The following is a 72089-nucleotide window of genomic DNA, read 5'->3' on the forward strand; positions in this document are numbered from 1 at the left end:
GCTCAATGTAAACTGAGCTTTCCTTGAGCAATAAGTGTACCAAATTTGACCAAAAATTAGTCCACTGGGAGCCAAGTTGTTTCATGTAATCAGACAGATACAATGACAAGAGCGTTACATGTGTATGTAACTAAAAAACAGCACTTTGCTTAGAGGCTAACCAAAACATGGCAAACAGTACTTAAGAGCATTTTTCAAGTCAAAGTTAATACTTCAAACATGGTACAGTATATATGCATGTGCCACACAAAATTGTATTCTAAAGTTAAGCATTCATCATTAGATTAATATCTGGTCTAAAATGGTGCCTTATAATGAAAGCTAATGGGGCATCACTGGGAAACAAAAGCTTAAAAACCTATTGATGAATTGACAAAACTTTTGATATATAAAAATATTGCATTTGACTTTCTGATGCATTCTTAGGACAACAAAAGGGATCTCCACACAATCTTTTTATCACATATTCCTGGTACATTTTTGATTCCCTTGTGGAAGTCTTAACATAAATACAGAAGTAAATGAAAACAAAACCAAGAACATGGCATGAAAAGTCAACTGCAATTTGGTCTTTCGAGAAGAAACCACTGCTCCGCAGTGTGAATGGTTGTTGCACAGGAAGTCTAAATTGTTGCACAGGAAGTCTACATGTCGAGCTAATGCACACAACTGGTCTTCTTTTAATATGGCTGGATCATACAATATTGGTATTTTTTTGGTTCAAAAATAGCATGTATAAACCATTTTAATAATAATAATAATATTAATACATTTTATTTATACAAGGTGCCTTTCAGAGAACTCAAAGACACCGAACAAACAATAAATAAATAAATAAAAAACACAATGTGTATATAATCGCAAGATGCAGATCAATAGTCGACAACTGGCTTAGCTTGAAAAATTGATGTATTGGAAATATTTTAAGCTTTTTCTCTGTGCCCCATACCCTCCATTTTTAATTTATAGAAGGAACTTAAGTTCAGAACACAACTTTACCATGACAAATGCACATATACCATGTTGGGGGAAGAAATATCTTTAACACCAAACATATCCTTTAATTAACAACTTAAGCTGAAGCAGAGACTTTTGTGTCCAAGAGTAAAAGCTCTGCAGCCATAATATCAGCAAAGTAGATCTTCACTATGTGCAGTCAGTATCTGCAGCAAAGGAGCCACAGTTGTCATAACTAATAAACCAAACTGCTCAAATCTATACTAATAAAAGGCAAAGCCCTCACTCACTGACTCACTCACTCATTGACTCACTCACTGACTCATCACTAATTCTCCAACTTCCCGTGTGGGTGGAAGGCTGAAATTTGGCAGGTTCATTCCTTACAGCTTCCTTACAAAAGTTGGGCAGGTTTTATATCGAAATTCTACGCGTAATGGTCATAACTGGAAGCAGTTTTTCTCCATTTACTGTAATGGAGATGAGCTTCAACGCCGTGGGGCGGAGTTTCGTGTGACATCATCACGCCTCCCACGTAATCACGCAGTACATAGAAAACCAGGAAGACCTCAAAAAGCGCTGAAGAAAACATGCATTATATAATTGAGAAGGCAGCGAAACAATAAGAAGCGAGCGAGTGACATATACAACCATATTCATCAGTTCTGCTACTTCGGAAACAAAGCACGATGTAAACCTACACTTTAAATTAAGTTCATAGACAGGCTGCCGCTGGCGTTTGTAATTTAGTGCCTGCCCATATAAGGCCGTCCGTCAGCGGCAATCCAATAGCAAACTGCCACGGGTAAATATTCACGGGTGAAGGACTGTGCTTATGGAGAGGACGATGAGATGGTCAGGGTGGTGTTTGACACAAACTCAGCGAAACTGCGAGAGAAAGTTTTAAGTGCCAGGACTAAGGTAACATTAAATACAGCCATGGACATAGCACGAGATGGCACCAGCACAGCTGGGAACCTTCGATGCATGAACACCGAGTGGCTCACGTGAACTGGCGCAGTGCACAGATAAAAGGCAACAGTTCCAAAGAGCTGAACAAAACCGAATTACACAATTGAAAAGGCAGCAAAAAATATGAAGCGTCTCATACATACAAGCATATTCATAAATCCAACTACTGCGGAAACAAAGCACACGTTGGAAAAAGTCAATGTCCCGCTAAAGGAAGACAGTGTAAAAAAAACCCGTGCATGCAGTGTGTCAGGTCTCAGATAAAGAAGAAGACGAGCTGTTTATTGATGCAGTAAGAAACGAATCGATGAATGAAACCTGTCATCTTTACAATGATTGACAAACACGGAATGTAAGTTGAACACAACACATCCTACAAATACGAACCTGACTGAAAGAAATAATGATAATCAAATCCTTGATGACAGCAACACTCAGTAACACTCACAAAACAAATACTGTATATTGACAGTCATGTTACGTTATTTTTAAAATGTTCCCTTTTCTTTTCTACCTTTTTTAACACACTACTTCTCCGCTGCGATACGCGGGTATATATATATATATATATATATATGTATATATATATCCCGCTCTACATACTCGAATAATGGATACTTTATTCGCCATCAATGATTGTTTTGGTAAAGCCATACTCAGTGTATTCATTAGATGAACGGTAAAAAAGTAAGAGCGAGGGAGGATGACTCATTGAGGCATGCAGGCTGTAGTGCGCCAACTCTATCTGAATTGCGCGATCACATTTGAAAAATATATATTTTCAAGTTCTATTTAGTCCATATGTGTCAAACTCAAGGGCCGCGGGCCACATCAGGCCCGGCGTGTAATTATATCCGGGCCGCGAGATCATTTTATATACTGTATTATTGTTATTAAAGCCCGGATATATGAAGCGCTGGTAACACAATAAACTACAGATCCCATAATGCAGCGCTTCAGCTGCCTTGCCGAACGCTTACCGCTTACTAGAGTTATTGCGCACTAAGTTTGCACGGCGCTTTGGTGACTTTGAAGAACAAAAAAAGTCCGTCTACATGCGGCTCGAACCTTGTGCATGTTTGGTAGCACATATCTGTGTGAGAAGCTCTTGTCAGTGATAAAGACTAACAAAACAGCACACAGGAGTCGCCTCACTGATGAGCACCTGCAATCCATCCTGAGAATCTCCACAACACAGAACCTCACACCAAACAGAAACGAACCTGTGGCCAAAAAAGATGCCAGGCGTCCAGCTCTAAAATGACATATGAGCAAAGACAACTGAATGATTTGATTTGTTATTGCACGTAAGAGCGGGAGTCAACCGTTTTAACAAACAGCGTATTGCACTGATACGAAATAGCTGTGTGTGCATATATGTAGATATGTATGTATATGTATATATATGTTTATATATGTGTGTGTGTATGTATGTATATATATATATGTATTTGTGTGTATATATGTGTGTGTATGTATGTATATGTGTGTGTATATATGTAGATATATATGTATGTATATATGTGTATATGTATAGATATGTATATATGTTTATGTGTGTGTGTGTAATATATATATATATATATATATATATATATATATATATATATATATATATATATATATATATATATATATATATATCTCAACAACACTAATCACTCACAACAGTGACAAAACAATTACATTGACAATCAGGTTACGTTATTTTCAAAATGTTTCCTTTTCTTTTCATTGCTTCTTTAACACACTACTTCTCCGCTGCGAAGCGCGGGTATTTTGCTAGTTACCACATAAAATAATATTATATTTAATCAATAGAGTTCAAGTTGGAAATGTCACAAACTGGTTCTTCCTGTGCATCTGAAGGCCAAATTGTAACTATAAAAGAAAATCCAGCAAGACAAAAAAAAAACAAAAAAAAAAAAACAATACCCATGGGGAGACATGGCATTTTGTTTTTCTTAGACATTCTTCATTCACGTACAGAAAGTACAAGCAAATTGTTTAAGGTTGAAAGCAACTAGAATGTCGGACTCCACGGTATTTGAAGGTCAACCAGAATGGCACACAAACTCTTCCTACTAACTTCTCATAAAATTAATATTTTAAAAGTCATTCTAGGTGATAAAAGTTTGAATATGACAAACCTGCGAACAGCAGAATGAGCAGCAGCAGACCAACCAAAGGGGACAACTTGTTGGAGAAACTAAAAGAGCTGAAAAACTAGCTAGAGCTAGAGACAAACTGCCCTTAAAAACACAAAGGCAGCTATTTCTCAATAATAAAGAGGGCAGATATATATTTTCTGGCGATATTAAAAACCCATTTTCTACAAAAGCAAGGAAAAAAACAGAATAGGAGCAACAGCACTGCAAAAAAGCACCATCCTGGGGAGTTTAAATCTCTGAGGTTACCAAGCAAATAGAAAACAGACGAGCTGCAGTGGATCAAATGACCTGTAACAGAAGATTTTTAAAGATTACTTGTACAAAAACGAAAAAAAAACACAAATGGTGACTTCCGCTTTAGATTTAGGAATATAAATATTTAATTTAAATGTATAGGCATCTTATTTCCCCTAAGAGAAAACTAATGGACATTAATCCTTTTCCAGGACAACAATCTGAAGAAGATTTAAAATAAAGTGAAATAATATTTAACACACATAATTCCCTAAACAAGCATACACAGAAGTGAATTTTCATCCAGATAACACCAATAAAGATTAGGGCTGCCATCCACCTGGGATTCATTAGCAAGTAGAAGTCTTTCCTCTCTGGGCAGAGATGGACCTGGTGAGCTCTGCCTACCTGCGCCTGTGCTCAGAAACTCACCAAGACCCACAGCTTTAAAGAGTCAAAATCACGTATCCATCCATCCTTTCTCCAAACCTCTCAACTACATCTCAAGGGCCCAAAGATAATTAATTCTATTTACCAAAATAAATGCAAAGTGCAAACATATTTGTGTGAAAATATTCATCCATTTACTATTCTTGCTTGTCCATAGTGGGGCTGTGGTCTAGCTGGGGCCTAACCCAGTGGTCACAAGGCAGGAACAAACCTCCTAGACAGGACACCAATCCATCATAGGGTGAATGTACCCATGGGCCAACTGAGTGATGCCAATTTACCTAACCTGATGTGTAAGTATTGAATTAAAAAAATGAATGGTATATTTCACTATTCTTTCTGTATGAAGTTTCAAACTTTTAAAGACTGAAAGTGTTTGTTGAAAAGTTAAATCCAAATACCTCCAAATCATGGAGACTTTATTAAAGCATTTATACTGTAAAACATATGAAAGCACAATCAACAGGAACAGGTTTAGCAAGTGAACACACAGACTGGGGTCACTGCAACTTCTTTAAAAAAGTGTTTGTAAGGCAAAATGCTGTTAAACGCGTAAAAGAATATCCCACCTAAAAATCAGAATTTCTTTTTTAGAAGCCCTCGCAGTAAGATCCATAGAGAAATGTTGACATTTTAAGAACTATTGAGAAGTAAATTTATTGGGATGATGAAATAAATGTCTGTCAGCATGTTCCAGTCATAAACACTACAAGATGGACCTGTTCTATTTAAATATTAATGACTTAAAAAGCCTATGATACAATCTAAGTGGGTCTGTCTGTCTATCTATCAAACTAAAAAGAAATGAAGATAACCCACATAATCCTGTTATGGTTCTGTGCAATTTAAAAATTCATCTTCAAATTTTGTGCTTTCTAAATACTGCATCACATTTTGAGCTTATTTTCGATTTTTAATATTATTCCTAGTTCTTAATAAATTAAAATGTGCAGTTTTAGTTGCCATTTTGTTTTTTACAATTGTTACAACGATGTATGACACTGTCACTAACCTTTGTTCTGTTATTTTATTTGTCACATGAAAAATTAAAACCAACCTCACTGTAAGAAAAGACCCTGTGGCACAAAATAAAACTGTCATCAGGCCATTAGTTGCCCCACTGCTCATAAGTGGGCAGCCCGGCACTAGACAAAAATCAAACAAAGCTTACATAAATATTCACAAAGTACAATACTAAACTAATGATATGCTCATTTTTTTGTTCCTCAGCCCTTCCAATGACTTGGGTTGTCTTGAGTCAACTGTAAGTCAAGAGTGGGGCCATAAATTGTGCCCAGTCATCATCCTGAAAATTTTAATTAAGACCTAGATGGATGAATGTGAAGTGTGGGCTAAAATAAACTGGCACGGCATTGAAGTGTTTCTTGTAAATGAACTCACACCTCACAGGAAAGTAGATATGTGGGTAGCATAAGTAAGGTCTTGAATCTGCATCACCCTTCTTTTGTAAAGATCATATGTATTTTAAAGCTAAGGTCCAGAAATTACTAAAACACTGGAACACTTGCTAAAATATTTCAAAATTCATCTCAGAAAATTCTCAAACAAAACTCAACAAACTAAAGAAAAAAAGATGAAAGATCAGCTTAGTATTGCCAAATAGTGAAATATACAAGATGACTTAACAGTAACAGGTCGTGTGACTGACACTTTTTGAGCTTAACCAGCGGACCTTGTGAAAACAGAAGATGTTTGACTTCATGACACCAGTAACACATAACCATGCAAAAAGGAAACCATGAAGCAGATGAGACCAGACTATGTCCACACTACAATGTTTTGGAGCAAAAATGATCTCCATCCACACCCATATTTTCACATTGCACACATTGAAAATGAATGAAAATGCATATTGTCTAGACATTCACCTACAAAGGACATGCACGCATGGGCAGAAAAATCGGGACTGTAATACCACAGTCTATGGGACTCACCATAAAACTGTGGCAACCAGTAAATAACTTGGCTTTAACTCACGTATGTAGAATTCAAACTGTACAAAACGTAATTTAGATGCATACAAGTAAGGAATCCATCAAGTGCCATGGATAGCCACTCCTCTTTGTCTATGTTAGAAGATGCTTTTCTTCTCAATGAGATGTTGTCAAGAGAAGGATCCAATAAGGGAAGGGCCACATATTAAGTACCAATCAGAGTCCATTTAGAGTCTGGATGTTAAACAATCTTTGTTGCAACACTGATCTGCTATTTTATGAAATATACGCCTGTGGATTTAGGGGGTTAAAAATGGCAGGGTAGTGTGGACGAAAGGCAGAGCAGAATGGGTGAAGCCATTATCATGGAGAGATGACCAGCACCATTTCCCCTAGACATATTAGACCTTGATAATGGAGCAGCTACAAAACCGTGAATTCAAATGGACTCATACTCAAGAGTAGACTGGGCACTTCAAGTATAAGCATGGTTAATGATCTTCATCTGGGCAACAAGTCACCTCTCTATAGATGTTAGTTCCTGAAACATTTCAAACCAAAGCACTTAAATGCATGTTGTGATTCTAAAAAGAGAGATGCAAAAGAGTTCAAAACAAGGATATCAAACAAGCAAAAAACAAGAATGACTTCTTGTAAACCTGTCCATCGACTCAACAGCACTTTTTGCTCTCCATTTAACGGCACAAATAACTTGCAGGCCCTCCAATAATCTCAGGAGGCCATGAGGATTTCATTCGGATTTGAGTTTCATTCTAAGACTAGTAAATTTAAACTACCAGGACAAAGGTCCCCTCTGTGTGTGTGTGTGTGTGTGTGTTCCCATGTAGAAATCCCGTTGGTCTAGGCTTGTTGCGAAGGGCCAGCATGCATTTTTGTTGTAGGTACCTGGTGTCTAGGAGTGTGCAAGTCTATGGGAGAAATAAGGAAAATTGTTGCAAAGAGTTTAATTGTTTATGGCCCGCTGTTTGCAGCCTCGCTCTAGTAGACAGCTGGGCGCCCTGGTACAGTTAAGATCAGAGGCCTTGATAACCTGGGCTTTGATTTATGGACAGTGTGGGCTTTTGCGATCACCTAATGAGGGAAACTAGAGTGTCAACATGTTTATTAAATACCTAGAACCATCTGTGGCTTTCAGACGGACAACATTAATCATAATATTTCTATTTCCATTAAAGGCTAATTTAACATCCTTTGGTTTTTTTGTGCTGCCGTTTTTCACTGAATCAAATTTCCTGACTCCTTCTGTATTTGTTTTGCCAGTTTTTAAATAACACTCACGATTCTATACTATTCAATTTGCTAGGCTGAAGATTTACCCCGCGAGAAGACCTTGCTGCATTAATTCATGATATTCATGTAATCAAAAAGAAAAAGCGCCGACACTTAAAGCTGTAAGGTCATGCGATATAAGGCTGAACAATTAACAATCGTATCCAGAAATTAAAGACAGACAAACAACTACCGCCATTTTGTAATGATGAAAGAGGCAGTAATAGCTCTAAGCCAACAGACTGTATATCAGAGAAAAGAAAGTCAACTACACTCAATGAGTAAATTCTTAGCAGTACCACACCAATACTTGATAAGGTCTCCTGCTCACCAAACAGCCCCAGTTCTCCATGGTTTTGAAACTCTGGTCCATGTTAACATGATCGCCTCATGCAATATCTGCAGATCTGCTGCCTGCACATTCAACTCGTGTTCTACTACATCGCAAAGGTGTCTTAATGGATTCAGATCTTGTGACTAGGATGAAACCAGTTTGTGCAGTGACATAGACTGCTGACACAGAGCAGGTTGGCTGCATGGACTTGTGTTGTGGCTCCAAATTCTCACTCTACCACCTCTGTGCCTCATCAGAAATCAAGATTCATCAGAGCAGGCTATATTTTTCCAGTTTTGGTGAGCCTGTGCCCCACTGTAGCCTAATTTTTCTGTTTTTGGGGGAGATGAGTGGAATCCTTGCTGTAAGGTTCAACGTACTGTGCATTCTGAGATGCCTTTGTGCTCATCACAATTGTACAGAGTGCTCATTGGAGTAGTCATTCTGTCAGCTGAAATCATTCTGGCCATTCTCCTCTAACCTCAACACATTTCAAACTGCAGAACTGCTGCTCACTAGATATTTTTTTTTTTGTTTTTCAGAGATAAATAGAATACTTTATTAATCCCAAGTGGGAATTCACAAATTCACATTCTGAATAAAATGTAGAAACTGTTAAGTGTGGAAATCCCAGGAGACTACCAGTTATAGAAATAGTCAAACCAGCCTGTCTGGCACCAACAATCATGCCATTTTTTCCCCCCATTCTGGCATTTAACATGAACATTAATTAATGCTCCTCACCTATATCTGCATGATTTTAGGCATTGTGCTACTACCACATAATTGTCTGATTAGATAATTGCAAAGATAAGCAGGTGGACAGATGCTGCTAATCAGTTACCCCGTGAGTATGTGAAACAGCTAAATCCCAAAACTGTTATTATGAATATTCCCTGTCCACCGCATACTCTCAAAATCAGCATCTTCCACCAACTCAGTACTGGTCCACTGGGGTGCTAAGTGAAACTACATGCCATACACTCCTCAAGTCTACACAACTAATATGTCTTCTCCACTGTATGTAATATTATAGTGAAACATTAAAACAATCTATGATGCAAGTCATGACGACTGGCCTCTCGGCAAAGGAGGAGCACGAGACAGCCAAGTTTTCCATGATTGTGTTTCGAGAAGTTTTATGAAGTAAGTGAGCACATGAACTCAGCAAAATGCAATTTCTGCTTCACAGCTGCAGAAAGAATATCAAGGGAAGGCAAAAATCATTTTTCGTTCAGCAGCTTTTACAGTAGATGCCACCAGGGATCAAGTGTATCCTGCCAGGACTTTTGACCCCCAGAACAAATGAAAGAGAGAGCTGAAAAACAAATGGGGCTTGTGCAGGGAAGTGCTTTAGCAGGACTGTCTAATGACAAAGTAAATTTAGCGCCTTGGCAGGGCTAAGCTACAGAAGATGTGTTTGGTTATAACTGATAAAGACCCTTCAGTTGGTAATGAGGTCCCATTTGCTCGCTGTTACCAGCAGAAAGTTCACTTAAGCACTAAATACGTATGGATCATACTGCAAGGATGGGTAGAACAGGTAAGGTGTAGTTCACATGTAGCTTGATTAAATATCAAGCATAATGAAGGCTCAACACTAAGCAAACACTCCAAAATTTTAAAAGGACTTATTTACAGAGTATTTGTAAAAAAAGTGGCAATTCAAGAAATAAATGATAAATCTGTGACCTCATTGATGTGGTAATGCACACAGTCACATCACTAAACAAAGGAAATGTTTAAAAAGCCCACATTCAACCACTCTTCATATAGTGCCATTCAAGGTGAAAACACCTCACAAAGTGCTTTACATAACAAAATGTGCGTCCATTCAGAGAGCTGAAGGCCACCTTTCAGGGCTCAAAGGGCTTTCTTAACGACAGCAATGAAGAATGAGATGCTGTAAAAGCAAGAGATGAGGGTCAAGGAGGCAGCCATGAAGCAGGTGGAGGAAGGATGGAGAGCCGATTGAGAAAACAGCTGCATGCAAATCGCAGGAGGCTTTTCATTCACAAATAACAAGCTGCTGTTAACTTCACTTGTACTTCAACTGACACATCTTGCTTGGAGCAAAAGAGACTGGGCATTCTTTTTGCCCTTTTATTTAGAGAAAATTATGATTATAGGACTTCCCAAAACATACAAATATCTTAAAGATACAAACAGACTTCTGTAAATATACAAAAGCAGATGTGACTAGTACTGGGGTTCCAGCCTGGAGACCCCATTCATCTGCCAGTTGTTAAATAGCACACAATGACATGCAGCAGGATATGGCTAGGACGCCCAATACTCTGCTCCCTCTGGAGGCTTACAGTCAAATGATATGATCCTTGTGATGTTGGTCTTTTCACTCATCCGGGCCAGAAAGTCTGGGGTTGGAGGTGGGGTTAGAGGAGGATGTGACAACAGCCTTCTTCCAGGTGCTGCTACTCCAATCGAGAAAGTCAGAAATGAACTGTTCCACCAGTTTTGGATTTTTACATTTTGTACTTATTATTATTTTTAATTATTAATAGTAATAGTTGTCCCGTTGTTAACACCATTTTATGTTTTTATGGCACCACCTTATTTTCTCTGCTGTCATATATCAGTTTCTAAATAGCGCATCTCTGGAAATGACATTACTGTCATCAATGTGACAACATAAAAAGAGGTGCACCAAACACGTCATTATATGAGTTTACAGATATCCCTACAACACAACTTTGTACGTGTGTGTTTATTTCAAGGGATTTAGCATTCCCAGTTCCTGACTCTTTGCTTTTGCTTCCTTACGACGATTCTTTGATTAGTGTTTTTTGGTATCAAGGATTAAAAAGACAGATCTCTGATTTCGGCTGTGGTTTTGATTTAACATTTCCTCCCCTGTTCATCCCCATTTCTCAATCGGTCAAATCTTGAGCCAGTCATTTAGAAGCCCAGAGTATTGCATACTTTTACAACCATTGCACAAACATTCTACTTTTCCAGGTGGTCTAATTGTTTAATTCGTTATTTACTAATTAGTGGGTCTGACACTAAAGTAGTTGCAGTCTTTGATTATTCAGTGTTGTTTGCCTGGGTGTCTGCTCTACTCGTTTTTAATTGTTATTAATAAGATACAACGGGGGAATCAACAAAAGAAAGTTAAGTATGTAAATCTACAGCAAAAGCAGAAATATTTCAAAATGTCTTATAAATGTAAAAATCATGTTGCTGTGCTTTCCTGAATGTAGAATAAGAGAAAAAAGAAATACCAGCTAATTAAATGAGATCAGTGTTATAAGGTGTTGTCACTGATTATGAAGTTTGGGAAGCACTTTTCTAGAGGTGAATTAGTCAACCACCTAAATAATGGATGGATGGATGGATGGACAGACAATGGAACAAATAAATAATGAAAGGCACTATATTAGCTAGAAGTCAGATAGTACTCTAGATGAGGTATCTATCTATGTGAAGTCTCCAGGCTACAGAAAGGACATAACTGCACTGGAAAAGTTCCAAAGAACGGTGACTAGGCAGATTCCAAGGCTACAATGGATGAGTGCTGAGGAAAGATTAAAAGGGCTGAGCATTTTCAGTTTATCCAAAAGAAGATAAAGAGAAGACATGATTGGAGTGTTCAAAATTGTGAAGAGAATAAGTCCAACGGATCAAGACAGTGACTTTAAAATGAGTTCAACAAGAGCACAGAACATATTTGGAAATCTGTTAAGGACAAATTTCGAATAAACATTTGGCAGTATTTCTTCACAGAGAGAAGCTCTTACCCTTCAAAACTCAACTAAATGTTACTTTAGAAGAATTTAGTGGATAGGACTGGCGAGCTTGGTCGGGATGAATGGCTTATTCTCGTCCTGATTGTTCTAATGTTATAATAAGTAAGGCACTGTATGACTGAAGGACAGACAGATGGAGAAAGCAAACTGTCTGTTATGCAAGCATTCATTACTCACCTAAGGCTATGTTTTTCCACTTCTCTTTCCTGGATGGTTTTGGATCAACTCTAACACATAGTTATTTAAACTTGCAATGCAAATGAAAAAGATATTAGCAGATGAAATAAACCATCTCTGCTGCACAGCGTAATACGTGTGGAGACCATTTAGTCCAGGGGTGCCCACACTTTTTCAGCTTGCGAGCTACTTTAAAATGACCAGGTCGAAATGTTTATATATATATATATTTATATATTATATACACTTAGTATATTTTATACATAAAATATATGCTATCGTACCTTGCATAACTGAGTAACCTTTATGGCACAATAACAATTCAATACATTTATGGTCACTACAGTATTAGGATTTAATAATCTTCATGTGAGAAAAGGCTGCCTCGCATAAATAAGTAGAGCCGAATAATGCAGTCAAGGAGCTTTTGAATTCAGCCGAGTAAAAAATGACGGCTGTCCGATTAACTGCGATTTTACTTCCCTCTCCTCTCTCTTTCTCAGATTGCTTTTTTTAGAAGGAAGTCAGTTTCATAGTTTTTATGAACAGTTCGAAAGTGCCTTTCCACATTTTCCTTCTTTGGAATAGCAATGATAGATTGACAGATCAGACAAACGCTCTTCGATTGTGACATTGTAAGAAAAAAAATCCTCTTCTAGTTCCACATAAAGCCCATACCCTCCCCAAACAATTTTTTTTAAATCCCTTCTTTAGTTGATATAAATTGGAAGGCTAACTAGATCACAGCAGGAGTTTTGCAGTAGCTCGCATGTTTCATCGTGTGTGCGGGATGATCAGCGTGTTAGAAGAAAGGAGATCTCGGACTGGCCGCCCTGTATGTCAATCCAGTGGCAAATGCCATAGGGAGCATATATGATAGACTAACGTTTAAAAAAAATTTTTTTTGAATGCAACACGATCTACCTGCACTACCTTTGCGATCTACCGGCCGATCGCGATCGGCGATTGGGCACCGCTGATTTGGAGCATTTGGTAAGCTATGCTTTTAATAAGTGTCTCACTCAGACACTTAAAAGTTGTTGGGGTTTTTGCTTTACACGTGACGACTTAGCAGCTTTTCCCCCCCACTACCACTACATTTTTCTGCTAAATGCTCTTTCCCTTCAGTTTTCACCATCTTTATTGACCCAAAACAGAATTTTAAAGATCAGAATTAGCTCCCTGTTGCTGTCTAATCTGTTTATGACAAACAGATATAATTCTCTTAGCCAGTCAAGAGTAGCACAGGCCCATTAGTCCTGGGAGACACTTGGGGACTCTCTTAAAACTGCTGTCTTCTTTCTTGTGGACTTAGCAAAAGTATCCACTGTACCCTATTTGTAGTCTTTTTAGCACCCACTACACTCTGAGCATATCCTCCCTTCCTTAATATTAAACAGGTTTTGCAATATTACCTATTATGTCCATTTTGTTTCTGCACACTGCGTGGATGGATGAAGAGAATGTGGTGTCAACATAAACCCCTAAATCTATTGCTTTCTCTTGTATTAATCATTAATGTCTCTTTTGCCTGCATATAGCACTTTGCACTTTCCTCCATTAAGCTCCCTTTTTGAAGCGTTTGCTCAGTTTTGAATAAGCAGAACTATCATACTCCTAGAAGTTGTATCTTGACCTGTTCACATTAAGTATTTAACAGTGCTGCCCCAAAAAGCATCTCACTGTGCTTTTGCATTTTAAATACACTAAACCATAACTTATTTCTCTCATGGCTGCAATGAACAAGAATGCTAGGAACCATGTGACTTCTGAAATAAAAGATAAGCATAGCGGGCAAACAGCACACAGGGACATGGACTCTCTTTGTGTCACTGCTTTTTAATGCATTTGGCCTCATGCTCTGAATAGTGGCTTCATAAGTTTCACTGCCCACGGCAAGTAGACCTTAACCACTGATCTAAGACACTGAGCTCTTCTTTGCTGAAACAATACTGGCTTTTGTGTTGCAATAATCTCATGCTGTTGATCGGTCAGCAGGAGGTTAGAAATGTGATGAGCTGGGGTGCTATTAAATTACATCCCCAGAATTCTGGTGTATACATATAGAAACCAAAAGAGAAGATGTGAATTTGAAAACAGCAGAGGACTTATTTATAAACAGAGCAGTCCTGTGTAAAATGAGCAGATAAGACGAAGAGTGACAGAGGACACAACAAGGGAACATTCAAGATGAAGAGGCACACCTTGGTGGCATACACAATTCCAGAGAAAGCGGAATGAGTTGGCTGTCTCAAAGCTTGTTGTGGTAAATTCTTCAGAGATCAAAACAAAGTTTTAAAAAACATATTGTTTCTGTTCATCTTCAAAAGCCTTCTTAATGTGATGAAATCACCAGCCTATTAATCTGTGACAGTCTCAATGAAAGTATCTCACCAACATCCCGGACCATTGTTTTAATTACAAAATGTGGTGAACAAGGACCCTGATCCCTCTGGGTAGAAGGCAAATCTTAAATACAGGACAGTCTTGCCCCATAAATAGAAACTGTGCTGTTTAAATTACTCTAAAGCCAACTCTTCTCTTACAACTCATAAAGCCAAAAGTCACTACAAACACCCAACATCACCAGGCACATAGCTGACCTGTATTTCATCTTGTATTTTAAGAATGCATTTCACTTAATGATATTAAAAAAAAAAAATGTGATTAGCTCATTGATTGGAAGTGTGCCCCTATGATACAATTTGTGGGTTCAGGTGGCCCACAAATTAAAGCAAAATAAGAGACAAAATGAAGTGTGTATTATGGCTTTACGGTTATGGAAAATGTACAATTAGGTTTTTGTCTCATTTTGTGGCTTTGTTTTTATTTTGGACTAGTTAGTATATTTCATCATTACATTTATTTTTTTTTAGATTTACTGTGCTGCCATTCTGGTAATGGGAATTTCCTGAGAACGATGCCCACTGTCTCCCAGAAGTGGCAACATGTGACGGTTATTAGCTGTTGCTATCTAACATAATGCACTGTTAACAACCTCCATGGCTATTTAAAAACAAATCCTCTGTTTACATTCTAGTCACTTAGGGTTCTGAACTATATGTGCTTGGAGACTTTGAGTTTTGGATTGCGTATTAGGCTTAGCTCTTCTGGTTGGCTACTCTTGTCTCTAAGTTTCAATTCTGACTGTTTTTTTGACAATGATTCTCATTTTCCTCTGGTGCTATATTAAAGAAAAATCATGTTCTGTGACTTCCTCTTCTCCAGCTGAACAATGTGTTCCTCTTTCCATGCTAGGTTCTCTTTCTTCCTTAATGCTCAGACTGCCCAAAAGTCTTTAAGAGTAGCAACTGCTGGCTGCACCATAACCATCACCACATGCTAACCGATAAGCTAAAAACATGGACCTATTGACATGCTACTAACTTTATTTTTCTGTTAGGCTTCTGCTGCTTTTTAAAATGGCTACTCTATGATAATCAGTTTAAGCAGTGCAAAATTTTACACATTCTCGTAACTCTGATCAGTCTGCCTTTTCCCCTTAGCATGGTGCTGCTACCACCATGCTCCACTGCAGGTACAGCATTAACTAGGCAGGTGATGAGCAGTGCCTGGTCTTCGCTAGACATAGTGCTTGGAGTTCTGCCCACACAGTTTAATTTTTGTCTCATCAGACCAGAGAATCTTTTTTCTCATGCTTTCAGATTTCTTTAAATTGTCATATGCCTTCTACTTAACAGTGTCTTCTGTCTAGTACGGCCAGCTCTAGGAATAGTTCCTGGTTTGTCCAAACGTCTTCCATTTCCATTCACAATTATTGAGGCCACTGAGCTCATGGGAACACACAAAGCTTTACAAATGGTTTGACTCCCTTGCCCTGATTTGTGCCACGCCACAATTTGATTATGGACATCTACAAAGAGTTCCTTGGACTTTCAGGCTTGCAGTATGAATTGTGAGACCTTTTATACAAAGGTGCACTAATGTCTTTCTAAACAATGTGATATCGAATTCAGTTGGCCACAAGTGGACTCCAAGCCCAAGAAACATCTCAAGGAGAATTAAAGCAAACAGGAGGCACCTTATCACCGATGGAAGTGCCATAGCAGAGAGTTTCAATACTTCTAGGAATGTTTTTAACTTTTAATAAATGTACAAACATTTCTGTAAACATGTCATCACTTTGTCATTATGGTATATTCTCAGATGGACTGGTGCCCTGTCTAGCACCCTATGCATGCTGCGATAGACTCCAGAACCCCACAACTCTGCTAAGAATTAAGCGGGTTTATAAAACTGCATAGTAGTATTACGTGTTATTGAGTGTAGACTGATGGGCAAAAATTTGCACATTTACACCTACAGTATTTAAAATGAAATCCACAGTGCAATAACTTGTGCAAAGAGTGAAGGGCTCTGAAGACTGTCTGAATCTGCTGTATGGATAGTTCATGTAAGCTTACTTTTTGATAGATCCCTTCCAGAGCATTGTATTCTATAAAAAATTGTACATTTAAAATAAAATTCAAAAAATTTCAACATATCCTTATTATATGTATTTCTCACTTCATATATTTTCACTTCTTGTACAAACTCAATAGTAATTCATGTACATACTGTATTAATATTTCTGTTCCAAAATCACGTGTTGATAATATAAAGTACTGTAGTGTGGTGTACAGTAATTATGTAATTATAAGTTATACTTTGAATCAGTGAAAAAAAAAATCTTACGGAGAATTTCTTCCTAAAGAATTTCATGCTGAAGTAATATTGTAAAAGTTACCATTTCGGCCAATTAGCCGTTTTTAAATTATTCACATTATGTATGTTTAATTATGCTCAGGTTAATTACTATTGAAATATTGTTGCTTAAATGGTTATTTTAATCAATTTATTTCAAAAAACAGTAACTGGCAGAAAAACTAACCAGCCAAAGAGATTCTGGTTGCTCAGAAGAGATTTGCAGACATTGTTTAACTTTTCAGAACTTTCAAATGACAGCTTAAGTGTCATCTTGGGAATTTCCTGTTAAAGATTTGATAAATCCTTAGCCAATCGTAAATGTTTAGACACCTGTCTTCTGAGCGCTTACATGCAGGGTTTGGCACACGCTAGGCCGATTCCATGATGGCCATGTTTATATAGGTTAAAGAAGCTAGCTTAATGGAGAGCTTTCTCTTCACAGCTTACTTCTGTTTCATTTTTGTATGCTGCCTTTCCCATTTTTTTAAGAAGCGGGCACCAAGACAATTAGGATAATTGGGGGCAGCTGCACTGTAACCCATTTGAAGGCACAAGGAGCAAAGATCAAGTTCATAACCTTAAATCAGTCTTTCACAAACACGCGAGTGGCTCGGGGGCTGGAATCCTCAAATTTACTTATTTTTCTTTTTTTTTACTGTTTAAAGGGGCGTCATTTGATTAATGAAGAATGAACTTTTCCTGTCCCTTTATAACTCATTTTCTTTTATTATTCACTTATCTGCCGAGTAGACATGGGTGGATCAATCTCTCTCTCACTATATATATATATATATATATATATATATATATATATATATATATATATATATATATATATATATATATATATATATATATAGTGATAAAACGTCTGTGCCCCAGCCCAGGAATAATGTTGTCTGGCATTCTCAAGATGGCAGAAATTTCCAATGAATAAAGGCAAGTGGCCGGCATAATGATAAACCATGTGACATACACATCCCTGCCCGACGTCGTCCAGCATCCATAACAGGGTTGAAATGTGTGTGTCTGTGATTGAAGGCAACAAAAAGTACAAATAAAGGTGTAAGGGCAAGAAAGTCTGTTGGATAAAGAGCAATATAAGACAAATCCAGTTTATAGAGGTTTGTAAATGCATGATGTGACTGAAACAGACGGACTTGCCATTGTATCAATAAATGGGTGTTTCGCTATGCAAGTCAATCAATAAACCTGGGCCTGCTAATGAATTACACCAATAATCAATGATCAGAGAGTTCCTACTGTTTATTATAGCAATGCTTTATAACAACACTCGGAGGAACACAGATCTGAAGTTTCACTGCTACACAATAAAAGGTTGGCAGTGTAAACTTCCTGGTTATCCTGGAGTTCGTGTGTAACTGAAAAGAAACCTCTGCATGCTGCTTTTCACTTTTAAGAGTTACAGACCATCTTTTCTGGCTTCAACTTTGATTCATGGTTTGGCATTTAGGTCTGATGAAAAAGATAGGACATATTCTCTGCACTAAACTGTTTCTGGGATTGTTTCTTCACCGATCACCTCAACTATTCTAGTTTGTCTTTTTTTTTTTTTTTCCAACAAGTGTAACAGAAACAAACTAGAATTCAAGATGCCCATTTCAGGAGTTCTATTTGTTCATCTTTCCTAGTATTTATCCCACATTGGCGTAGGGGTCGCTTTTCTGCATGTCAATCTCTACTTCTTTCGATTGAAGGCGTCATCGGGGGCAACGTTGGCGAGTCACATGAATTTGATCCAGCCACCATGTTGGGCCATCTTGACCACAATTTGCTCACTGCTGTGCTTGACGTGGCCATACCAGCACATGCGGGCCTCCTGCATTTTCTCCGGTATTGGCACCATACCCATTATTCTTCTCACATCTTCATTTGTGATGTAGTCGACCCCACTAAGGCCAAGCACCCAGCGAAGGTGAAGGATCTTGTTTGCTGCTTCTAGCAAGTCCAGCTGCTCATACAGCTCAGCATAGTGCTGGGCCATGGCTGTTGCGATGGCTTGCTTTGCTGCAGACTTGAGGGCCTTGTATCGCTGATGTTCAGTGCTGAGGCACATGGCCTGCCAGATCTTGTAGGCCAGCTTCTTCTCCTTACTTGTGGCTTGCACAGCTTCGCTCCACCACCAGAACCTGTTTATTGATGAATCGCCTCCTGGGCTTGGTCTTTCCAGTAGTTTCGGCTGTGGCTGTGTGGATATGGTCAGTGATGTTGTCCCAGAGGGCCTCTACTGGTTGGCTGGGTCAATTGAGAGTGTGTTGAGTGCAGCTGCCAGCTCCCTCTTCTGCTCAGCAACTTTCCATCACTTGATGTGTTTGAGTTCAGTTCTTTTTGGTCTCCCTTGCCATCTGAGATTAAGCTGGAACTCGTGAAGTTGAGATGTACATGATCAGGAGGACTTGCCGTATCTTGAAGTAAGTGTTGGTGATGATAAGGTCATGCACCTCTGCACAGTCGAGAATGCAACAGCCATCATCATTGCGATTGCCAGAGCCATGCCCAACATGACACTGCGGGTAAGTGTCGCAACATGATCCTACATGGCCATTGAGGTCGCTGCCAATGAATAATTGATCATAGATGCGTATCAACAATCTCCCAAAATTCTTCTTTCTTGTTGTGTGGGAAACCCGATTGGGGCACGTAGCATGAGACTACTCACAAGACGGTGCTGTTGGAGTCTATCTTGATGGAGAGCAGCCAGTCGGTGATGCAGCTGACTTTGACAATGTTATCTTGAAGCCTCTCACTGATGGCCACCGCAACACCATTTTTATTTGACTTTTGACCATGGTAGTAGATCTTGTAGCTCTCATCGATGTCCTTGGCTTTAGATCCAGCCCACTTGGCTCCCTGGATGCATACAAAGTTGATGCTATGGGTCTTGAGGACGTCAGCTAGTTCATGGGTTCGGCCAGTCAGGGTGGTGATGTTGAGCATGGCTGATCTGATTTGTTTCTGGACTAGTTTCTTTTCAGGATCTGAGAGAATGCTTTGGAACTACGGACCGGGATATCCTGCTGGGTTCACATAGTGAGAACATTAAGGAGGTTGTTGACTGCACTACTGATTACATCAACTTCTGTATGGACATTGTAGTTCCAGTAAGAACAGTACGCTGCTATGCTAACAACAAGCCATGGATTACAAGTGACATCAAGGGACTTTTGAACCAGAAGAAAAGGGCTTTTAAAGGCGGTGATCAGCATGAGCTCAAGCGCGTGCAGAAGGAACTCCGAGTCCAGTTCAGGGCAGCGAAGGAGCAGTACAGGAGAACGTTAGAGCAGAGGTTGCAGAATAACAGCATGAAGGAAGTGTGGAATGGGATGAAGATCATCACTAGCTGCAGCTCGAAGCGGGGTGCCACCATCGAGAGAGACGTGGAGAAAGCAAACCAGATGAACAACTTCTTTAACAGGTTTGACCATCCTACCCCACTCTCATCTCGGAGTACTGCACCCTCCAGCCATCCTTCTGCTGATACCAGCATAGGAGAGACATCCCCACCCACAATTACAGCATCGCAGGTGAGCAGAGAGCCGAGGAGACTTTGTGCCAGAAAAGCAGTGGGTCCAGATGGAGTATTGCCACGACTGTTGAAGGCCTGTGCACTGGAACTGGGGAGTCCTCTACAGTGCATCTTCAACCTGAGGCTGGAACAGGGGAGAGACCCGAGGCTTTGGAAAACATCTTGCATCACCCCAGTCCCAAAAGTATCACGTCCTAGTGAGTTGAATGACTTCTGGCCTGTCGCTCTGACATCACATGTGATGAAGACCATGGAGCGACTGCTGCATCACCACCTGAGGCCACAGGTCCACCATGCCCTCGACCCTCTGCAGTTCGCATACCAGGAGAAGGTGGGAGCGGAGGATGCCAACATCTATATGCTACACCGATCCCTCTCCCACTTGGACAGAGGCAGTGGTGCTGTAAGAATTATGTTTCTGGACTTCTCTAGCGTCTTCAACACCATCCAACCTCTGCTCCTTAGGGACAAGCTGACAGAGATGGGAGTAGATTCATACCTGGTGGCATCGGTGGATCGTGGACTATCTTACAGACAGACCTCAGTATGTGCGTCTCGGGAACTGCAGGTCTGACATTGTGGTCAGCAGCACAGGAGTGCCGCAGGAGAAAGTCCAGTCCAGCCAACATACATCGGACTTCCAATACAACTCGGAGTCCTGCCACGTGCAAAAGTTCACTGACGACACCGCTATGGTGGGCTGCATCAGGAGTGGGCAGGAGGAGGAGTATAGGAACCTAATCAAGGACTTTGTTAAATGGTGTGACTCAAACCACTTACACTTGAACATCAGCAAGACCAAGGAGCTGGTGGTGGATTATAGGAGGCATAGGCCCCTCATGGACCCCTTGATCATCAGAGGTGACTGTGCAGAGGGTGCAGACCTATAAATACCTGGGAGTGCAGCTGGATGATAAATTGGACTGGACTGCCAATACTGATGCTCTGTGCAAGAGAGGACAGAGCCGACTATACTTCATTAGAAGACTGGCGTCCAACATCTGCAGTAAGATGCTGCAGATGTTCTATCAGATGGTTGTGGCGAGCACCCTCTTCTACACGGTGGTGTGCTGGGGAGGCAGCATAAAGAAGAGGGACGCATCACGCCTGGACAAACTGGTGAGGAAGGCAGGCTATATTGTAAGAACAGAGCTGGATACTTTGACATCCGTGGCAGAGCGACGGGCGCTGAGCAGGCTCCTGTCAATCATGGAGAATCCACTGCATCCACTGAATAGGATCATCTCCAGACAGAGGAGCAGCTTCAGCGACAGACTGCTGTCACCATCCTGCTCCACTGACAGACTGAGGAGACCCCACACTATGTGACTCTTCAATTCCACCCGGGGGGTAAATGTTAACATTATACAAAGTTATTGTCTGTTATACCTGCATTGCGATCACTCTTTAATTTAACATTGTTCTTTATCAGTATGCTGCTGCTGGAGTATGGGAATTTCCACTTGGGATTAATAAAGTATCTATCTATCTATCTTTAGCCTGCCCCGTTCCTGGGCTGGGAGCCCTTGCTCACTTCTGACATCATTCAGGCAGAAACGCATTGCTTATTAGGAACGCTATAGCATTTTGAGTTGAGTTTTGATTTGATATTGCAGGGTGATACGACCGTGAAATATTCCAACCGATGTGTCTCTCCTTCTGACGTTGAAGACCCTCACCATTAGCCAAATCCCTAAAGGTTCTTGTTGCCCAGCCGGCAGCACATGGAGAAGGTGATGGGATTTTATCAGGAGTTCTATTTGAAACTGTAACTAAATCATATCAGCCATACCATACCAATAAACCCTATTTACTGTCATTAACATGAGATCACTTAGCATACTTTGTCTTAAAAATTACTCAAAATGCTAGTAGTGAAAATAGCAAATGTAGAGTCTTTAGAACTTTTTTTCACAAAAATGCTCTGTGGCACAAAATATGCTCAGAGAAACGAAAAGGCAATCCTGAAGCAAACAAGTCTCAATATGAAAAATCAAAGCAGAAGTTGAAAATCAGAGCAAGAGGTAAAACCAATCCATAAATACACAAAAAGCACAGAATAAAACTCACTAATGCCCATGCATTCAATGAATACCAAGGGAGTGCGAGTCTTCCTCAGAGCTGAGGGCAGCCCCTAGATGGTGAGGGAAAAGATAGCCCCCGCTCTTGGAGAACCACTCACTAAATACCACGACTGTAACAGAACAAGCATGGACACACAGAAATGAAATAAAAAAAAATGCAAATAATTAACACCATGAGTGACAACAATAGAAACAAAATGGATATAAAGAAGGAAGGTGGACACATGGCTGAAATAAAAAACCTCTATGACAATGAGCTATAACAGGTAGATGATTAGATCTGGATGTCTGCAATGTCTGCTATTTTTGTACGTTCGTTTAAAACATGATAAGCAAAATGATCTTACTGCTTAGTTCTCAAGATATTTTTGCTGGAATGCCTGGTTTTGGATTTTGTAATTTATTTTGAACGGTTTCTGCTGCCATTTTGTTCAGGACAGGTGTCGTCATTATGAGTAACTGCTGATGGAGTGGAGCCAGGGGATCCTGACCCTGACGTTAACAACATGACGGATTAAAACTTCACTGTCAGACACTGTTCTCTGTTCAAGTTTGCACACCAAAACCTCCTTGTGCTTCATTATATTTTGAAAGGTAATAAGCCAGGGCTGCAGGTTTTCATTCTAACCTTTTTCTTAATTATTGACCAGTTTTTGCTGTTATTTAACTTGGTAAATGTTTGAAATGTGCATAGACAGATTTCCATGCAAAAGTTAGAATTTATAAAAGAAAACCTGATAGGAGAACATGCATATATTTCCAATAACTCTGACCCATGCGTATGCTACATTTTGGAAAACCTGGGAATGATGATAACCATTATTAAGTAGGGAAGAGCAGCCAAACCTACTAAATGACAACTTACACATACAATAAACCATATCCCCGAGCCATTATTAGATTACACCTTAAAAGTCATGAAGATGACATACTGACTGTATTTTCATTTCCTAAGAAGAGGGCCAACACATTAGCACTGAAGAACTTTCTTGGTTAGTTGTGAGATTATATCAGCTACCTGTTGTCACACTTCAGTGAACTAGCTGACGGGTGAGGAATGTCTCAGCTAAGCTTCTCTCCGTCATATCTGCTCTGCTGGAAGCCATTAATCGACCAGTGGGGCACTACAACCAAGTTTAATACGGCGTGTGGTTCTCCTAATGTAATCAGAGCAAGTGACTGCACTCTTATTGCAGTAAAGGCTCCTAGCAAGAATGAAGCTCCTTTTGTTAACCATGAGCCATGACAGTCCATTAACGCACAAGTCATCTGTGATGCCAAGAAGAGTCTGACAGATGTTGTGGCTCAGTGGCCCGGGTCAGCCTGTGGTTCATTAATTTTGAGGCAAAGCAGCCTTGGCAGACTTCATGGTGCTCTACGTGGTAGCTGGCTTGTTGCTAAGGTAACGGATTCCAGGTCTCAGTTTGTCAGGAGGGAGGCTGCTCTACCAGCCAAAGGTGGTCTGTAGCATCATGATTGCTTACGTATGACGTTAATTAGCATGCTCCTTGGATGGTTGTTTCAGGATGTCAACTGTGCAGGGTTCAAGGAGTGTTCACATATGGACATTTACAAGATGACTAATTTATAAAGTGTAAATTGAAATGTGCAGAAATGTGTGTATGTCCGGTATTCAAAATCCAATTTATTTTTTGCTGATTTTTTGGCATATGTATATTTTCTTGCGCAAAATCACACAAAGTGTTATAAAAGAGACCCTGGGTCCTACCCTCTTACCCAGTTATTCCATTAGTCAACATTTTAGTTGTGGCAACAATCTCACATGATGCACCTCAGTCCAGGCTGACCTCAACCCCCAACCCTAACCCACTTTTCCAGTTCAGGCTGTTTATGTGGCAAGCCATGCAGCTCAGCAAACACTACCAAAGAATACTTGCTAAATAAAGTACACAATTTTATCACTGTTATGTCCCATCAATACATGTCCAAGACACAGAAAAAACACAGCACATAATTATTTATACTCCATCATAGTCCATAACAATGTCACCTTTCTAAACATTAGAAATTTTTGAGTTTTCTCACCCAGGGACAAAAAATCTAAATTACAACTAAACTTGAGAATGAAAGAGACAGCTGCTAGAGGCAGTTGCTGATTTTTAGTCCCAGTTTCCTTTCGCCTTTATGTTTGTTGTACTCTGTTTAAAGGTCTGGTACTCACACCGTCTTCAGCCAGCTCTTATAAGAGTCTTAAACATGTAGCAACTCCCAGGCTTCTAGTGTTTGCCGTCTGCGGCTTAGGATTTTAATAAAGAAAGAGTCTTCATTAAGGGATTCAGATCCCTAAATCCTGCCTATTGTTTTTCAAGGGGATGGTAGAATCAGAGAGCTGCAGGGCCTGGCCTTTCATGGAATAACAAAAAGCATTTTGTCTCATTCTTGAGCACCTGATGGTAAAGATCACCTCCAGAAACTGGTAATTGAGTAAATTTGCATCAATTTCTCTCCACCTGTTTTTCTGTTTTGATTCTGAAGACAATTTGTTTAAGGCACTTTCCTCCACATCCCTTCAGTCACAAAGACAGCCAGCACTGCCCTGCTGTAACTGGGTTTTGAACAGCCAAACTAAGGAAAACCGCAAATGACAGAGTTGTATCTTCAATGTGTGTATACTTATACTAGTCCTTGTACATAAAAATACTTGAAGCATCACTCAGGTTCCATTAGAGTGTTGATTTGTTTTCCTAAACATTTTGAATTTTTTCCCCACTTCCTTCAATTTTTGCACTATAGTCTAATTACAGAAATTCCCTTATCCACTTCTGTCGTTCATGCTGTCCTTCTTGTATTATTCCTCTAATTAATAGAGGACCCCACTTCTTTTTTACATAAGGGTCCTTAAAGATGCGCCCCATTTCCTCATCCTGCTACAAGAAATCATGTCTCACTCAGATGAAGTGAGGGAAGTCCACAATGTGAATCCTAATTACTAGAGATAGGCTCCTGTGCCTTCTCAAGCAATTTACAATGTCAGAAGCTTGTTTTCCCATGGCAGAAATTAACAACTGTTACATGCAGTGGATTCAGAAAGCATTCGCTTTCTGCACTTTTTATTGTGTTGTACAATTCATTTGAAATGGAGAAATGTGCCATGTTTGCCCAATAGACTACACTCAGTAATGACAAAGTAAAACATGTTTTCAGAAAGTTTTGAAATTGTAGTAAAAACAAAAAAGAAAAAATCCAGAAATTTCCCATCCAGAGAACTATTTGGATCCTTCATTCTGCATTTTGTAAAAACTGATTTGGCAGCAATTTCAGCTTTGAGTCTCCTTAGTAAGCCTCTATAAGCATGGCACTCCTGAATTTCGGCAATCTGATCTCATTCTTCCTGGCAGATTCCCTCAAGCTGCGTTATACTGGATGGGAATCATCTGTGAACTGCCATTTGCAGGTCTATTCACACATTTTCCATTGGGTTGAGGTCTGAGATTTGACTGGGTCACTCACTAACTTGTCCCAAAGCCACTTCAGCTGTATGCTTCAGGTCACTGAACTGTCACTCCAGTCTGAGGTGGTGTGCACTCTGGAGCAGGTCTTCTTCAGGGACTTGACTGGATTGAGCTGCGTTCAACCTTCCTACAATTCTGACTTGTCCCTGCTGCTGAGAAGCAACCCCATAGCTGGCTTCACTGTAGTAATATAATGTACTGTAGGCAGGTGATGAGCAGTGCTTGGTCTTCACTAGACATTGTGCTTGAGGTTCTGCCCATTTTGTTTCATCAAACCTGAGATTTTTTCTCTTCATGTTTACAGAGTCCTTTAAACTGTCAAAAGCTTTTTACTCAAGAGAGGCTACTGTCCAGCCACTCTCCCAAACAAGCCAGACTGATGGAGTGTTGCTGAGACGATTGTCCTTCTAGCAAGTTCTTCCATCTCAGCAGAGGACTCCTGAAGGTCTGTTGGAGTGATCACCAAGGTTATTACAGTTAACAAAAACTAAAATCAAAACTGAAACTATTAATAAAAACTGAAATAAAATAATTAACTGAAATGAAAAACTAAAACTAAACAAAACTATTAAAGCAGCTAAACAGACTGAAATAAAATCATTTATTAAAAATATTTTTAGTTTTCATAACAACCAGAATTGCACAAGGGCTAACTTTTAACTAAAACAGAAAGTCATCCACCACGAGCCACCCGCATATATTCATCCAGTGAACGGTGGCTGGTGACAGAGGACGGGTGTTGGCAGAGTGTTTGTCGTGACAGAGCCAACTGAATAAGTGCACAATAAGCATGTGAAATAGAAAGCGATTTACTTTGTGACAATAATGAGTTCTTCAGGAGCTGACAGTGACAGCATGATAAATTGTGGGTCACGTGCTAGTGAAGAATACCAAGCAGAAAATTTTGCTTTGGAGCTCCAGGGCTTACATGAGAAGTATTAGATACAGATAATCACTTACCCGATTTTAGTCTGTTCCTAAATGACAGCAAGTTAGCTGCAATTCTAACTGAGCCCAAGATGCAGAATGTGTACAGCAATTATTACAGCAGTACACACTTAGCGAAATTCCAGCCTGCATGAGTCTGATGTCCGTTATGATGAGCTGACACATTTCTTTGCACTACACGAATATCAAGATGTAATTCAAATGCTTGAAGTCGGAATGCGCTGGTCTGCAAAACCTTTACCGTATGGACAGAAAAATCACGAGTGAGTACTGTTTCAGTTTATTTCTCAGCTGTATGTGTTTTGTTGACAGTAATTCACCTGCCACTTCACACAGGAGAAATCCTTTTTTTGAAATTTAAAACATCACTAATTGAGAGACTGACAAGGTCAACAGCCAAGTTCAGCACATTGTTGCTGACCAATCACTTTTGCTTTAAAAAAGTAATTTAACAATGATGCACTATTCACCTGGTAAAATTCCTGAGTTGGCAAAGTCTCCATTGAACTACAGACAGGTAGGTGAAGAGAGTCTGCCAACAAGTGAAAAACTAAGCATACTAATGTGTTTTTGTATTCATTCTGTATTTATCTTTTTTCAGTTTACATTCACGGCTCAAAATACCGGACATTGTTAAACTAATCCAGTGGCAGAATTATGTTTTAAAATCTCTGTCTCCCACTTTTCAATCATTCTCTCTCTTAAAATGGATTCTTTAAATATCATACTCTTTTTGTTCATAACATCAGCCATGCCATACATATTGCATATATATAGTATTATTACAATAGGCTGGCACCCTGTCCAGGGATTGTTCATGCCTTGCACCCAAAGCTGCAAGGATAGGCTCCAAGTCTCCTGCGATCTTGCTTTAGATACGCAATTTTAGAAAAAGTAAAAAAAAAAATTGTTTCCCTTAATACAGCTAGGTGGGGTCTGCACACTAATTCAAGCATAAGAGCCCTGTTTGTTCTAAGCCCCCATGATTTTCATGATCACACCTGTCAGAACACATTAGAATCTATTTTCTTATTTCTGATATCTTTTCAGGCCTGCAGGAGTACCTGGGATGGAATCAGATATATGGCTGTTAGGAAATTTTTGAATACAATATTGAATTGGAGCAGGATATGCTGTATGCTGTAGACATTTGAGTATAAAACACTCAAACCTTAAAATTCATCTAAATTCCATCACAAATTGGCCAATTCTGGTCATGAAAAGGAAAAGATGAAAAGTGCCAACAGTCAGCACAAATGTCATAGAAAATATTTTTAAAACTCCATGAAGGGTCCTAGTAGATTTAAATTTTTTGCATTTCCATTCACAATTCTTGAGGCCACTGTGCTCCTGGAAACACTCAAATCTTTAGAAACAGTTTGATCCCCTTGCCCTAATCTGTGCCTCACCACAATTTGATCACTGAGGTCTACAGAAAGTCCCGCGGACTTCATGGTTTGACTTTTGTCCTGATATGCTGTGTCAGCTGTGGACATTCCATACACTGCTCCTCATGTGCCTTCCTAAACAATTCCCAGTCAATAAATTGTTCCTCTGATCAACTTCTCAACACATCTCAAGGAGAAATAAAGCCAACAGGAGCGCCACAGCAAAGGGACTGGATACTTCTAGGAATGAAAGATTTCACATTTTCAATCCTTCCTGAAAACATGTTGTCACTTTCTCAATACGGAGCTTTGAGTGTAGATTGATGGGCAAAAATGACAAAAGTATTCATTTAAAATTAAATGAAATAGTCAACAAATATATTTTACTTTTGGATAATCTCATACTGAATCACAGCACCTTGAGAGGGTCATTTTGTGTAGAGTGAAAATAGCTTTCATCAGGTAAAGTGTGGCTTAGACCCTGGAACAGGCAGAACTTCACTTTTAGGTACAAATAAAGTGTTGCATTGGTGTTTTGTGCAAGGGTCCAGATAAGCAGCAAATCCTACTGGGACCACTCCTTTGATATTGAGCGACTAAATGACAAACTGAAAGCAATTGCTAATGGTAAGCAGTGTCGAGGACTTAGAGCAGACAATTTCCTCTCCCTCCCAAAGTGGTGCTACATGTCGACCCCTCCTCACTGCCTGGCATTGTGTGCTAATTTTAGCCCCATTATCTGAAGCAAGAAACAAGTCTCAGGCTGAACCACTTTCACATTAAATTCATCTTACTACAGGAAGTCTTCCCAGCAGCTCACGATCAAACATCTCTCCTATTGTTTCTTATTTCCTCTGGTTGCTGTTTTTTTTTTTTTCTGCTTAAATTTGCCCCTGCTGTTCTTACCACTGCCCCCGTCTTCAGGTAACTTGTTGCATGACCGCCTCATAAAAATAAATGGCTTGTTGTAAAATGGTGTGTAAAATTAAGACTTTAAGACATGTGCATGCTACATGCATTTCCAAAGGCAAAGTGCTTATCAAACCTTTGTGCTCCGTATTAGCCTGCCACTGTCCTACCTATTCTCACTCTATGTGAACAAGAGCAAGACAAAAGCTGTGAGGCTGAGGACATTCTCCAAAATTTTGCTGTATTTTCATTTACGAATATATAGGCTTACAATCGCAAAGAAAGAACTTGAGATTACAAATTGAAGCTTAGTAGACATTCCATTTGCACTTGAGTACACAAAAAGCATACATTACGGCAATCGGCAAAGGTATTTGTATCATCATCATTTAAGAAATCTTATGACAACTAGGAGGAGTCTCACAGTCCTAAACCCTTGACATGTCTTCAAGGACACAGCTGCTGGTGCAAATAAATGGAATTATTTTCACAAGTACTGTATACTGATTACTTCCTTTCAATAACTCACAAGTCCAACAAACAACTGTTTTCTCTTCCAGTCCTTCCAGCTGAGCTTCTATTTTTGTTGGGATATCATGAAAATATTGCACTGCATACATTTAGGAGAAAATGAAAAACTAAAATTTAAAAAGCATTGGCAAATTTTTGAAATCACCTATCTGAAAACAATGAAACATTTTGTGCAGCCTCATTTACAGTTTCAAATTTACCTCGAGGCAGGTTACTTGAACTTGTCTGATTGACTCTCCTAACAGTAAAACAAATCCACAATACAAATAATTGAAACAGCCCACACGTGTGTGGCAGGTAAGACACTAGCAGACCAGCTGCTTGAGTAGACCGCGACCAGACCAACTTAGTTAACTTACTGCTTCAAGTTGCACCTGGAAAGTTAAATGATCTTTGTAATAGTAAAACTGAAAAGTTAAACTAAAAGTCACTTCATTGATGTATAAATTTTGGGAAAATGAACAGGGCTCCCTAAGTGTGGCTCTGTAAGCCATTATGCATACACAGAATAAACAGGTAGGTACTCAGTGTTTATGTTACACTAAAAGCAACCACACAGCTACATTATCTATGCATTCGTATAATTTCTCTGACCCTGTAAGTTACTGACAATGGACAAGAATAACATGCTATTCATTGTGCTCCACTATGGAGGAATATTTCGGACAAAATTAAATAAATAAATGCGTAAATAAATAAAAGTACTGTGAAATGTGAGCATAATTAAATAAATGTGTCATGAAATGAGAGCCTAAATAAATAAATATGTCACGAAATGAGAGCATAAATAAATAAATAAATGTGTCACGAAATGTTTTTTTTGTTGCTCATTTATTTGTTTCATTTTGTCCGTAACATTCCTGCAAACCGTCATGAAATACGACTTGAAATAAAACTGTCACTTTCACTCGTCAAAGTTGAGAGGGTGGGCTGTAACACGCCCTCTAGTTACTGATTGGTGAATCAATAGCACAAGAATTAATTAGAAAAATGCTTACTACTGCCGATGAAATGGATTCTGCCGAAGATATTACGTATTTCAGAGAGAGAACTACAATGTTGGCGGCCCTTTTAGACTCCAATGTAGATGAAACTATTTTAGAAATTATCGAAGAACAGGTGGAACGGACTCTACTACACTCCAGTTCAGGTGACACAGTTCCCTGCTCTGGACGTCCATCCTTTGACATTCCAGCTGAGTCAATAGAACACCTTCTGTTATTCGGTTTAAAAGTACGACAGATTGCAGATCTATATGGTGTATCGGAGAAGACGATCACAAGGCGAATGAGCCAGTTTGATATACGGTAAGCTGCAATGGCGGTATTAGTTTAGGTACTTTGACATGGAATGTCCAAAGCAGCTCCAACTAATATTTTGAACTGAGTATTTGACCCTTGTTTTACGAGTATAAAGTCAGGTGCATATTCGCAGCTACTTTTTCAAACAACTCTACAGCTCTGATCAGTGGCAAAGTTGTTTGAAGGATGGATGGATGGAGGCCATCAGTGGACAGCAAATTTCAGTTCTCTCCAGAGATCTTTTATTGGGTTCAAGTTTGGGGTCTGGCTGGGACACTCAAGAACATTCTCAGTGCTGTCCCTAAGCCACTCCTGTGTTGCATTTGCTTTGTACTATCGGAGGATGAACCTTTGGCCCATTCTGAGGTCCAGAGTGCTCCGTAGCAGGTTTTTATTGGGATATCTCTGGACTTTGCTGCATTCAGCTTGCCCTCGACCTTGATGATGTCACCACCATGCTTCACATTTGAAATGGTTTTGGACAGGTGATGTGCGTTTCCTTATTTCCTCCAGACATTACGCTAATCTTGGTTTCATCAGACTAGAAAATCTTGCTTCTCACAGTCTGAGGGTTTTTTAGATGCCTTTTTGCAAACTCCAAGGGGCTTCCATGAGTTTTTATGAGGAGAGGCTACCTACTGGCCTCTCTGCTATAAAGACCATATCAGTGAAGTATTGCTATGATGAAGGTCTTTCGAGAAGATTCCTCTTTCTTCAAACAAGTTCACTGGAGCTTTTCTTGGTCACCTCTTTCACAAAGGCACTTCTGCTCAAATTGCTCATTTGGGCAATGTCCAGCTTTAGCACAAAGATATGATTGTTTCATACATCTTCATTTAAGAATTACAGAGGCCTTCACTGATCTGTCCCATGACAGAATCTTGTCTCTAAGCTCAATAGGCAATTCCTTTGGTTTGCATGGCTTGGCTTTTTTTCTAAACTGTGGAGCCTTCTCTAGACAGGTGTGTACTTTTCCTCATTAGTCCAATCAACTGAATGTGCTAAAGAGAGCAGACCTAGTGAGGCATCATAAATGTGTATTGCTGTAGCTATCAGGGAGCTCCAGTTGCATTTCCTAACATACGTCCATAATTCACTGGCTACAAGTCTTCAATGCTGGTGTGTCAGAAAATTTTCATAATGGTCATAAAGTTTCTCCTTATTCTCTATAACCTCCAAAAAGCAGAGTGATGATATGGTGGACCTCTTTTTTGTAATGTTACCAGTCCTACTCACCATATTGGCTATAATAGAATTGTAGAAATTGTAAAGGATGTCTTTAGCTATTTTAAAGGAGTGCAGTCTTCTAAGACAAAACAGTCTGCTCTGCCCTTCCTTCCTTAGTTCTTGTATGTTATGAGACCATTCCAGGCTGTCACTGATGTGTTCCCCCAAGTACTTGTAGCAGTGCACCACCTCTACATCCACTCCCTGAACAGTGACTGGGCATAAAGGCTCTTCAGTGTGGCAGTTCCTTTCTTTTGCTGATGTTGAGTTGCAGAGAATTCCCAGTATTCTCAATTCCCAATATTATCCACCCAACTCCTCTCCCTTGTCTCATCCTGCCTATCCATTAGTACAGAATCATCACAGAATTTCTCCAAAAGACATGATCTGGTGTTACACTGTGTGTGTGCAGGGTAAACAGCAAAGGGGACAGGCATGATTTCCTGCCTTTCTCTCATGCCATGGTCACCAAAGAATTGCTATGAACTGAAATGACCGGATTCAGAATTAAGGGAAAACTGTATGGAGCATTGCTACAGCCTGTAAGTAATAATGAGGACGCTTGCATTAGAATTTACAGTTCTCCTTTTGGGAAAACCAGTTTGAATCAATATATGCATTACTACTGAAAAACGTTCATAAAAAGGGATTTGTTTCTTAAACGTGTTTGTCGCTTTAAGAGGAGGAGTTTGAACAGTACACACAAGTAGTAAGTGGTAATACTTCATCTGCATGCTGTCACAATTGTCACTATGGCCATCATTTGTCCCAAACCCACAATACTTTTCAGCAGAGCCCCAGTCAGTGCTTGAATGTCAATCCTTTATCCTCTCATAATGTGCTCATGCCAGGATGCTCATCAAACCAAGGCAATTTCATTGTCTTAAGTCGGCTGGGTAGCATTGACAGTAAAGGCAAAGCCAATCAGCCACATGCCCTGCCAGCACTTTTGCCTCCACTTGCTGCTTGCTTACTAATACTTCATTGAGCCGACATATGCAGTTATGCACTTGGACAGAGTGAATATGCAGTGGGATTTTACTGGCTTTGGTTGCACAGACTGTCAGCTCCATTTTGTATCATCTGCAGCAGAGGCAATTAAACGATGCCAACTATTCTGAGACGTTCAATCTATGGCTCCCCAAACAGCTGCAGGGATTTTATGATTTCAATCTGGCTCTCCTTCATCACTGTTGCAACCGCCACATTTTCCATTCAAAATTTTAGAAAAAGTAACTTTTGTTTTGAGAGACATTTGTAATAAAGGCAATTTCTTATAAGTTGGATAAAAAGAAGTATAATTATGGGGATATGGTAAAACTTTCTCTTAAAAATGCAAAATCGTGAAGAAGAAAAATAAAACCTGATGAAAACTGCATCAGTTAATTTGGTGTACAGTAGAAACATTTGCCTCAGCTTTGTTCCATTGTGCTGTAATAAGAAAGCACACTTTGGTGAAGTTCTGTTCAGTGGTTAACCCTGAACTCTGATCCTTGATGCTGCTGCAGCACTAAGCCGGCTGACCTTGTCTGCATTTTCAGTGCTGCAGAGGTAGGCCCGAGTTACATGTAAGTGCTAATGCAGAGTGAATACCACATCCACATGAAGAAACTTCAAACTGACAGCGACCAGGCCGGTCCCAGGCAGTGAGGCTACAACCAGCACGTCACCCATGATGCTGATTATTATTATTCAATTCACTCAAATGAGCAATCAATCTGAGAACTGTAGAAGGAATTATCAGCATCGATTAAGCACACCAAGAGGTAAATGTTCACGATGCCTGGCAAAGGATGTCAGCCTCTGTCATGTGTAGGTACAATGGGTTCTGTCTTCTGACATTATTTGGAGATAAAATAATAAAACAAAAGGCAATGACACAGGAATAGACTGATTTAGTGGATACTGGGAGAGTCCCTCCCATCTCATGGGTGTCAATGTGCCTCGATCTGCTGTTGTTTTCAAAGTACACATAGATAAGACAGGCAGAGACTGAAGTTACCATCCACCTCAGCTAAAACAAACTCCACACCTCATGCTACCATATACCCCCTGGGTTAAGTCAATTAATGCATCAGTTTTTCTCACCAAAGTCAAAATAACAGCTTAGAGAAAGACTGGCTGTTGACTTTACTTACTAAAGCAGATTTTCATTGCGTTGAAAACTCACATCCACCAAGTTAAATGTCAGTTTAAATAGCCTAGAAGATTCCAGAAATTAATGCAATAAAGCCTCTGATTAGCAAATTGTCTTAATGGAGCTAAGCGACAATGGACCTGTGGCTCCACTGAAGTGCCTAAATAGATAGCCCCTAGGATACATAGATAGATGTAAAAGGCACTATATAAAGGATAAATAGAGATAGAAGTGGAAGGCACTATATCAAAGAAAAAAAGGTTTGTCCCAAGTGGAAAAATTCAGCTTAATTTATAAAATGTGTTTTACAGTTTTTTTTTTTCTTTTAAAACAAAACACTACCTTTATTTAGTAGATGATGGTTAAAGATCTCATGACTTAAAATCATAGATTACATTGAATATGTAAGAACTGCTTGATTGCTTAAGTTTTTCCTCAGTAATAATAGCAATAGTTCATAAATGAATATATTTTTTGCAATACACAGAGCAGAAGACAGCAGAGACATTTGTCTGCACTGTTCACGGACATCGCAGACAGTGCTCTCCAGACACATGTGGTGTGACAGGCACAGCAATTAATTGAGATTACAGAAAGTGCTTCCCAATTCCATTACTGGGACAAGGGCTGTTCTCTCCAAAGAAATGGAAAGCAGATACGTCCAAAAATGACTGATAGATGAATGGCTCAAGTTAAACGTAATCTTGGAATTTAAGGGTTTTATTCTGATTGTACAGTTTTTATTTTGTGTACACTGGCAGCATTTGATCTCCTCGGCTCATTTTTCTTCCCAGTGGCACGCACTTGCTGCTGTAGCTCAAAGGTGAAATAAAAGAAGTTTGTAGTGAAAGCTTGCATGCCAAGTGAAACAGGATCATCATTACTTCAAGTTAGGTGTATCAGACCTGACACTTTTTTACTGGATATTATCAGTTTAGTGATGCAGTTAGAATGAAGGCAGCATACAGTAAGTGATGCAGAGATATTCATGTCACAAATGACAATTTGATCTTCTCCAGATATATTTTATTTAACAAGTTATGTGAGTACAGGTGTGCGCCAAACAGATGACAGAACAGTTGTATAACTTTTTTTTTTGGATATTCATGAGAAAAAGCACTTTAAACATGTAAAAAGAAAGACAAAGATCTGAAGTATAACAAATGTGAGCAGGGCAGATGACTATAAACAGAAAAAGACGGGCCAGTCCACTAAAACACTGAAAGGGGTCAGTTAAGATATTAAAATAAATTACAACCTATTGTAGTGTATTGTGAAATCTTTCATTATAAAAGCTGTTAAATGAATAAGGGTGGGTTGAAAAGCAATGAAAGATGAACTTCATTAGGTGAAATGTTTGAGTGGCAAAGATTGGATATGTTAGACAAAAGGCAAACAAGGGTCAATTATTTAGGCTCAATACAAGAAAACAAATCGTAGCTGTTGGTGGGCACAAGTTAAATCCCAGAAATGGTTCAGACAAGACACATCTCCCACCTCCTACCCTTAAATCAGACGTCAACTGCTTTGGGACGATTTGGCAATTTCACAGCAATACTTCTAACACAGGAAAGAGTTCATGGACACAAGCAGGACTCTAAAGTTTATGATATCAAGAGTACAGAGAAAATTATACTGAACATACAGTAAACAAAAATTAGTTTCCAGAAAACTCAAAATGGGGAAAAAAAATATTCTAAACAATTCAAAATGGACAAAGACGTTTGAAGATCTGTTAATTCAAAAAAAGGCCCACTGAATCCACAAGCTAATTAAAATGGCAGGTTCAGTTCTGGGATGCACTCTGGAACACCAGGAGGTAGTGGCGGAGGAGAGAACTATAACAAAACCTAGTGTCATTATAAACAATGGTGTACATCCTCTCTGTGATACACTAACACAAGGACGAATTTCAGCCAATGAGTCATTCAGTAGAATTTTGCCAAGAAATGTGATGGAACTCCTTTATATCAACATCAGTAAGCCTGCATAGCGCCTTATTGGGACTGCCAAGTCAGAAGGTAACTTTCTTTTTAGTCATTCTGGTGTGCGTGTGTGTTTTGACCAAGTGACAAGATGAAGAAACCAGAAGAAAAGCTGGGGTGCCAACTGGGCAACCCCATTTAAAAATATGAGCAAAAATGTAGTGAGGAAGGCTTTTCTTAGGTTTATATTAGCTTATATAAAGATACTCCAGCAGGAACTCTGTCTCCTTTGGTGTCCTGGTTCCAAATGAATATCTCCTTCCAGGGATTGCCCATTTTGGTAATGTCCCGAGAGTACTCCAGAACTGAGGTGAGAGAGAAAAAGTGGTTAGCGTCAAAACTAGTCTCATCTAGGGTTGGTACAGCTTACCTCTCAGAGCCAGACGCACATGTAAAACTTTGTATATTATATACGAGGGGCAGTCAAAAAATTTACAGAATTGTGATATAGAGGGAGAGTGAGAGATCAGATTAAGCACACATTGTTGTGGAGGGGAGAGCAGCACATCCTTAGACCAGTTACAACATGTCTGGACTGGGTGTAGTATTGCTTTAACTACCATTTGTGTTAGACGTGTGCATAGTCATTCGGCACAGTGTCGCAGTTCGAACAACATGCTAACATCAAGTTTATGTGCAAACTGGGATTTCCCCAATTCTGGAAACTTTTTGACCGCCCTCATATTTGCTTGTATGTATTTATTTATTTATTTATTTAAAGAGTTTGTGTAAAAATCCAAATTCCCTTCTGGGTTGTGGACATCCTTAGGGGGTCATCCATCCACCACTACCATCCCAGTGATCACTTTCACTTACTCTCCTCATATTTTAATAAACCACAAGCTTAATTTTAGTCACTTTGCACCAATTCCACTTCTTCATCCATTCTCCTCATACAACAACAATTTGTTTCTTGTAGAGCCCATAATCGCACAAGAAATGACTCAAGGGGCTTTAACAGCCTCAACTCCCTAAGACAACAAGAAAATTATTAAAATATTAAAAAAAATCATAGAAATGTGTAACTTAGCAGGACCAGGTGAACTTTTTATAGTTCTTCGCTTCTTTTTAAGATGTTACAATATTCAGTTTAGGTAACTGCTATACAATTCTCTGTAAAAATACTTTTATACTCTTTTATATTTCCTAGAGATCTACTCAATCTTCACATCCAAGCTATGAGCAAAACTGGGCAAAATATACACCAAACGGCCACTGATTTCTGCATTAGTATGACAATAGCAGCTATTTCTTTGAAATCGGCTACACTTCTTACACATTGACTTCAGTTCCTCTTCAGAATGGAAAGACAAATTTCAAGAGACATGCCGCTATCTATGGACATCCCTGCCTTTCTGAATCTTTAAGGTTCCATTAAATGAGTTTATTCACCTTCAGTTTTTCTCCTTGTTAATTCTGAGCCTAAAGACACACACTGCTTTGGTCATCGTTCTTCTTTTTAATTCTTGTCCGATTGTCTTGACCTCAAAGTCAAATCAACAATTTGGCATTTTTCCCCTAGATATAAATCTAATATGTGGGCCATTCGTGACATGTCTCATTACAGATTTTATGTTTCCATTTTTGTAACCTGTGGTCAGAGAACAAAAGCTTGAATAAAAGGGAATGCAGCCACATGAAAGCATTATTCTAAACAAAACATTATGTTTGTTCAGCTATTAAACTTCCATGCTTATTAGGCCGATAAATGCAAACTCTACTCTCACAACAGCCTTATTAGGCTTTGGAAAACTGTGATGCCAAAGAAAGCAGTGAACATATTGTCAGAAGGCTGAAAAAATCTGTTCAGTTTATTTTGGTATAGCGCTTTTCACTGAGTGCAGGGTCAAAAAAAAGAAATAAATCTCAGGTACTTTTTGGAGATTGGTGACTTTGTACATTTTACTTAATGTCAAAAAGGAAGAAAGTAAGTTGCTTTAAGTTACTACAAGCCAGTACACAGGCTGTCCAGAGTGCAATGGGCACTTGCAGAAAAGAAGCCAAAGGTTAGAGCTGGTCAGCCTGATCAAAAATGGTTGGCAGCAGTTTAACATACTGTAAAACGTGTAATAACTAGCTGCAGACACAACCAGGAGTGCAGGAATTAAATAAACTAAGGCCAAGAAAATGAAAAAAAACTGTGAAAAAGTCTGTAATCACAACAAAGCGGGGGACCCAAAAATTCCCCGAATTGAAAAAAAAAAAAAAATCTTTATTATAAAACTTAAAGCAAACTCCTTTAAGCCACCTTCAAAATTCTCTCCTTGGGAGTCCCAGTGCTCCTCCTATTCCTCTTAAACTTTTCTGCACTCACCTAGAGCCTCCGGTGTTTCTTCCTGGATTTCTTCCCTTCAATCTTGATTTAAACTTCAGGAACAAAAACAAGTCACAGGCAGTGAGATCTGGGTGTTAAACAACCACCACACTCTTTTTGACTGATAATGCGGTGTGTGCAGGAGTGTCTTCATGGTGCAACATACAGTTCTGAGGGCCTCACTTATCTATAGGCTTTTTCCTGATGTTGTCCCATACACATCTCAGCAGTTCAATGTAATGTTAATGAATAACAGTCTGTCCATGAGGAAGCACCTCTTCATGAGTTAAGTATGTCATTGTGAAAAAACACAATCATCACCTGTTAAAAATCTGCTATGGTGGTTTACCGGGGGAAAAAATGCCCAAGTTACCTACACAATTGTAGAACAAATGGCAAAAATATACACTTGATTATCTCAGCTGCTTGGGGAATGATTAACCAGACTGCAGGCTTACGGTTACTAGCAGCATATTCGAGAACTACACCTACTCTCATGCTATTGACCCATTCTGGAAATATTTGGGCCTCCCTTTGAATTTCACACAGCCAAAACTTAAAACGTAAATCAAAGTTGAAGAACAGAATAGTATTTGTCAGTAGAGAGAACTCCATGAACTTGGACAGTTAGGAAGTGTATGACGCTGGTCTTTATTCGGTTTTCAGTAAAGATGTCACGTGTGGCACACTCTTGTACATACCCTCTGGCATAACAAAACTAAACAGTGCCGTGGCCAGACGCATTTCAAAAATGACATATTTACAAACGTTCTATCATCAGAAACCCAACTTGACCATGAAACTCCTTCACCTCTAATATCATGCCAAATGATATATACATTATTTTTAGAAGCTAAAAAAAATCTGAAAAATAAAATAAAGTCCAGATTATGACCCCAGTATTCAAAAGTGTAACTCCTGACATCTTTTTAAATAACAAGACAGGTAGAATACAAACTGCTGCTGTAAAACAATGAAATCCTATGTAACAGAACAAGTGAAAAGTAATGATTTACAGAACCAAGCAAACAAAAGGAGGTGGATGGGTTGTCCTGTCCAGACACATCTACAGAGGAACAGCACTCTTCTTTTTTTCTTTGATAGTACTGTTTTTCTTGATACTCGTCGTCTGCTACTTTTGATGGAGACTCAGATCCCATAGATGCGATTTAAAAATAAGTCTTTGGCATTTTCCTCTTGTAATAGAAGAGAGTTAAAGGCCATTGTTACTAAAAGCTGGAGCTGGGGAGTCCTCCACAGTGCATCTTCAACCTGAGCCTGGAGTAGGGGAGAGTCCTGAGACTTTGGAAAACATCTTGCACCACCCCAGTGCCAAAGGTATCACGTCCTAGTGAGCTGAATGACTTCTGGCCTGTCGCTCTGACATCACATGTGATGAAGACCATGGAGTGGCTGCTGCTTCACCACCTGAGGCCACAGGTCCACCACGCCCTTGACCCTCTGCAGTTTATATACCAAGAGAAGGTGGGAGCGGAGGGTGCCATCATTTATATGATACATGATCCACCTCCCACTTGGACAGAGGCAGTGGTCCTGTAAGAATTATGTTTCTGGACTTCTCTAGCACCTTCAACACCATCCAACCTCTGCTCCTTAGGGACAAGCTGACAGAGATGGGAGTAGATTCATACCTGGTGGCATGGATCGTGGACTCTCTTACAGACAGACCTCAGTATGTGCGTCTCAGGAACTGCAGGTCTGACATTGTGGTCAGCAACACAAGATTGCCGCAGCGGACTGGACTTTCTCTGGTCCTGTTCTGCCAACATACATCGGACTTCCAATACAACTTGGAGTCCTTCCACGTGCATCAGGAGTGGGCAGGAGGAGGAGTATAGGAACCTAACCAAGGACTTTGTTAAATGGTGCGACTCAAAACACCTACAACTGAACATAAGCAAAACCAAGGAGCTGCTGGTGGATTTTAGGAGGCCAGGCCCCTCATGGACCCCGTGATCATCAGAGGTGACTGTGTGCAGAGGGTACAGACCTATAAATACCTGGGAGTGCAGCTGGATAATAAACTGGACTGGACTGCCAATACTGATGCTCTGTGTAAGAGAGGACAGAGCGGACTATACCTCATTAGAAGGCTGGTGTCCTTCAACGTCTGCAATAAGATGTTCTATCAGACGGTTGTGGCGAGCGCCCTCTTCTATGCAGTGGTGTGCTGGGGAGGCAGCATAAAGAAGGGATGCCTCACACCTTGACAAACTGGTGAGGAACGCAGGCTCTATTGTGGGCACAGAGCTGGACAGTTTGACATCCGTGGCAGAGCGACGGGCGCTGAGCAGGCTCCTGTCAATCATGGAGAATCCACTGCATCCACTGAACAGGATCATCTCCAGACAGAGGAGCAGCTTCAGCGACAGACTGCTGTCACCGTTCTGCTCCACTGACAGACTGAGGAGACCCCACACTATGTGACTCTTCAACTCCACCTGGGGTAAACGTTAACATTATACAAAGTTATCGTCTGTTTTACCTGCATTGTTATCAGTCTATAATTTAATATTGTTCTTTATCAGTATGCTGCTGCTGCTGGAGTATGGGAATTTTCCCTTGGGATTAATAAAGTGTCTGTCTATCTATCTAAAAGGTTTGTCATACAAAGCTATTTACTGATATTTAAATGCATACCGTGCATACCATTTTTGGGTACTTGTCTAAAAAAGGTATTTTGTCTTCCTAACAAAACGCCATCACTCATCTGCTCACAAGTATTCCAGAAAACTGCAGCCTCCTAACTATTAGTACAGTAACTTTTCCCGTCTCTCGTTGACCCAAATGAATTTTTAAAGGCTGTTTAATTCTTTCTACAGGTCGAAAGACACACCATCTTGAAACGCATCAGTTGCTAGCAGATTCCACATACGTACATGGTGATGCTGATCCTCATTTAAGGTCAATCAGTTAGCGGTCTGAATTGCCCTCCCTGTTTATTTAACAGCCAAATGCATAACATTGTGCCTGATGCTTTCCTTAAAACTTGCAGATCCTTCACAGCATCTGCAAGCCCGAAGGCCGATTCAATAGCTCTGCCAATTGAGCAACACTTCCCAAGCTGTTTTGTGAACTCTTAACACATCCCGCCTTTGAGCACAATCACAAATCTGTGAAGATTTACTTTGAATTGTAGGCCTCACAGGGCTAATAGGAATGATGGAGGCCTCTGACCCTTTCACAGTGAGGGTACTATCATGTGGTCTGTTCTGCGTTATCATCTTGCCTTAGCGCGCTATGACTTCAAAACTGCTTTATAATGTGCTGAGAAGACATTTAACTTACTGGGTGACTGTGCCTGAAGAAAGTCTTCTGAGCCCTTCACTTGTTTCACATTTTGTTATGATTCAGTCTGGTGCAAAAATAATTTGAATTCATTTTCTTCTTTAAACAAACAACACTTAAGACCCCAGAATGACAAAGTGAAAACAGGATTTTGGGAAAGTTTACAAATTTACTAAAAATAATAATAACAAAAAAAAAAGCGGAAAATGTAATTGATATTGATCCTGGCAAAGCCATTTTGACATTACACCTTAGTAACCCTATTCTAGGTGGAAGTCTCCCTGTTCACCAATGTCACTACTCACACACCTGACTGTCTACCAGCATGTACACATGTGCACACCTCTACATTCAGGTAACTTTATGAAGTTTCCATTTCTCCTACTCCAGGACTTTAATTTTGTTTATGGATCCTCTGCATGACTGGATTACGTATGCTTATCCTGCTGGTAACTTCCCTGACTCAGGCAGCTAAATCGGATTTAATTCTCTTGGCAAACACAAAGAAGTGAAGGGATACTGACATGCCAGCACTTGAATGATCAAATTGGCAACAGACCTCATCACCTAGTGGAACAGCCAGTAACACTTCCTCTTGCAAAGCAGACTTCATGCTGCTGCCTTAGCCGCTTCCCTCCTGGAACCTATGTGATTTTACAGCACTGGTAAGTGCACCTATATTAACCATAAAAAAAAAAAAAAGCTATACTCTTACTTTTCAAAATGATCCTGTGATACACATTGGTTAGATTCAAGTCCTGCCACTGAAGGGACCTCAATTTTAAGTTCTCTCCAGAGATGTTCGATTAGGTCTTGTTGGAAGGTGAACTTGTGGACCAGGGTGCTCTGAAGCAGGTTTTTATTAAGAGTATCTATGTACTTTGCCCCATTCAGCATTCCTTTAACCCTGGCTAGTGTCCCAGTCCCGGATTCTACCACCACCATGCTTCACCACTGGAATGGTATTGCAAAGGTGATGAGTGGTGCCTGGTTTCCTCCATACGACACATGGAATTGAGGTTGAATAGTTTAATCTTGGTTGCATCAGACTGGAGAATTTTGCTTCTCATAGTCTGAGGGGCCTTTTGGTACATTTTTGCAAACTTCAAGAAGACTTCCATGCATCCTTCTGCCACTCTACAATAAAGCCCAGATCAGTTGAGTGTTGCAGTGATGGTTGTCTTCTGGAACTTTCTCCCATCTCCACACATATTCTCTGGAGTTCAGCCAGAGAGACCATCAAGTTCTTGGACACGTCTTAGTGAGCTGCTCTAGGAATAGTCACAGACAAACAATTCTTCATTTAAGATTTATGGAGGCAACGGTAATCTTAAAAAACTTTAGTGCTTCAAGATTTTATTTTTGGGGCCTTTTCCAGTTCTTTACCAAAATAAGTTTAGCCTGCTGGAAGCCATGATAACCAGAAGCAGCTCATACTTTACTACCACCCTATTAGAAGACTTCCCATATTAGTGGACAGCATCGACTCTTTTTATCCTAAACAAAAGTGAGTGGAAAAGACTCCATGACTACCATTTCACTCTAAAGCCTTGGTTAAGACAGCTGCAGTACAAAGGCGCCGTTTAACCATCATGTTTACATGTTTAAACCTGCTGACAGTTGCAGGACAGATGCAAATGTGTCACAGGTATTTTACTTTTTTTTTTTTTACTTATTCATAACTTTTTTTTAAAAAAATGTTAATATACTTATTTATTTATAAAGCATTTTAAAAACATCATCATGGCTGACCAAAGTGCTGTACAATAAAAACCCAACATATCAGACACACAATAACCAAAAGATAAATGAAACAGAAACAAGTAAACACACAAGAACTGAAGAGATCTATACTAATAAAAGGCAAAGCCCTCACTGACTGACTCATCACTAATTCTCCAACTTCCCATGTAGGTAGAAGGCTGAAATTTGCCAGGGTGATTCCTTACAGCTTACTTGCAAAAGTTAAGCAGGTTTATTTCGAAATTCTACACGTAACAGTCATAACTGAATCCTACTTATGTACATATATACGGCCATAGCCTGTGAGGCGGACTTGCATCCCTCATCGTTACGCCTCCCACGTAATTGAGTGCCTGCCCATTTATGGCCGTCCGTCAGCAGCAATCCAATAGACACGCTGCGGCTAAATATTCGCGGGTGAAGGACTGTGCTTATGCAAACAAAGATGAGATGGTCAGGGTGGTGTTTGGCACAAACTCAGCGAAAGTGCGAGAGAAACTTTTAAGTGCCAGGTCTTAGCTAACATTAAATAAAGCCGTGGTCATCGCAAGATCGCACGAGATAGCACAAGCACAGCTGAGAACCTTCGATGTATGTACTCCGAGCAGCTCACTTGAACTGACTGTGAATGCATAAGCAGAGAACAAGCAAGAGCTCCAAACAGAGTTGAACAAAAAACGCATTACACAATTGAGAAGGCATCAAAAGAATATGAAGCGAGTGACTCATACAAGCATATTCATAAGTGCAGCTACTGTGGAAACAAAGCATGGTGTAAACCTTAAGTTTAAATTAAGTTTATAGACACGCTGCCGGTGGCTTTTGTCATGCCTACGACGAATACGATATTCATAAGATACACGTTTAATGAGAGGACGCAGGATATAAATGAGACTTTTGATCACTTTGTAATGGAGTTAAAATTGCTGGTGAAGGACTGTGTTTATGCAAACGAAGATGAGATGGTCAGGGACAGAATAGTGTTTGCCACAAGCTCAGCAAAAGTGCGAGAGAAACTTTTTTACGTTCATAGACACGCTGCCGCTAAATATTCGCAGGCAAATCCACAACTTAATACTGGGAATGCCTGTTGAACATCTTAGATTCACAAGTACCAATTTGGGTAGTGATCACTTCGATGAATGAAACCTGTTATCTTTACAACGGTGGACAACGAAGATGAGATGGTCAGGGATAGACTAGACCAGTGGTGGCGAACCTATGGCACGCGTGCCAAAGGGGGCACTCAGAGCCCTCTCAGTGGGCACGCGCGCCGTCGCCCGAGCACAGAGTTCGTTACTATAAAGCCAGAGGAATGCGGAGCCGGGCTGCTCCCTTCACCGCTCCCCCGCTTCACGCGCGCTGGAGGACTTTTCTCACATCACCCGCCCCTCTGCCCAGCAGCCCAATGGGAGCGCTTCCTTCCTCTCCTGTCTGGGGTAAGGTGGGCGGCACACATGCTGCTTGAGGGTGCGGCACGGACTGCAGCCTTTTGAGTCTGTGATTCCCATGGTGGGGTTGGAGGGGATGTGGTATAGCGGGTCCACAGCTCAAAATTGAAAAGGCCAGTTTTAACAGATAATTGCCGCACTCGCGGCTTAAAGGGGGTTATGGTAGAGTGGTCGGAGCGGTTTCCGGGAGCTTTGTGATGCGGGCAGTCCTCGCTTAAGCGCACAGGTGAGGAGTCGTCCGCATCTGTAATTATTGCCGGGAGTTGTTAATCGCCACACCTGATCCACGACCCCGTAATATATAATGGAAGCGGAGCTTAATAGGGAAGACCTGCATGAAACACTTGAGAGGATCGAAGGTATGACAAAGGACAGCACAGTTAGTTATGAAAATGAAATCCTTAAAGTGTGGAATTCTCTGCCAAATAATCTTAAGTCAATGAAGGCACTTGAGATTGCTTTCCTTACTTTGTTTGGAACATCTTATGCTTGTGCAGCTGTTTTCAGCTTTGAATTAAATCAAATCTGACACCAGAAACAGACTAACAGATGACCTGAGTGCTGCATGTGTTGCTCTCAAGCTTACAAAGTATTAACCAAGGTTAGACAAATTATCAGCATGCATACAACAGCAAAAAGCACATTAATTGTTCAAAAGCATACCGAATGCAAACTTTTACCTTTCAACAAAAAGTTGTTTGTATCATTGACAGCTCTGTTATTATGTTTTTCTTTTAAGACAAAAGATGTTAATGTATGAATGGCTTTTCTAAACTAAAAGCTCAGTAGATAGATAGACAGACAGAGCATCAGTATTGGCAGTTCCGTCCAATTTATCATCCAGCTGCACTCCCAGGTATTTATAGGTCTGTACCCTCTGCACACACTCACCTCTGATGATCACGGGGTCCATGAGGGGCCTGGGCCTCCTAAAATCCACCACCAGCTCCTTGGTTATGCTGGTGTTCAGTTTTAGGTGGTATTCAGGTTAAATTGCCAGTTAAGGGAAGCCAAAATCAGGGTAACATGCTCATGCTTTCTTGTGCCAGTTAAAAATCGAGTAATGGCATTTTTGCACCAGCTGTAGGCGAGCAATGGAGGCCTGGCTTATTCCAAAAAAAGAAGCGCATTGCAGCAATCTAGACGAGAGGTTATAAAAGCATGTATCACTGTTTCAAGGTTGCGTTTAGACAAAACAGGCTTGATTTTTGACAGCCTCCGTAACTGGAAAAAGCAAGATTTTATCACTGTGTTCACATGGCTATCAAGTTTTAAAGTGGAATCCATTTTCACACCTAAATTTGTGATCATGGATTTCTCAAATTGAGCCACAGTGGAAATGTCGATGCAGGGGGTCCTGCTGGTGTCATTGGGTCTAAACAGCATGACTTCTGTCTTGTTCTCATTAAAATTTAGAAAATTGAATGCCATCCAACTCCTTATGTCAATAAAGCAATCAAGCAGGGGCTGGACAGAACATAGACCTTGGCGCTTCAGAGGGAAATAAACCTGAGTCGTCTGCATAAAGAAATATTGTGTTTCCGGAAAATAGTGGCAAGTGGCAGCTGGCACAAGGAGAACAGAAGAGGTCCAGGGATGGAACCCTGTGGCACACCCCAGGGGAGAGCAACAGAGGGGGAAGTAAAATCATCAATGCTGACACAAAAACTTCTATCTGAGAGATAGGACCTAAACCATTGGAGAACTGAACCCGTGATGTCCACCCACTGCTCTAGCCTGGAGATGAGGATCTCATGGTCTATAATGTCAAAAGCAGCTGTTAAATCCAGAAGCACAGTCACCAGTATCCACTGTTAAAAGAACATCATTAAAAACCTTTAACAGAGAGGACTCAGTGCTGTGGTGAGTTTTAAACCCAGACTGGAACACTTCAAGAATTGCATGTTTGTCCAGAAAGGACTTCAGTTGGTTATAGATGACATGTTCCAAGAGTTTGGACAAAAAAAGTAGCTTGGAAATAAGCCTAAGGTTAGACATAACACAGTGGTCCAGACCCGTTTTATTCAGCAGAGGTTGCATAACAGCATGTTTAAAATTTTTAGGCACCACACTAGAGGTTAAACTACTATTCAAAATTTTAAGAATAGAAGGACCCAAGGTAGAAAAGACCTCCTTAAGTCGTCAAGGAGGGACAACATCAAGGGGGAGAGTGACAAGCTCAAAGTGGTCAAATACAGCCAAACAGGGTATTAAAATGGATAGATCATGAGAAAGTGATGAAATGATGGCCCTAGTGGTTACAACCTTCTTAAAAAAAAAAAGTTTAAAAAAATTATCGCAAGTTTCCCTAGAAGCTTCAAGATAGACAGGTTCATGAACATTAAGAACAGAACTTAATGTGTTAAAAAGTACACGGGGTTAGTAAGAGTTACAGCCAATAACTTCAGAAAATAAATTTTCATCTATCAGCTTTCAAAACTTTCTGATAACACAGCCAACTTTCTCTCAAAATTTCAAAAGAAACCTGCAACCTGTCCTTTTTCCACCTCCACTCAGCACTCCTGCACTCCCATCTATAGGCATGTGCACATACACTTAAGTGCAAATTATACAGTAAATTACCGCTGCCCTAGTATTTGTCTTCGTGCACTTCTGATTTTTAAGTGGCTTGAAATGAAAGCGCCTATGAAATAAGTACAAAACGAACAAAGCATAAGGATTTTTTTTTTAGAATAACACATTTACGCTTTTTATTAGTTTGACAGAATGGAACAGTTCTGAAAGGAAGTGTCTGGCCAAGTTAACATGCTATGTCTTATAGGAACAATCGCTCAAGTATCGTATTTGTTGACACTCCTGCTAGACAGCTACTGACCTTATACCTCAGCTTCTGTTCGCACACAGTGTGCCGTGGGTTTCATTTCAGTACTGCTGTTAACTTAGAATTCTGCAGTTTACTTATGCACCAAGAACTCAAACCAGCCATCTGCCATGAACCTTTACCAACAACTGTGTGCCCTCTCATAAAGCTGGTCTGTTGTGGTTTGAGTGCAGGTCCCCTCAAGCCAGGCCAGGCCATCCCGGCCCACCCAGAATTGGCTTCATATGACAAGCAGTCAAGTAAATATAAGAAAGTGTCTTCCAAAACCCCAAACAGACTGTTGTAATGTCTACAGATCTCTAAAGTACACCAAAAATATGTTCTAGGCAAAGGGACCACAAAACCTTTGGCTAGACAGAACAAATCCCAGAGCAGAATCTTTAGAAATGAAATTAGTTATAAAGAAAATCTCAGAAAGAACAAAGGCGGCAAAATGGAGAACCAATAAACAACTCAAATATTAAAAACAAAAAACGGAAGCAAACATTCCCATAATAGTGACAGAATTTTAATGGGCCACTGAAAGATCTGGGGACTCGTGTAAAAATGGTGCATACACACAAAAATGTTACATACATCCATTTCTATGCACACTTCACGATGTATAAAAACTAATAACTTTGCATAAAGCCACGTACATGTTCCTAGCAGCCTCACACCTTGTTTACACACTTTTCTGCTCGGTTTTACAAACTGGCAGCATCCAGCATCAAAGCAGTACTACTGTTTTTGTCAATTCCCTTCTTTCTCATGTAGGCATCCATGACGCAGGATTTATCAAATACACCAAAATTAATTGCATATCGTTTATAAATTTAATTCATTTGATTGTAATCATTCTGTAACAATATAATGGTGCACAGAATGGCCAAACTATTCCAACAGCAATGGCTGGTTTAGAGTTGTTTGAAGCGATTGCAAATGAAAGAATTAGAATTAGAAGAGAGTAACATATTTATGGATAATGATGACTGATTTATAAGTCGATTTCCAAGAGTTATTCTGTAAGAGGAGTGTGCTGAACTGGCGCCAGCTTTGCAAAGGCGGACTTTGAGGAATTGCACTCTGCCTGCTCCTTTGCAAGTTCTGTCCACTCACTGGGTTTTAGCCACAGCTTGCTGACCAGTTGGACATTTCACAATCATCAGAGTCTCGCCATGCCAGCTGTATGGAATGGTATTATCTGTTTGTCATCCAGGTATGTAAGCTTTCCTTACACTGTGATTGAACTGGGAAATTTCAAAACAAATTCACAGCAATGTCCGGTTTTCCAAATATAAAAGGAGTGTTCAACTACACGCACTATTGCATCAGCTAGGGATTTATCACCAAAAGAATGAGCTGCCATTACATCATCTATATTTAGCAGGAGAGCCTATAAAATTGGAAATCTTGCACTGTTGCACATGCTTCCCCCCTCCAACTTTTGCAGCAAAAGGCAAGCAGTTCTTTAAAGATAGAGAGTCACCTCAAAGAGCATCTATATTGTGTGGCACTCTGCGCCAATGCAACACTATAAAGACATCTTCAGATAATAAATGTGCTTAAGCAAATAGAAAACATTTACACTCTATTAACATGCTGGACCATCCACTCTATTAATGTGCTGCTCTATAGTCCACAGAAAATGTGTCACATTGTGCAAGCATGTAGCATGGTTCATAATGTGGCACACAATAGTGGCTTACCCATACCTGAAGAGATGCAGTATGATGAACCTGACTCTGACCCATCAAATGATCAGTCAAATCGGACAGCATTACAACTTCGTTTGAATATAATTACCAGAATGTAAAATGGCTCATCAGATGCAGCATGTATTTTTTTTAACCATTTCATTAAACCTGTAGTCAACAGCACATAGTACAGCCCTTCTATTCCTTAGTTCATTGGCCACATCTCTTACAGCTGGGGTAATCAAACTAGGTAGGTTTTTGTTCCAACCAGATTCATAATCAGTGACAACATCTGATAACACTGATCTCATTTAATTAGTTGTATTTTTTTCTCTTATTCTATATTCAAAAGAACACAGTAGCATGATTTTTACATTTATATGACAACTAGAAATATTTCTGCTTTTGCTACAGATTGAAATGCTTAACTCCATTTTGTTGATGTCATTATACATTAGGTCCATAAACATTTGGACAGAGACAACTTTTTTCTAATTTTGGTTCTGTACATTACCACAATGAATTTTAAATGAAACAACTCAGATGCAGTTGAAGTGCAGACTTTCAGCTTTAATTCAGTGGGTTGAACAAAACGATTACATCAAAATGTGAAGCAACTAAAGTATTTTTTTTAACACAATCCCTTCATTTCAGGGGCGCAAAAGTAATTGGACAAATTAAATAACTGGAAATCAAATGTTCATTTCTAATACTTGGTTGAAAACCCTTTGCTGGCAATGCCAGCCTGAAGTCTTGAGCTCACGAACATCACCAGATGCTGGGTTTCCTCCTTTTTAATGCTCTGCCAGGCCTTTACTGCTTTCAGTTGCTTTTGTTTGTGAGCCTTTCTGTCTGAAGTTTAGTCTTCAACAAGTGAAATGCATGCTCAATTGGGTTAAGATCAGGTGACTGACTTGGCCATTCAAGAATTTTCCACTTCTTTGCTTTAATAAACTCCTGGGTTGCTTTGGCTGTATGTTTTGGGTCATTGTCCATCTGTATCATGAAACACCGCCCAATCAATTTGACTGCATTTAGCTGGATTTGAGCAGACAGTATGTCTCTGAACACCTCAGAATTCATTCGGCTGCTTCTGTCCTGTGTCACATCATCAATAAACACTAGTGTCCCAGTGCCACTGGCAGCCATGCACGCCAAGCCATCACACTGCCCGACTCCACTGTGTTTTACAGATGACGTAGTATACTTTGGATAATGAGCTGTTCCACGTCTTCTCCATACTTTTTTCTTGCCATCATTCTGGTAGAGGTTGATCTTGGTTTCATCTGTCCAAAGAATGTTTTTCCAGAACTGTGCTGGCTTTTTTAGATGTTCTTTAGCAAAGTCCAATCTAGCCTTTCTATTCTTGAGGCTTATGAGTGGCTTGCACCTTGCAGTGCACCCTCTGTATTTACTTTCATGCAGTCTTCTCTTTATGGTAGACTTGGATATCGATATGCCTACCAAGCCCTGGAGAGTGTTGTTCACTTGGTTGGCTGTTGTGAAGGGGTTTCTCTTCACCATGGAAATGATTTTGCAATCAACTACCACTGTTGTCTTCCGTGGACGTCCAGGTCTTTTTGCGTTGCTCAGTTCACCAGTGCTTGCTTGCTTTCTTTCTCAGGATGTACCAAACTGTAGATTTTGCCACTCGTAATATTGTAGCAATTTCTCGATGTTTTTTTTCTGTTTTCGCAGCTTAAGGATGGCTTCTTTCACCTGCATGGAGAGCTCCTTTGACCGCATGTTGTCTGTTCACAGCAAAATCTTCCACATGCAAGCACCACACCTCAATCAACTCCAGGCCTTTTATCTGCTTAATTGATAAGACATAACGACGGACTTGAACACACCTGCCCATGAAATAGCCTTTGAGTCAATTGTTTAATTACTTTTGAGCCCCTGAAATGAAGGGATTGTGTTAAAAAAATGCTTTAGTTGCCTCACATTTTGATGTAATTGTTTTGTTCAACCCACTGAATTAAAGCTGAAAGTCTGCACTTCAACTGCAGTTGAGTTGTTTCATTTGAAATTCATTGTGGTGATTAATGTACAGAACAAAATTAGAAAAAAGTTGTCTGTCCAAATATTTATGGACCTAAATGTATTTTACCCTTTCTCTATGCAATTCTCCCCGTTCGGTGCATCTTATTAATGATAATTAAAAGTGAGCAGAGCAGACACCATGACAAACAACACTGAATAATCAAAGTAGGCTGCAACTACTTTAGCGTCAGACCCACTGATTAGTAAATAATGGATTAATTAAAAAATGAGAACACCTGGAAAAGTAGAATGAAAATCAAGATGAAAAAATTGTTAAAAAGATGAAAAATACATTATTGGCATATATAACTGCTTGGTACTTTTTTTTTTTTTAAACCAAACTTAGTTTTCTAATTTCTATATTGTTCCCAAAACACAGAACTTGGAGAAATAACAATTCATTTAACTAGCCCAGGAGTGCAATTAAAAACAGAAATTGGCTGGAACAAAAACCTGCAGCCACAGTGGGTTCCCCAGGACCGAGTTTGTGAAGCACGGTCTTACAGCATCCTCTATTGCATTTTGTGACCCCAGAACAGCATCCATCAGCAGACAGCCAGATGGTTACCCACCGGGTTCTGAAGCATAGGTGTGTGAGCAACCAGTGCCTGATGATGTGCTGGGCACAGCAACACCAACACTGCGTAAATTTGTGTTCTCACAGCACAGGGGGCAGCGGTTGTAACAGTGTCTGAACCAGAATAAGCAGACAGTGGACTGTGACTCACCTTTTCAAGTTAATTTTGATATTTGACCAATTTTTTTTTTTTTGCCACTGTGCGACTTTCTGAATTTGAACTTTCAAGTGTTTCTCCACTGTGTATCACTCAATCAACTTCCTTTTGCTGCTTACACCACTGCTTAAGCAAACAAATAGTACATTTTTCCTTGCCTCCACCTTGTATTCGTTGAAATTCTTTTTTCCACGTGCTATTGCCATTGTCTTTTATCAAAACACTGAACAGAAGGGCCTTTATATATTGATGTATAAATATATCATTATAAATATATACATTCAAATATGCGAAAATCGGGGAGAAGTTGGGGCGGGGCTGTAGGTGCATGCATGTGCATTCAATTTCACGTTCATTGGGATTTATAAAGGGGAACTGCATGAAACTTGGTGTACACAGTTTTATGCATCTGGATTAGTTTGTGCATATGCATATTTCCAGTTTTGTTTGTACACCATGTTTTAGTGTGAATTCTACTAATGGCGTTATACTGTACATGAGGCCCCTGCTCTCCAAAGGCTGGGGCAGTCCTTCAGTGGTTTCATCAGGGTGGTCTCACCTCTTGGGGCTCCACCAGAAAGTATCAAGCCATAGTAGAACACTACATAACACACAGAAGCACAATAGGTAACAATTAAACAATTTAAGAAAACAATCAAATCATTTTACATACAAGAGAACAAGAAACAGAACTAACGGAACATAGAAATATAATAAAAAACAATGAGAACATTAAACAAAGCAAAGGCAAACCCAAGCCAGGGATGTAACAGGCTCTGGGGGCTTTGTGTTAGGGACATACAGTGAAACATGAGCCACGGGTGGCATTGCTTAGAGCTGACTTTGAAGATACTAATCAAAAACCTGGCAGACATGAGAACAGGATCACAGGAACAGAGCTCAATATACCCAGTTGTACCTAGACCAAAATGTAGGGAACACACAAAAAAGTTGCCAAGCAAATACAAAATTAAAAGCTCAATAAGAAAACACCAAGAAAAAACAAAAGATAAAAGGAAAAACAACAAAAATGCAATTCAGAGGTACAAAGAAAAACGACTACCACCCTCTCCTCTCAGACAATACTTGTCTTGAGATGGTTTTAAACTCCTGCTCCCAGTTACATCTGGCCAGGCCGTGGACTCACTTCTATGGCTGGGAGGTGTACCTTGTCTAGTTGCAGGGATGTGAAGCTCAGCCTCCTTCTAGTGGCAACACATGTTCCTGCACTTCTGAGTGTTCAGTAGCCCATCTTTTACAAAACTTGTCAGCTGCCTGTTTCCCAAAACTAATCCCCAACATGTACATTTTCTGACAGGCAAGAGGCCTTGTGGCCTTTTGCCAACCCTCAACAGCTTCTCTTTCTCTCTCACACTCCTTTTTCCTTGGACATTGAAGGAACCTCAGCAGCTGCTGGCTCTCAGTTCCCCTAGGATTTTGGAGAAATTTTCAATGACTTCTTGCTGGCACACACTGTGCACTTACTACATGGGTATCCCAGCCTGTTCACTTTTAGGGCACCACAATGACAAAGTTGGTGTCTTTCTCCCTCGTTTCTAGAGGATTCAGACATGGCAGTCTCCTTGACCCTGATAAACTGGTGCCATCCAGATGGTCCCTAACAATATACTGTAAATAATGCCCGCTTCAGTGTACGCAGTCTTTCTGAAGAATGGGATATTCTGTTTAAAAATAACTGTATCACATCTCTAAGTTTGCTTGTTAGCTGGAAGAATGTGATATTAACATTTTTGCAATGTTGTAAGCACCAAGGAGTGCCTCACCATTCATCCTGCTTCAGTTCAAGATGAAACAAATGAAGTAAGAGGACTTACAAGGTTCTCTAGTTGGAAAGATCAAAATATCAAATGACTGATCCAAAATATCATCAAAATTCCCAGGGCAAAAATTAGGTCAGAACCAAAGTAGACAAAGTGAAGACTTCCCCACCAAAGTTAAAGAAACAAAATATTTTGTTATGTAGTAGCTTAGAAAACTGTGTTACCACCACGTCACCTTTTACACCATCCCTGGGATCAAGCAGGCAACAACAAATGTTGTTTTGTTATGGCATGATCCTTGGATGACTCTTTTCTCCCTTTCAGACTCTTTACTACGTAGACCTTACCACAATGCCCTACGTCTCATGTTTACATCCTTGTGTTTTTAATCTGACCAGTCGTCACTGTCAGGGTTGACTGCTGTAGGACTTTTATAGCCCTCCTTTCTTTTACATCTAAAACTCCAAACAATTAGACACAGTACCAGAGCAGGCAGGAGATTAACCTACTTTTTATTCACCGATTAATTTAAGGATTTCAATTAGTAAAACTGTTGACAAAATAAAATCGGTTCTTATAAGCAGTAAATCTTGCATCTAATATGCTCACCACCAGGTGGCTCCCTTGTTGAGTTGCATTGTGGTGAGCTACAAGGGATCCTGCTCCTTAGCCAAACAATGCAGGTTCATTTTTCACCACTGGCAGTTCACACAGTGCAAATCTGTGTACTGAGTATGCTTTATGGTGCAAATCCACAGCAGTACACTTGGTGACAAGGGTGGGATCTAAATAGTGGACGGCTGGAGTGTACCAACGGTGTTGCTCCGAATTGGTGGGGGCTAACGTCAACAGGAAGTACAATGCTCAGTATTCAAAAGTGATATCTGCATGACTAAGACTTAGCTCATGCTGTAAGGAGACTGCTTCTGAGCCAGGCATTGCAGGTTTGCTGCACACTCTTGATCTATGTAATGATATGCAGCATACAAGATGGCAAAAAATACACTAACAGTCCAGGAAAAGATCACACTAGCCTGCCTCAAAATATGCCTCATCCCAGGCAGCATGACATCCAAATTCAACAAGTCTTAAATGTCCAGGCCCAAAATGGGGACCAGTTTTAAAAATTCAACAACAGAATTAACATTCTAAAATATACATAAATGCCCTTAAAGGGGGAGGGATAACCTCAAACATCTGGCTTGAGCATACAAGGATGAGTCAAAAAACTTTTAAAATAGAGAATTACAGTAACTTTGATAGACAAAAGAAGCTTAAAAATGGTCAAAAAGGCAAAATCTAGTAAAAGGCAATACAGGGCAAACAAACTCAAATTGCTAACCAATGACAAAATCCAGAAAGTAGAAAAAATATCTAACCTCCATTAATGCTATATTTACCCTTATAAAAACAATTAAAAATACTGAACGTTTTTCAGCAATAAAAAATGCTACTGTGCTGTCACTTATGTCTAAGTTGCTCACTTGTTCAATTATACGCCATAAATAAAAAACAAAACCATATATGAAAAACAACTTTCCAAAGGTGTTGTCAAAGTTTAAATTCAAAACCTTAAGACAGCTAGCCAGGAGTCAGAGGTCTCAAAGAAAGAAACAACGGTGACAATAAACTGCTAGAAAAAAAGCAGACTTGCCATGGCACTGCAGTCTATTAGAACACGCACACAGCCTCGCTCAGCTTTTACTTAGAATAACAGTGAAGTCAGGACTGAAGCTACCCAATCTTATATTGTAAATACTGGGTCCGACTTGAAAGCTTCCTCCTGCTTGGAACAAATCACTTCTGTAAATGAATGGCACCCATCCAAGATGACCAGTGGGTCTTACACAGAGGGCAGTGGGTCATTTTTCTATGACATGGCTTCCTTGTGTAGTACTCTCATCAGCTGTCAATGCAGAGAGAGGGAAGATCCGACGATGTATCATTAACAGCATGAACTACAAAAACTGTGCCCTGCAAATGTTTTCCCAAAATTAGCTGTCAAACTTTTATTCATTCAGAATATTAAACTTGCAGCATTATTAGACAAGTTCAAAATATTTATCTATAGAAAAGGAAATTGAATGATAAACAGAGCAAGCTATTAGCAAACTGCTAATGATTATCACTTGGGCTGCTATCCACTGCCAAGATTTTTAAAGATGGAACATACACAAAGGCTCATGTCTGTGCTCATATTACAAGACATTTCCTAAGGCAAGGCATCGGGTCAACAAAGAGCTCAACTGTTTCAGTTTGTCTAGAGGCAAAAACAAAAATATATAAATAAAGTGTCCCTTGCTTATTTAGAAGGAGACAGCAGAAACCCTCTTAGCTCCTCAGACAATGTTTGCTCCACTTTTGGCATCAACTGCATGGGAGCACACAGGAGAGACAAACGTTCTCCAAGAAGCTACTTTTCCCCTTGAAACAAAGCATTTCCAGCTAATTATCCACTTCACACCTAATTAAAGGCAGGAAAAGGGGCAGCAGTTTGGCCAACAAAAACATAAATAATATGTGTAACTGAATACTGCAAGGAAACAGCAGGAAGTGAAACATATGGCACAGCACACAACAAGACAAAAAAAGAATGGGATTCTCATTCACAGGATAGAGTATCCATGGAAATATTGTTGGGATTCATGCCCAAGGCACTGAAAATATGTTACATCAATGCACTGCCTCACATAATAATGTAAAAACCTTGTTCCTGTCTGGATATTCTCAGAATTACACATGTGAAACAAATCTGTATATATTTCATGTAAAACTACAATTTTACATTAGTTAGCAGGAATGCTGGAGATGGAGTGATTGATGGACGCTTCTACAGTATTAGTAAGTTATATTAATAGTATTAGAAGTATTTACTGACTTACATTTCAGGCATGACTAGTTCCATTTCACAGGTAAAGTGACTTGACTATACACATACATACATACATACATACATACATACATACATACATACATACATACATACATACATACATACATACATACATACATATATATTATAAAAAAAATCTTGGGAGGAAGACTAGGGAGACGAGATGTGATCTTCTCGGAAGACAATTTAACGTCACGCGAGAGACTCTTTAACATCAAGCGAGACAAGGCAGTGAGACAACATTTAAAACAAGTTCACGGACATGAAAAGATACAAAAGCAATATTGTTTATATATATATATATATTTTTTTTTCAAATACCCACAGCTCCAAGACAATGATCATTTAGACAACTGACCCTTCTGTTCCATGAGTTATAAAAGCAAGGAGGAGTCTCACACAGGAGATTACAAAGCTCTAGCCTTGAAACCTGACTCCAGTCTAGACCCATTCAACTACAGCCTAAGGCTACATTTTCCTTTTTTTCCTAGTTTGAGCAAGTTTATTATACTAAATATTAATATTTAATACTTAATATTCGGAATCAAAATTTCATTGACCAATGACTATATAGCAATAACATGACTATGCAACAACAGTCTCAAAAGTGAGAAGTCAAAATGCAGAATACAAAATGGAAGTGTCAGAAAAACAATAAAATTAATACACCAGTAGAAATACACAAAGAAAATTCCAAAAATACATCAAATCCAGGACATCTAAAATGGTGATCAACCACCACAGGAGTATGCCTTGGATTCTCTTGATAACATTAATCCATTCATTCACACATCTATTCAATCACTGATCCCACCTATTCCAATTAAGAATCAATCCCTGAAGAAGAAAGCACCCCATTACAGTGTCCACTCATTCAGACAAATTATGGTCATCATGCTATCTTACTTGTAAGTCTTAGTGATGTGGGTAGAAAATGAAGAATGTCATTTTCTAACCTCCTTAATCCAGACCAGCATTGCACTGGAGTTGGAGCCAATCCCAGCAGGCATACGGTACACCATGGACAGGACATCAATCAATCAACATTTATTTATATAGCACATATTCATACAAAAAAAATGTAGCTCAAAGTGCTTTACAAAATGAATAGAGAAATAGAAGACACAATAAAAGATAAACATAAGTCAACATTAATTAACATAGAATAAGAGTAAGGTCCGATGGCCAGGGTGGACATTAGTCAACCTCAAGGTGAGCACGCATACACACACACACACACACACACAAGAGCCAAGTTATTGTCACCAATTTACCTCACCTGCATGCTTTTGGACAGTGGGAGGAAACTGGAGCACAGACAAAACACATGCAGACGCAATGAGAACATGCAAGTTCTACAGTGGGAGCACCTGGGACATGAACCTTGGTCTCCTCACAGCCAAAGGAACAAAATAAACAGACAGTGTACCAAAAAAAACCAAAACAAACTTAATTTTATATATTCTTTACATTGTGAGAGTTGCCATAATTAGTGTTGCAGAGTAAAGGTCACAATGAAAATATAATCAAATGCAGCACTGATCCCATCATGACAAGTTAAAAAAAGAAACAAATGCAGCTAATATGTTTAGCACACATAGTACTTTCACATGTCACTTAATCCACTGTGATATGGCTACTCATATTTAACCTGGCATTCAGGCTCTGTTCAGCATGTAGACATAATATGATGATAGTGGGCTACAGTTCAAAAAGTATTCATCAGTGGCAGCCTTGGAAATAAAATGTGGGATACTATGGGCTCCTTTTGCCTCTGAGTGTAGGATACATGCGACGTGTACTTGTGTGCCTGAATGAGATTTGAAACTTTATGTCTTGAGGACCAGAGATCTGTATCCACAAACAGAACTTCACTTCCCTCTGCTGGAAATAATTGAATTAGTGTATTAATTGAATTGTTAAAGACAAAGCAGCTGACATTAAGCCAGTATGAGACTAAAGAAGAAGAATAAGAAGAAGAAGCAGCACTTTAGTAATTATCCACTCCCAGCTGCAGTGTTTCCACCGCACCCGCACAGATAAGAGGTTTACACATAGATTTCTGAAATTACACTGAAAAGCATATTAGCCCACCCGGACACAGCCATCTGTCAAAGTGATGGGAAATTTCATTTGGAGCCGGTGGCGGAGACACGTTAAGAAGGGCTGCTCTGGCCAGACCACCAAGGCACTAGAGAGGCGTCAGGAATTAAATAAAAGAAAAGGCCCATTAGACAGTTGAGGTCAGCTGAGGGATAAATATTTACCTGACAGAAAAAAGAGTAGTGTGGGGGCCTAAAGAGGACAGGGAGTTTGGGAGGGGGGGTCTGGGTTTACAGAGGGGTTATGGGATGCGGGTGGAGCTGGAAGCACATCATCTAAATGACTTGGGTAAATTCGTTGTAATTTATGACTGCCTACATGGCAGACACTTTCAGATATGAAGAACATCACCTAAAGCCAGGGGCAAGTGCTTTTCTTTATGCTTCCACCACACATTAGGTAATAGGTGGGCACAAAAAAAATGCAGGAAGCAGAGAGGCAAAGAATATTTACAATAAGTTTAAGTGTACAAAGGTTATGTCAATCCATAAAAAGAGCAAAGCGGAAGGATTAAAGAGCAAAGAAATTACACCAATAAATGGAAGGCGTGCAGTGCACTGAAATATCCAAGTAAAGACTGTGCTGTCACACTACATCAAAAGGGTTAAGAAAAGCACAATACAGGAACTGTGTAAGTGGGACAAAGTGTCGAGCTCTGACAGTAGCTGTCTAGGATCAGCTACAGTGAAGTGGCCTTGGATTTTTATTGCACATTATTCTACACCATAGTTTTTAACTTAAAAGGAAAAGGGTCTCATATTTTCCAAAACTATTTTTAGTACAGATGAAGTGTGTGAGACCTGTGAGGAAAGGCTTTAGTGGTCATACTGACTTTGTTTCATTTTTTCCTCTGGTAGTGTAAGAATGCCCTGCATTTGACCAAGGGTAACTACTATAGAAAAATTACCAAAATGAATAAACTGCCAGCATGCTTTAGTAACTAGTGAGAAAAGAGCAAATCCAAAAGACTCCCAAAGTGCAGCTATCCCAACTCCTAGCTTCCATTTTGACTGACATCCATTACGTACAGAAATGTGTTGGTGGAATATAGCTTTTTGAGCAACAGGGGACACATCTATTTACAGGGATATATGGAGTAGATACTTCTCAAACCAGAAACTGGTACAAGGTCAGGGCTTCAAGTGCCTTCACAAAGTCTTCAGAAACTTCTCTTTCTTCACATTTTGTTATGTTGAAGCCTTAAGCTTTAAATCGTTTAAATTAATTTATCTGCACATCAAGCAACATTCTGAATGACAAAGCAGAAACATTTGTAAATTTATTAAAAATACAAAACTGAAATATCATATTGACACAAGTTTTCAGACACTTTTCTTGGGCTCAGGTGGATCCCATTTTATCATTGACATGTTTCTACAGTTTGTTCGGAGTCCACCTGTGGTCAATTCAGTTGATTGGACTGATTAGGAAAGGCACACACCTGTCAATAGAAGACACCACAGTTGAGCTAAAATCAAGCCATGAGGTCAAATGAAGAATGTGTAGAGCTTAGAGACAGGATGGTGTTGCAACATAGATCAGGGGACAGGTGCAGCAATAAAGAGTCCCAAGAGCATAGTGGCCTGTATAATTCTCAAATGGAAGAGGTTTGGAACAAACAATACTCTTCCTAGAGCTAGTTATCCAGCTAAAGTGAATAATAATCTTGGGAGAAAGACCTTGGTAATAGAGGTGACCAAGAGCCCAATGGCCATACTGGCTGAGCTCCAGAGAATCTTTGTGGAGATGGAAGAAACATCCAGAAGGACAACCACCACTACAACTCTCTAAATATCTGGGCTTTATGACAGAGAGGTCAGACAGAAGCATCCTTCAGTAAAAGACACGTGGAGGTCTGTTTAGAAGTTGCAAAATGATACCTAAAAACTCTCTGACTGTGGGGAAACAAGAATCCTTAGTCTGATGAAATCAGGACTGAACTGACCCTCAATTCTAAGTATTATGTCAGGAGGAAACAAGGCACCAATCAACTGCACAATACCATTCCAACCATGAAGCATGGTAGTGGTAGTATCAGGGACTGGGAGATTAGTCAGCATTGAGGGAAAGCTGAGTAGATGCAAAATACAGAGATATTTTAAATGAAAACGGACATCAGACTAACTGAAGCTTCCAACAGAACAAAGGCAATGCCCTTGAGTTGCCCAGCCAGAAATTGGACCTGAACTCAATCAAACACCAACAGACTCCATACAGCTTGACAGAGCATGAGGATCTGCAAAGAAAAATCCCCAAAACCAGGCAAGTAAAGCTTGTTACGGCTAACCCAAAAAGACTCCAGGATGGAATTACTGCCAATGGGGTTTCCACAAAAGTACTGCAAAAAGGATTTCAATAATTGTGTCAATGGGATAGTTCAGCTTTTTATTTAAATTTCTTTTTTTTTTTTGCCTTGTCATGCAGGTGTATTGAGTGTTGCTTGATGAGGGTAAAAATTAAAATGAAGCAATTTTAGCATAACAACATAAGTAAAAAAAAAAAAAAAAAAGTGAAAGGATTTAATAGTTTCTGACAGAGGCCGTGAATGATTAGCCATGTAATTGTCAAAGGCAATGCAATTCTTAAAAGCTACAGTGAGCTTGGAGTGTTATAAGGTGACACTCATTGGTCAGAAGTAGTGAACTCATCTGCAAAGAGATGCAAATTTACCAGGCAGATGACAAGGAACCTTTTGGTGGATCTGGCAGGCCATCTTCACTTGTGAGATTGAGGACATTTTCTAACAGTTTTAGATTGAGTAGGGTACTTAGATGCTTACAGATCAGGCCTTAATGCCTTCTGATGTACCCTCTTTTTTCTTAATGCATGTATTGCCTGCCCACATATGTTTATAATATGGGAATTGAACTTTTAATTGATGTCTAATGGTTACTTGTCTGATAATTATGGTAGCAGCAAAATATCAGTAAAAGGAGACACACAGTGCTGAAGGACCAAATCTAAATCCAAGAACAAGCAGACAGCTTTTTAAATAAGGACAAAGATGCCAGTGCAAACCACTGTTAAATGACTATTGAACACAGGTTGCAGGAATTAAACTACTGAATGTTTTAGCTGAAAACGGAAAAGGATATTATCCTTCATTTAAGATATTGATTCTGAATAACAGATACAACCAGCAGACATGTTTGAAAATAAACTGCTGCTATTGACTTAAGATCTGTGCAGGTGATTTTACAGTGGTCTGAAGAAAGGCTTTCGACCAAGTCAATGAGATCCACACTCTACACACACTAAGTCAAACAAATAATGGAAAGAATAATTAATAGGCATCATTTGTATTTGCACCTTTTGGCCATGATAATCAGCCATTCTTGTGTGACTTGCAAAGAAAATTATCCTGTTTATTCTGTGAATTTTTTAAAAACAGAAGGTCACTCACCTCCATCCCAAGATGTTCTCCTTCCCTACTTTCAGTTCATCTTCTCCTGTCAGAGGACTCTACTGTGACCTCACTGAAAGCTTTACCCATTCTGAGACATAAAGCAAAGCCATGCGCCAACTCAGGTTTGGAGAGATGTTTAACAGAGGAGCTGCTGCCAACAGAAAGAAAATTTTCAATGTTAATACTGGATCCCTGCTATAAGACAACCCAGACTAGTCATTCTCAATGAGTTTCACAACGTGCTGTCCTTTTAGTATGTGCAACTGACCCACACCAAACCCCTAAAAACCACAGGGGGGAAAAAAAAAACACTGACGGGGCAGTTTTGCTTCACTGCATAAAAGAAGTAAACCAGTAGGGGGCTTTTCAGCCGCGCAGACTCCAGACACAACAGTACAGATACAGTTCCAGGTGCCAATGAATAGATTTATTGTCACAGACACCTTATACACACTGCAACTCCAACAATATGACTCTTCCCTTCTCCCAACTCTACCTCCCCAGGTGAAGTGCAGTGGCTTCCTTCATACCAGACCCAGGAGTACTTCTAGTGCTATCTCAGTGCATCTAGGAAGCACTTCCGGATAATGTTGAACCTCCCCATGACAGGAAAAACTGCCTCCAGCAACACCCCTAGCAGCACATGAAGACCCTAAGGGCTAGTTTATAATTAACACTCAGAACACGCACACATCATGACTGCCACGCGCTCCCAGCGTTCATTTGACATGTCCTCTGAGCACGTCCTCAAAATAATGTGACGCGTGCGCAAGTTGCAGTACCAGCAAAAAGTCAGGGGGTGCAATGTGATCAAGTTGGAACGTGACATCAGAGTTTGTTTAATATCTACAGGCGACAGAAAGCTGCTACCCAGATCCTACAGTATCGATGTGCTTGCTTCAATGTTTGATGAATGTTTCGATGTGATGAAGCAAAATGTCGACATACAAACGCATTGGTGGTACTTTTATATTCAAGAGTCACATATTCCCCAACGTAATGACATGATACATTTTAAAAGTCTCAAATACCATCGTCCATGCCAATGTTTTTTTTTTTTTTGCACCTTCACAACAGCATCAGAAAGTATAGCAGTGCATTTGACTCAGAGAAAAAACATTAAGGACATGGTGAAAAGGTGTATTTTGTGATTAAATTAGAAATTTCGACTTTAATCTCAAGATGTCCACTTTAACCTAGTAGTTTATTATATCATTGAAGTAGACTGTCGTATACGTCATCTTAAAACCAGCCCAGTTGTTAATTGCTACATGCTTCTGGGGCTTCGTCCAGAATTGACAGCAGCAGCAGCAAGCAGCAATCGCCACACAGAACACATTAAATTTGTTATTCCAGCTCTCTGCACATTTAGCATCCTTTTACTTATACTTGATATCACTTTCGTGTTGAAATGTATTAAAGTATGTATGTTATATTTTACAGGTAAACCGTTAACTTTATTTAAGTAATGAATACTGTTAATAATCACACGTGTGTGGGCCGCATGGTGGCTGAGCAGTAGCGCTGCTGCCATGCAGGGAGTCAAGTACCTGGTGTTCCTTGCCTGGAGTTTGCATGTTTTCTTTGTGGATTTCCGCAGTGTGGTCCATTTTTCTTCCTTGGACATTTAGGTTTGGGGATTTTGCTACGCTAAAATGATGCTAGTGTATGTGAGTGGTTGTATTCAACTTGTGATAAGCTAATGCCCCATTCAGGGATTGTTTCTGCCTTGCACCCGATTATAGCTGAAAAATCCTTTTCGGAATTATTGTGGCAAGGTATCCTCAGAATTTAATGGGTGTTTCATGCAATTCACATCACAGTGAAGCTGAATGCTTTCTCACCGTGATATCTCACAGTGCCACCTGGTGGAATTTTCCAGATTTACATAAAGTACGTGCCCAAGTATAAACAGTACAACACTTGTGTAGCAGTAGCGTCCGCTGGAGCATGTGTTGTGTGAAGTATAAACCCATCCTAACAGGGATGTCCACTAAACTACAACTCCCATGAAACCCTGCAGGTTTTCAAACAGGATGCACACCAGCTGTTACACAAAAGCCCCTTGAACAGACTTACAGATTTGCTCCCTCTGGTCCCAATCAGGCGGTTTCCTCATTTCCCCAGTAGTTTTTTTTTTCTTCTTCTCAAAAATTTTGGATCAAAAATGTAAATGTATGTTTTAAGCCTGTCAACAAAAATTTGCTATGGAAATAAGTGTTGTTGTTGATGTATAAAAATACATGATCTAAAGTACAATGTATACATTTTTTTTTTGCCATATGATGCTCATCCATTCCTACATTTTCTAGATCCATTTCGTTTTTTTGGCAGGAAAGACACAGATAAAAAGTAAGTATGCTTGGCTACAAATGGCACCCTTACAATTACCAAGTAACTGTGCCACTCGGACATCTCCTCCCTCAGTATTTCTGAGCCCTGACACAACACTAGCCTGGATATCCCATTACTGCTGCCCCGGTTTGACTCTGCTATCATTCCTGAGGCCTATCCTGTAAAGCTGAGCTGATGGCTGACACAGTCATCCATTATGAGCACCCTGTAATGACCAGGTAGCAAATATGCACCTGAAAGCCCAAAGAGGGCCAGGGTGCCTGGACGTGCTTACGCAAAGGACAGCCCTCAACAGGATGTATAGCTATTCCTTCTTAAGGTAATGGTTTAGTCCCCTAAAAAATACAACTTTACACTTCCATTTATTTGCTTAGCAGACATTTTATTTAAAGTGACTTACAGCATAATCTAGTAAACATAAGTCAGCAGACTGTTTGGGAACAAGTGTGTCAGCACAAGGGGATGAAATCGGTTTCTACAAATGAAGAGCTCAAAACAAAAATAAGAGTTACAATTCTCAGATATACAAAACCTAACAGCTATCACTTGGTCGGAAATGTATCAAACAGGGAACACATTCAGTTTTGAGTGGTAGTGGGCTGCTCGTTCCACTCAAGACTTAAACATGAAAAGAAAACTTTCCTGGACAGTGGAGCCCACATACCAGAAGACTATGAAAGTCAGTTCTGGTTTGTGGTCCCTCAATGCAATTGCACTAGCAAATGACACTCTAATTCTAACATCTATTATTTTTTTGAAAGCTGCAACCAACCAGTATTTCTTCTGCACATCATTGGGGACCCAAGCTGACAAACAGTCAGCACAGCCATAAAGTAGGAACAAAAAGTAGCGGGCCCATTAGTGTCATCTCATACACAAACGGTATTAGGAACATGGCAAACTCAAAAAGAACATATAAAAAAAACTTGGAAAAATTCAGAGGGCATCCATGCTGCCAAGTATGCAGTGCTACTGTCCAGTAATAGACCTCCAAATGATTTGTTCCAGACTTTTATTAATGAATGGTGGCTTTAACGGTGATGTCTGTTCAAGCTTTGTGCAGCACCAGTTTTGTTTGAAGTCTTAGTTCTATCATGCCTGGTGATTTGTTTTTCTGGTATTCTTGCCCCTTCTGCTTTTAGCTAAAGAATTGTGGGAGAGTATCAGAGTGCAAACATTTGTTTCATATGCAGCTGCATTAAATGCATTACAAGCCATTATAACAGCACACCAGTGTGACGTAGCAGACACAGAGGTGGTAGCTCATGCCAAATTTCTCACAATGCTGTTATGATCAGCAAAGACAGATGGAGTTACTCTATCTGACAGTCTGTTTACACTGTGGCCAACATGAGTAAAAGCCCTTTTTTATTTAGTAAATCTGTTAATAAATAAGCAGGGGTCTACATAGCAGGAAGCCGAAACCAAAACTGTCACCAGAATTTTCAGTATGAGAAATAAAAAAAGAATTACAACCTGCGATATTCAGAGGCTTGCCTGTGCAGACTGCCTACTTATTTCCATGTTACACTGCTCCATATGTGCCACAAAACGAAAAAACACTATTACAAAACATAAAAAAAACAATTCTACAGAAAAGTACTATTGGAACCATAAAGATGTCCTTAATGGTCCTAACTCTAGTCTAGAAATGGGAAAGTGATAAATAAAGACAAAGTGCAACAAGTTTAAGTATTTGTTACACTGTGCTGATGAATGCACAGCCAAGAAGTTCAAAACATTGCATGGCAAAAACACTTTTGTGCACAACCTTCTTTGATAAAAAGGCTGCATAAATGAAGCAAGACGACTACCCGGACTTTAGGGTATCTGAGTGACTTTCCACTCACCTCTAGTTAAGCTGTGTTATGTTCCTACCAGGTTTTATTCAATGACATATTTTATGTATTATAAAAGATAGCCCAGCCACAGACAGACACGACAGCACAGTTCAAAACACACGGGTGTATTTCTGCTTATTATTTATAATTTGGTTCCCGACACTCACAACAACAACATTTATTTATATAGCACATTCTCATACAAAAAGTAGCTCAAAGTGCTTTACATAATGAAGAAAAGAAAAATAAAAGACAAAATAAGAATTTAAAATAAGACAACATTAGTTAACATAGAAAAGGAGTAAGGTCCGATGGCCAGGGTGGACAGAAAAAACAAAAAAACTCCAGACGGCTGGAGAAAAAAATAAAATCTGTAGGGATTCCAGACCATTAGACTGCCCAGTCCCCTCTGGGCATTCTACCTAACATAAATGAAACAGTCCTCTTTGGATTTAGGGTTCTCACAGAAGGACTTGATGAAGATGGTCACGTAGACTTCTGGCTTTTGATCCATCCATCATTGTTGGTGCATCATGATGCTTTGAGTAGGTGGTGGTGGCGCAGGCCGCCACCACTAAGAAACCGGAAAAAGAAACGGAAGAGAGAGTAGGGGTCAATATGGATTTTAGAGCCACCATGAATAGTTATTATAATGAATTGATCATACAGAGTATCAGGATTAAGTTAAAGTGAAGTTATGAGAAGGCCATGTTAAAGTAATGTGTTCTCAGCAGTGTTTTAAAGTTCTCTACTGTAATTCCTATTGGCAGGCTATTCCAGATTTTCGGTGCATAACAGCAGAAGGCCGCCTCACCACTTCTTTTAAGTTTAGCTTTTGGAATTCTAAGGAGACACTCATTTGAGGATCTGAGGTTACGATTTGGAATATAAGGTGTCAGACATTCCGATATATAAGATGGAGCGAGATTATTTAAGGCTTTATAAACCATAAGCAGAATTTTAAAAGTCAATCCTGAATGACACAGGTAACTAGTGTATTCTCACGATTCCTCAGTCCTTTTAACATTCGTCTCGCTTCAGCCACCTCCATCTATCTCCTCCCGACTCCGGCTCGTCCACTGGAGTGAGGCGGCCTCTTTTATCTTGCCCCGGATGTGCTCTAGGTGCTGATGATGGTCTTCCAGCAGCACCTCCTGGTGTGGTGGAAGTGCTGCCCTTGCGCCCGGAAGCACTCCGGGCATACAGTTCCTGGAGTTGCAGTACTTCCTCGTGTGGCGGAAGCGCTGTCCTCCAGGGCTCAGAAACCATCCAGGCAGCCCCTTGGTTGGACCACAGACCCCCACAGGGCTGCGCCTCCCAGCTCCGTAGTCGTGGTCCTGGATGGAAACCGGGGGGCTGCCCTTTTGCGTCCAAGGAAAACACTGCCCCCTTCCCGGTCCTTCCCTGACCCAGGCGTCCCGGTGGGGCAAGGTCCCTGGCCACCTGCCACATTATATTAATTGTTTTTGTTACTTTAAAGATTTTTCATTTTTTATGTCATTTCAGGTCATTTTTTTAGTATTTACAAAGTGACAGTTTGGTGAAATACACTCTAGTGAGGACAACTAAGCAATGGACTTAACTTCGCTATTCTAAGTCGCAAGTTTCACTTAAATACTTAGAGAAACTTTAGATAAAAACTACTGGTCCTGCATGCCTTAAGTAACTTACTTACAGTATCATAAGCAGCATTGAAAAGAGGTTGCCTGGACACGCTTATTACACAAAAAAAAAAACCAAACAAGTATTCTACAGCGAAGAAGGTACGGCTGAGAGTGGCCACTCGGACAGCCAACAGATTGTGTGCCTGTAAATTTTCATCCTGGTGTTACTGAGTTGACAAAGCAGACCTCAGAACTTGTCACAGCCATCTGCAATGTCACACAATGAAGAGCACTATACAAAAATAAACTGAATTGAAATGCAGCACTGTTTAATAGGATTCTTGTGAATTTGTAGGGCACCAATCAGACATTCAAGTGTTCAGCCACATTCCCCGTTACAGTGTCTGTTTTCTAATCTTTTACTTTATATTATCAACACAATTACAAAAATGACAAAATTCTCCAAATTAGATTGCTTACTTACAGGATGCATATTTTTTACTTTTTTTCTACTCAATGCTGTTAGACTACGCTACCCAAAGAGAGTTGTTAAAAGACAGACAGACAAATATGAAAGACACTATATGACAGATGTGGATTTCAGCAAATCCTTCTACTGTTATACATGACATAACAAGTACGACTTTCATCAGTTTACTTACTCACAAAAGGTTAGCTAAGCTTGGTCATACTTTGTTAAAATATGTGTTTTGTGTGGTACTTGTTTCAATACTGGTTTGTTAACTGATGTTTACAGGCACAGGATGACAAACTAGACTGGTGAAAACCAGTGGTTATCTGAGTTAGTAAAACATTTTGTTAAATCATTGCATGATTCCATTTTCTTTTGGCATATCAACTGCTTCACAGCATTTTATTATTTAATTATCAGTGTGGATGGATGCAATTGAGCAGGTTTATTGTAATATGTTTTTTTGATTCATTAATATAAATCAAAAGTATGATCTCATGAGTGATTAAGCAAAATTTGAATTAACAGGATAACTAAAGCTTCTGAAGCACCATACACATACTGCACATTTGAATATGCCTGTCCCTCAATCAAAAGTACTGTATATGTGTTTTCTCAAAATAGAGAGTGCTGAAGACGAAGCCCTAAAATGTTAAAAAAGAGAATTTCTTGTACAAGATGTACTGCTGTGGTAGCTATTAGTTAAAAATAGGACATTTGGCCCAGTCCTCCACTGCTCTTACAAACCTGTCCCAATTGCCCGCCAAAAAACTTGTTTAACTGTTAAAACATCCAGACACACTCCTGCTTAGATGACCATCTGATTTTCTTGCCCAGAGATCTTCATATCAGTGAGGAGAGCAAATGACTGACATGGCATCATCAGTGGAGCCACCATTGTTTCTTTTTGTGCTGACTTTTCAGATAGACAGTTGGCTCGGAGTTTCCACTCCTGATAACACATTGCAATTCAAGCCAAATTTAGCCAAGCTACACATGAATGGTCTTGACATCCAAAATCTGATGGAACGCATGTGTGATTGCACCCACATGTGAAATGAGTAAGGGAGACAGACGTAAAAGAGACAGAGTCGTTTTTAAGTGCAACTCTACAAATGTAGCCGCCATGGTTTCTGACACTGATATTTGGGATAAATGGCCTGGGCTTTCCTGTCTCTCCGCATTCCTTTGGAGGATAGTGAACACATTAAGCGTGTACTGACTGAGAACTCGTGTAATTACACATCTAGTGCATATGCACACACCAGCCCATTACACTGAATGCATCTGCCGCAGGGCTTTGTCCTCCACTCACCATCTCGCTGGTCCCATTACGGCCAGAGGAGGGGAGAGGACATAGAGTCACAGACCAAAGAGCCAAGTGTACTAATCTTAGGCCTATCTCATAAGCAGAATTCAGCTTTAATGCAGAAAAAAAACAGACATGGAGGGAAAGCCTTGCCTTGTAACTGCTTTATCATCCAGGCCTCAAAGATTTAATAATAAAACATTGCTTCATTAAGAGCGCTATATTATTGTACTAGCTGTGCTACTCGGCCAAGATGGGTTGAATCTAAGTGATCAAATGTAGACCTCAATGTTAATGTATTACATGTAGTAATAAAATGCATTGCATTTGTCATTCCAACTCATGCCGCATCACAAAAATTAACAGTTATAAAATGCATTATGACAAATGCTTGCAATGTGCTATTTGATTAGCACGACAAACATAATATACAGCTATGGTATTTGTAAAAACAGTGTCAAATGTTTGGGATGCACCATCTCTTAAAATGACAAAGATATAGCAACTGGACACAAAAATGCACACTTGTCCTTTTATTAAGGTGGATGCTTATATTCATATCTCTTCCCATTCCAGTAACTTCGTCTGTCTCCAATCTTGGAATCAAAATGGATACGTTCCTGAAAATGGATGCTCAAGTCAACAGCACAGTAAAATCCTGCTTTTTCCATCAAAGGCGAATCGCCAAACTCAAGCCTATTCTTTCTAACCACCTCCTGGAATCAGTAATTCATGCATTCATTACGTCCCGGCTTGACTACTGTAATTCCTGCCTTTTTGGTATCAGTAAAGCCACGCTTTCTAGACTCCAACTGGCTCAAAATGTGGGTGCAAGGCTTCTAACTGGAAGTAGCAGAATCCAACACATTTCACCGATTTTGAAAACCCTACACTGGCTGCCGGTTAGATTCAGAATCGATTTTAAGATTCTCCTCCTAACCTATAAGGCATTAAACGGTCTAGCCCCCGCCTATTTGAGTGTCTTGCTCCATTGTCACAATCCCCCTCGTGTTCTTAGATCCACAGATCAGCTGCTCCTAACCGTTCCCAAGGCACGTTTTAAAGCTCGTGGTGAAAGGGCTTTCTCCGTCTGTGCTCCCAGGCTCTGGAACTCCCTGCCCTTAGTGGTTAGGCAAGCCGCTTCAGTCGCCACATTCAAATCTCGCCTAAAAACGCACTTCTTCACATTGGCTTTTAATTCTTAACCTGTTTCATTTTCCACTTGCCTTTTGCTATTTTCTCTATTTTATTTGGTCCCTTGACCTGTTTTTAGTATCTCTGTTTTAATTCTCTCTTAATGTTTATTTTTAATATGTTGCTTTTAGTCCTGCTTGTTGTAACTGTACAGCGCTTTGGTCAGTTGTAATGCTGTGTTTTTAAGCGCTCAACAAATAAATATGGTATGGTATGGTATATCATGGAAAAGTACTGGAATAGCTGCTACGGCGCAGCCAGGGTTGTCACTCTGGCTAAAGTTCATGTCATGGTTATTTACAGGGTGAGACATTAACAGTTGCCAGGTTGCCATTGCTACCATTTTAAGGCAACTACCAACCACTTTTTGGCCCCTAGTTTCCAAGAATGTCAGCCACTTTAGTAGTGCACCAGTTTTTCAGCAGCAGATCAGAAATGGACAGTTGTTCCTCTTGATGTGTAATCAGCAGAT

This window comes from Polypterus senegalus, chromosome 12, assembly GCF_016835505.1.
Source record: "Polypterus senegalus isolate Bchr_013 chromosome 12, ASM1683550v1, whole genome shotgun sequence".
Taxonomy (NCBI): Eukaryota; Metazoa; Chordata; class Cladistia; order Polypteriformes; family Polypteridae; genus Polypterus; species Polypterus senegalus.